General features: G+C 34.1%; 5 protein-coding genes and 1 pseudogene across 10 annotated transcripts; 2 read left to right on the top strand and 4 right to left on the bottom strand.

Annotated features, from left to right (window-relative positions):
- Positions 1–625: 625 nt before the first annotated feature.
- Positions 626–6,688, top strand: LOC107864875 (annotated as a pseudogene).
- A 7,477-nt stretch (positions 6,689–14,165) lies between these two features.
- Positions 14,166–19,197, bottom strand: LOC107862560 (LRR receptor-like serine/threonine-protein kinase RGI3). Its single transcript, XM_016708173.2, has 2 exons — positions 15,750–19,197; positions 14,166–14,804 (listed from the first exon to the last, which is right to left on the bottom strand). Exons 1-2 carry the CDS (start codon positions 18,562–18,564, stop codon positions 14,299–14,301), a joined length of 3,321 nt encoding a protein of 1,106 aa, XP_016563659.1. The 5' UTR covers positions 18,565–19,197; the 3' UTR covers positions 14,166–14,298.
- A 14,047-nt stretch (positions 19,198–33,244) lies between these two features.
- LOC107862561 lies at positions 33,245–42,104 on the bottom strand. Its single transcript, XM_016708174.2, has 5 exons — positions 41,601–42,104; positions 35,564–35,791; positions 35,260–35,344; positions 33,739–33,820; positions 33,245–33,641 (listed from the first exon to the last, which is right to left on the bottom strand). The coding sequence occupies exons 1-5, from the start codon at positions 41,601–41,603 to the stop codon at positions 33,569–33,571; spliced, it is 471 nt and encodes a 156-aa protein (XP_016563660.1). The 5' UTR covers positions 41,604–42,104; the 3' UTR covers positions 33,245–33,568.
- A 1,076-nt stretch (positions 42,105–43,180) lies between these two features.
- LOC107862562 (pentatricopeptide repeat-containing protein At1g80550, mitochondrial) lies at positions 43,181–49,169 on the bottom strand. 6 transcript variants are annotated; one of them, XM_016708177.2, is made up of 4 exons: positions 49,005–49,160; positions 46,245–46,413; positions 45,782–46,054; positions 43,181–45,156 (listed from the first exon to the last, which is right to left on the bottom strand). In XM_016708177.2, the coding sequence occupies exon 4, from the start codon at positions 45,065–45,067 to the stop codon at positions 43,646–43,648; it is 1,422 nt and encodes a 473-aa protein (XP_016563663.1). In that variant the 5' UTR covers positions 45,068–45,156; positions 45,782–46,054; positions 46,245–46,413; positions 49,005–49,160; the 3' UTR covers positions 43,181–43,645. The 6 variants fall into 6 exon arrangements, with proteins under 6 accessions (XP_016563663.1, XP_047265651.1, XP_016563662.1 ...); XM_047409695.1 differs by having other exon boundaries at positions 45,812–46,054; XM_016708176.2 differs by lacking the exon at positions 45,782–46,054.
- Positions 49,170–49,922: 753 nt separating this feature from the next.
- On the top strand, positions 49,923–60,058 carry LOC107862563 (kinetochore protein SPC25 homolog). Its single transcript, XM_016708179.2, has 8 exons — positions 49,923–50,297; positions 50,747–50,812; positions 52,201–52,347; positions 54,333–54,446; positions 54,630–54,719; positions 54,800–54,922; positions 55,391–55,623; positions 59,668–60,058. The coding sequence occupies exons 1-8, from the start codon at positions 50,153–50,155 to the stop codon at positions 59,677–59,679; spliced, it is 930 nt and encodes a 309-aa protein (XP_016563665.2). The 5' UTR covers positions 49,923–50,152; the 3' UTR covers positions 59,680–60,058.
- Positions 60,059–60,970: 912 nt separating this feature from the next.
- On the bottom strand, positions 60,971–65,611 carry LOC107862565 (short-chain dehydrogenase TIC 32 B, chloroplastic). The gene is made up of 8 exons (XM_016708180.2): positions 65,392–65,611; positions 63,545–63,776; positions 63,363–63,442; positions 62,911–63,067; positions 62,681–62,759; positions 62,028–62,115; positions 61,646–61,692; positions 60,971–61,370 (listed from the first exon to the last, which is right to left on the bottom strand). Exons 1-8 carry the CDS (start codon positions 65,519–65,521, stop codon positions 61,188–61,190), a joined length of 996 nt encoding a protein of 331 aa, XP_016563666.2. The 5' UTR covers positions 65,522–65,611; the 3' UTR covers positions 60,971–61,187.
- Between the last annotated feature and the right edge of the window lie 6,478 nt (positions 65,612–72,089).

Here is a 72,089-nt window from a genome sequence, read left to right as displayed (position 1 = left end):
ACCTATCGTGATTAAAAAGATTGCCAAGAATGAGGAATAGGAGGAGATGGCTAAAAAAGTTAGAAGTCTAGAGCAGAGTATGAGAAATATGCAAGGATTAGGTGGACCAAAAAGTGTTTCATACAAGGATTTATGTATGTTTCCTGATGTCCATTTGCTGATAGGGTTCAAAATGCCAAAATTTGACAAATATGAAGGACACGGTGATCCTGTAGCTCATTTGAAAAAGTTTTGCAATCAATTAAGGAGAGCAGGAGGAAAAAAAGAATTATTGATGGCTTACTTTAGAGAAAGCCTTACAGGGATAGCTTCTGAATGGTACATCAATCAAGATATTTCCCGTTGGCACGTATGTAATGACATGGCTCGAGATTTCGTTCAACAATTTCAATATAACATTGAGATAGTGCCAAATCGCACTACGCTTGCCTACATGAGTAAAAAGATAACCGAAAGTTTTTGAGAGTATGCCGTCAGATGGAGAGAGCAGGCTTCAAGAGTCAGACCGTTAATAAGAGAATCTGAAATAATTGATATTTTTGTGCAAGCACAAGAACCTGATTATTTTCATCATTTGCTCTCTACTATCGGAAGCACATTTGCCGAAGTTATCAAAGTTGGAAATATGGTAGAAAACGGAATCAAGTTAGGAAGGATCATCAGCCAGGCCGCTTTGAAAGTGACAACACAGGCAATTCAAAGTGGTGCAGAAAGTTTCGGGGGAAAGAAAACAAAAGAGGATGTAGCAACTGTTGTGATAGGTCCACGACAAAATTGGAGAGGTGTACGTCAACCATACGCACAGAATCCATTATATTTCGCTCCATCTCCCCAATATCCTATTTACAATGCAATACCATATGCTCGGGCTCCTTCTTACCCGCAGTGGCGTGCACCAGCAATCCAAAATCATCCAATGGTCCCACAAGTTCAAAGAGGCCCTCCGAGGTCTAATTTTTGGCCTAGAGCAGAATTCAAAAGGGATAACATGGTAAAAGATAATTTCACTCCTATTGGAATATCTTACACCAGTTTATTTCATAGGCTGAGAAAAATGAATATTCTAAACCCAATTGAGCGAAGGATCCCGAATCCTCCTTCAAAGAAATTGGACTATTCTATAAGATGTGAATACTATTCTGATGCCCCAGGGCATGACACAGAGAAATGTTGGTATTTGAAAAGAGCCATTCAAGAGTTGATAATACCTAATAGAAATTGGTAGAAAGTCCAGGCGCTCCAAATGTCAATCAAAATTCGCTGCCAGATCATAATGAAACAAACATGCTCGAAGTGATACTCAGTGGTAAAGATGCTATGATTTCCTTTAAGCCGATCATTAAAATTAAAATTGATTCGAAAAAATCAGCAAATGTTGTAGATTTGACAAAAGAAAAGCCTGCAGAAGCGAAGGTGGTGATAGTAAAATCCAAATCATCGAATGCTCCCTTGGTGATGGGGAAAGAGATTTCAAAAAATATTGGGTCAAGTCAAATAAAGCCGAAACTTATTATTCCCGAAAGATCCAATAAGCCTCTCTTAATCATAAAAGGAGCTCTCGTAGCTCCTATTGTTATTAAACCAGTGCCACAGCTGCCTATGTTTGATACCAAGGCAGTCCCTTGGAATTATAATCGCGTTGTGGTGATGCACAAAGGGAAAGAAGTGACTGAAGATGTAGATAAAGTGGGGGGATTAACTCGATCCGAAAGATGTTATGCTCCAGTAGAGTTAAGAAAGAATAAACAATGCGGTGAAGAACGAATGACGTTCAACAAACTTGTTACTGATGAAAAAGCTGAAGATTTTTTAAAGAAAATGAAATTGCAAGAATATTCTATTATAAAACAATTGAAGAAGACACCAGCACAGATTTCTTTGTTGTCTTTATTAACACATTCAGAGGAACACCACAAGGCTATAATGAAGATTCTTAATGAATCAATTGTTCCCAGTGAGAATAAAGTGAATCAACTGAAAAAAGTTGTTGAAAGGATCCTTGAAGCAAATAAAACTACTTTCTCAGATGATGAATTGTCTGTGGAAGGTACTGGACATAATAAGGGTTTCTATATTACTATAAAATATGAGCACTCCATCGTCACTCGAGTGTTAATTGATGGAGGATCAGGTGCTAACATTTATCCTATGTCAACTTTGCAAAAGTTGAATATTAATATGGAGAGAATTCGACCTAACAATGTATGCGTCAAGGGTTTTGACGAATCAAAAACTGATGCCCTTGGTGAAATAGAACTCATATTGACAATCGAGCCTGTAGATTTTGCTATGGATTTCCAAGTGCTGAACATTGATGCTTCATATAATATGTTATTGGGAAGGCCATGGATTCATAGGGCTAAAACAGTCGCATCAACGTTGCATCAAATGGTCAAATTTAAATGTGACAGGCAAGAGATACTTGTTCATGGTGAAAGAGACTTATCCATGTATAAAGACTACTCTGTTTCCTCCATCGAAGCAGATACTGCCAATGTGTTAATTCATCAAGATTCTAAAGTAGTGACTGTTGAGCATATCCTCGAGGGGAATCTCATCGCAAGACCACAATTGTCCTCTGCATTTGTTATGGTAGTGAATGAAATGTTGAAGCATGGTTTCGAACCAGGAAAAGGTCTAGGGATGTTTTTGCAACACATTGTTCATCCGATAAACCTCTATGAGAACTTTGGTACTTTTGGTCTGGGATACGAGCCTACTGCTGAAGATATAAAGAAGGCTAAAAAGCGTAATAAAGATTCTTGGTCACTTACCAAGCCGATACCTCCACTTCACGAGCCTTTCATCAAATTCAGTGTTGTTGGATCCTCCAAGTTACCTGCTACAGAATCAATGAATGATGATGATACAGATTTGATTGAACTTTTTCAAAACATGTTCATTGAAGCTGATATGGTTGAAATTAGGGAAGGTACCAGCAATGCAGATGTGCAGTTTATCGGCCCTGATGTCCAGCTTAACAATTGGAAGGCCACTCCTCTTCCTATTATAAAGGAGTCTTGGTAGTTTGTTTGTTTTTCTTACAGTCTTAGTAGTTTGTTTGTTTTTACTTTTGTAATTTAAATCATTCTAGGATTGTAATTCAGAACTTTAAATCTGGTATTTTAGGTTAAAATTCTTTCTATCTATGTTTCTAATAAAGCGTAGTTTCCCTTCGTTTTATTTCTAGTCTGATTTTTATTTATTTATTTTCTATCATACAGTTCTTTCTATGCCGATTCTAATGATATGACATGCATGAAGAATTGTCAACCAGATTTAAAAACCCAATCTAATTTTGAAATAATGAATAAGGAGGTTGAATACGATGAAAAGGAAATATTTGAGGATATAAGCAAAGATTTCAAATAGTTTGAGAATAAGACAAATCCCAATTTGGAAGAAACTGAGGCAATCAATTTAGGAGATCATAAAAATATTAGGGAGACTAAGATAAGTGTACATGTTCAACCACAACAAAAGAAAGCTATAATTGAAGCTTTGCATGAGTATAAAGACATCTTTGTGTGGTCTTATGATGATATGCCCGGTTTGAGCACTGATTTGGTAGTTCACAAGTTGCCAATTGATCCTGCTTTTCCTCCTATCAAGCAGAAGCTAAGAAAGCTCAAAACTGACATGAGTGTAAAAATTAAAGAGGAAATCACGAAGCAACTTGAGGCTAAAGTCATTCGAGTGGCCCAATATCCTACTTGGTTGGCGAATATTGTCCCTGTTCCAAAGAAGGACGGCAAAGTTTAGATGTGTGTTGATTATCGTGATTTAAATAAGGTGAGTCCAAAAGATAATTTTCCACTTCCCGATATCCATATTTTGTTGGACAATTGTGCCAAACATGATCTTGCGTCTTTTGTGGATTGTTATGCGGGGTATCACTAGATCATTATAGATCCAGAAGATGTGGAAAAGACATCATTTATTACTCCATAGGTGACATATTGTTATCAAGTCATGCCTTTTGGACTAAAGAATGTTGGGGCAACTTACATGAGGGCAATGACCACAATGTTTCATGACGTGATGCACAAAGAGATTGAAGTTTATGTAGACGACGTGATCATTAAGTCGAGAGAGCAATCTGATCATGTTAAAGATTTGAGAAAATTCTTTGAAAGGCTTCGGAGGTATGATCTCAAACTTAACCCAGCAAAATATGTATTTGGAGTTCCATTAGGAAAACTCTTGGATTTTATAGTCAGTCGACGTGGCATTGAGTTAGATCCTTCAAAAATAAAAGCTATTCAAGATCTGCGTTCACCAAAAAATAAAACAGAGATGATGAGCTTACTTGGAAGGTTGAATTATATCAGTAGATTCATTTTTCAGCTTACAACAACCTGTGAGCCAATATTCAAGTTATTGAAGAAGAATGCTAAAGTTGAATGGACTGAAGAATGTCAAGAGGCATTTGACAGAATTAAGAGATACTTGTCGAATCCACCTATTTTGGTTCCTCCAGAGCCAGGCAGACCCTTGATATTGTACATGTCTGTGTTAGACAATTCTTTTGGCTGTGTATTGGGCCAACATGATGTCATGGACAGAAAAGAACAAGTCATCTACTACCTCAGTAAAAAGTTTACCACTTATGAGGCTAAGTACACTCTTCTTGAGAAGACATGTTACGCCTTAACTTGGGTAGCCCAAAAGCTGAAACATTACTTGTCATCTTATACTACTTACCTTATCTCTCGTATGGATCCTTTAAAGTACATTTTTCAGAAGCCTACGCCCACAGGCAGACGAGCAAAATGGCAGATGTTGTTCACGGAGTTTGATATTGTTTATGTAACACGAACTACCATGAAAGCTCAAGCTTTGGCGGATCATTTGGCTAAAAATCCTATTGATGAGGAGTACGAGCCATTGAAGACTTATTTTCCAGATAAAGAGGTATTGTATGTTGATGAGTTTGTTTTTAAAGATTGTCATTCAGGCTGGAAGTTGTTCTTTGATGGAGCTGTTAATGTAAAAGGAGTGGGGATAGGAGCAGTTCTTATTTCTGAATCAGGACAATATTATCCTATAACAGCCCAACTTTAATTCTACTGTACCAATAATATGGCCGAATACGAAGCTTGCATTTTAGGATTGAGATTAGCCATTGACATGGGGATTCAAGAGCTGTTGGTACTGGGAGATTCAGATTTATTAGTCCACCAAATCCAAGGAGATTGGGAGACTCGTGATTCGAAACTCTTACTATATAGAGGTTGTTTGCAAGATCTTTGTCAACAATTTGTATCAATAAAGTTCAAACACATCCCAGAGCTCATAATGAGATTGTTGATGCTTTGGCAACCTTATCTTCGATGCTTCAACATCCCGACAAAACTTATATTGATCCTTTGCATATACAGATTCATGATCAACATGCATATTGCAATGTGGTTGAGGAAGAATTTGATGGGGAGACATGGTTCCATGATATCAAAGAATATATTCAGACTGAAAAATATTCTATACATGCTGATGGTAAACAAAAGAGAACCATTCGACGTTTGTCTAGTGGATTTTTCCTAACTAGAGGAATCTTGTATACGAGGACTCCTGATTTGGGACTTCTGAGGTGTGTAGATGCTAAAGAAGCTTTAAAAATTATGACTGAAGTACATTCTGGGATTTGTGGACCACACATGAGTGGGTATGTTTTGGCAAAGAAAATACTCTGAGCAGGTTATTATTGGCTCACCATGGAGCAAGATTCTATCAATTTTTCGTTCGTAAATGTCATGAATATCAGGTACATGGAGACTTGATACATTCCTCTCCATCTGAGTTGCATACAATGACTGCTCCATGACCTTTTGAGGCTTGGGGAATGGACATAATTGGACCAATTAAACCAAAAGCTTCGAATGGACATAGGTTCATCTTGGTAGCTATTGATTATTTCACGAAGTGGGTGGAAGTAGCGACTTTCAAGTCAGTGACCAAGAAAGTGGTGATTGATTTTATTCACTCCAATATCATTTGTCAATTCGGTATTCCAAAGATAATTGTCACGGATAATGCTGCGAATCTCAATAGTCATCTGATGCAAGAAGTGTGCCAGCAATTTAAGATTATGCATCGGAATTCAACTCCTTATCGTCGAAAAGCGAATGGAGCTGTAGAAGCTGCCAACAAGAACTTAAAGAAAATACTCCATAAGATGGTTCAGGGTTCTCGACAATGACATAAAAAGTTACCTTTTGCTTTGTTGGGTTATCGTACTACAGTTCGAACTTCAATTGGTGCAACTCCTTACTTGTTAGTGTATGGAACTGAAGCAGTTATACCTGCAGAGATTGAAATTCCATCTCTTCGAGTAGTTGTAGAAGCTGAAATTGATGAGGACCAATAGGTCAAGACTTGTTTGAAGCAATTAAGCTTGATAGATGAAAAAATATTGACGTCTGTATGTTATGAACAACTGTACCAGAAGAGAATGACACGAGTATATAACAAAAAGGTGCGTCACAGACATTTTGAAGTTGGTCAGTTGGTACTAAGACGCATCCTACCTCATCAGATTGAAGCCAAAGGCAAATTTTCTCCTAATTGGCATGGACCATTCATGGTGAAGAAAGTGTTACCTAATGGCGTGTTATATTTGACTAATATAGAAGGCAAAATGGAAGGAATACCGGTTAATGCTGGTGCAGTTAAAAGATATTATGTATGATATTCATGTACAATTATGTTATGTATGTTTTGAACTTACATTTTTAAAGATTTGAAATGATGAAGGAATTTTGTTCTACTATCCGAATAATATATCAACCTTTGCTTACCCCTTTGAACTTTTTTTTTTCTCGTATCCCTCTTTTGGAATCAAATTAAAGTCAGAAATTTAAAAAAATAAGTTGAAAAAATATATATTAAAAAAAAATCAATCAAAAATTCAAAATCAAACAAAGAATGATGTTTCCTGAACTACGTTTGACCTGATTCTTGCTATGACAGGATACGTAAGCAGCCCTACTCTGGTGTTTTGTCCAACCAAAGGAAAATTCAAATTACCCCAGAATGAAATGAAACTAGGGCAAAAATTTATTTTCTTAAAAGAATCGATTTCAAAAGTTGTATGTTTCACCCAATGTTATATAAATTTTTGAGCCTTATGCCGACCTTTTTTTTCTAACCCTATCCAAAAGCCAAGTTACAACCAAAGAAAGACCTTCGGATCCATCTTTGAGAATGTCAAGGCTAAACATGTTATGAGTGCATGATATTTCTTATTTTGGGTGTTTATTTTAAAAAAATAAAGAAAAAAAATGAAAGAATGAAAATGAGAGAGTCTTATTGGTGAAAACCTTTTTGGGCACCATAAGGCGATGGTGAGCTGAGAAAGAAATGAAAATGAGATCGGCTCGTTGGCAAAAATCTATTGAGGTGCCATTAGCCGAAGAAAGGTTGTTATCAAGAAGGAACAAGTTCAAGATTGGCTTAATTTCAAGCTCAATAAGTGGACAAAAGTTGTAATGATTGGTGTGGATAGATCTGGTTGTTTTATTCAAAATGCATGTCATAATCACCAGAATCGGTTTCCACATTCAGATAAGTTTTCTCTTTGTTTTGAAAAAGAGATGTCTATTGTCTTTTTCTTTTGTTTTATTTTAATTTTTTATTTTTGTGTCCTCGTCATCAAACGAAAATTTTTTGTTGTCTTTTGAGTCAAATTCACATCAGGTCGAGTGAGAAAGGAATCCAAACTCGCTACCAACTCCTTTAAGAGTACAAAGCAAGACAAAGAGTTGATGCACAGAGACAACATTTCAAAGTAAAAGTAAGGTACTCAAGATGATTGTGATTTGACTATTTTAAACTCGTGAAAATCTAAGAGATATATTGGAAGCTAAACTTAGAAGCATCATACAACAGAAATATAATTTGAGTTGAGGATCTCAGTAGTCAGAATTCTGAGTCAGAAGTATGATAATTCAATGAATATTATCATAAATTGGAAAAGAGTTGAGCATGGAAAGTGCAAGAACAATCAGTTCAAGAGCCGAAAACCACAAACCAGCCACCACATGTTTTAAAACTCACAATTTTTCTTTGTTTGAAACAGAAATGAAATAATTGCTTTCAGAAAAAGGGTGCGATTTCACACTTCTCTTAATGCAAGAAGCATGGTTGCAACATCCGATACTGGATCTCGGTCATGGTAAACTTTATTCTTTACGAAATATATTAAGATCCAGTGACACATAAATTTTTCCAGTACAAACTGGGGCAAAAATTTTATGTGTTGTATGGAATTTATTTTTGCTCAGGACCTTCCTGAAGAATGGGAATTTACTTTTTTTTTGCTCAGGACCCTCCTGAAGAATGAAAATTTATTTTAGTGCTCAGGACCCTTCTGAAGAATGGGAATTTACTTTTTTGCTCAGGACCCTCCTGAAGAATGGGATGTTATTTTTTGTTTCACTATTTACTTTGAGTCCAGAAGCCCACCTAAGGAACAGGGTGAAGAAAAAGCAAATTCAGGAGCCCACCTGAAGAACAGGGTGAAGAAGTTATAAGTTCAGGAGCCCGCCTGAAGAACAGGATGAAGAAATTGTAAGTTCAGGAGCCCGCCTGAAGAACAGGGTGAAGAAATTGTAAGTCCAGGAGCCCGCCTAAAGAACAGGGTGAAGAAATTGTAACTCCAAGAGCCCGCCTGAGGAACGGGATGAAGAAATTGTAAGTCCAAGAGCCTGCCTGAAGAACAGGGTGAAGAAATCGAAAGTCAGGAGGCCCGCCTGAAGAATAGGGTGAATTTTCAAGTTCAAGTCATGAAGATTTGAATCAAGATTCTAGAGATTGCAATTTTTACTTGTATTTTTCATTTTGGATTTTATTAGTCAGTTGAATATAAAAGTAGAAGTCGTCAATCGGAAATCGACGGAATCTCACTCGACTTTAACTTTTTCTCTCACCAAATTACCTTTTGAACTACTCATGACTTGATTCCCTTATAACCCGGGATAAGATGTCCAAAAACAGGACTCGGTCACATTTTTTCTTTTATTTTTTCTTTTTACTTTTCAAATAATTGGAGGATCAAAAATCATATCTTGTCTATTTCTTTGTATGAAAAATCTTCGAGATTTCACACAAAGAGGGGCAATGCACACAAATTCAGGTGAAGTTTTGGATTGTTTTTGTTATGATGTTGAGAAAAAGAGTTGGAGACATTTTGAGGTCCAAGAATTTCCTGGCTGGTTTGGATCCATTTGTACTTGCAATTAGAAAATATTGGTACTAGCCCCTTTGGACATGATAGATGAAATCAGTTAATATGAAGTTGTTTTTTCTCATAAACATAAAAATCCCACAAGTTATGAAAATTATTTTTAAAAAAATCAATTTTTATGTAATTTTCAAATGAGCAAAATCATAATATAAATAGAATATGATAATATCTTAAGACATTGTATTAATAAATTCCATATCTCTGTTTAGACCTTCGAACTATGACTTGTTCCAATTAAGCATCCGAACACATAATAAAGTGTTCTAGTTAAACTCTTTGGTTCAAATTTTGCAAAAACTATTATGCATATTATCAAACATCTATTAGATAGCTAAATTAACCGAATAAAATATATCACACATCAACCTTATGCCTGAAGTTTTACGATTTGTTGAGGCTAATGTGTATAATTAAAATTTATGACATATTTTAAGTGATTAACTTATCTACACAATGAGCATTTCAAAGTTCGAATTGGAAGTGTCTAAAAGGAACACATGATCCTATATCCAGGCACTTAATTGAAATAAATCATAATTTAATTTGAGTGTCTAAATAAAATTTGCAGACCCTCCGTGGAGTTCACTAAATTACTCATGGGTAACGTGGTGGAAGCAAGCAGTCATGCCAGGAACGTACAAATGGTATGGATGTATAGCAAGAGTGTAAAGGAGCTTTATTGATTTCCACAAAGAGCAATTCAATCTCTCCTCTGGCTAAATTGTTTAATATTTGAGAAGTTTTGAGCAGATAGAAAGTCAGAAATTTCGATAAATATGTTATAATGAGTATTTAAAATTTAAATAGCTGATCTATGTACTAAATATTCTTTCTCCACTTAGAATGTTCAATATATCGTTTTACACGTCTTGTCTCTTAGGGCAGAAGGCATCTTGTGATATACGAGTGTCTTTGTCGGAAAATTTTACTAAATACAAATTTAAAATATGAAGAAAAAATTAAGTGTAGATAACACCACATAAAATGACCATTTTCTAAAGATTTCGTATTTACATTTGACATTGTTATGAATTAGAACAACTTGAAGAAGAAGTTCGTGTGTCAACATTGGTACTGATTACTTGGAAGAGCTAGCAAGTAGTAATTTAATTTGATTTCTGTTTTCAAAAGTTGAAGCTTATCTTAATTTTTAATTGTGTTCTCGCTTGACTATTACTAAAATAATGAAAAATATGACGTTGATTGTTTAACCTATTTTCGACCCATTCATATTCGGTCCGATCCGTCTGTTACTCCTAAGTTTATCTTGGTCGGAAAATTTTAATATGTGAGAGGTCTAAGTATTACATGGCAGACAAAAGTTGTGTGAAAGTCTCTCAAATTTTGCCAAGTAGTAATAGTGGATTCCACTGTCATAAAAAAAAGTCAAAGGCTTAGATGCCCTATTTCTCTCTGTATTTCTTTTCTTTCTTACATTTTTTTTTTTTGGCATAGTTATTTTGTAATATATTCATATTTTGGTTAAAATAAATTTTTGATTTATTTACTTTAACAAATTTGTTACTTCTTTATTTTAATATTTTCATTCATCGAAAGTCCTCATTACCAAATACAACCAATGTGATAAAATATTATTTATGTGTAATAAATTTTTAAGTTAGATAACTTTTATGTAATAAGAAAATAAAAATTATTTTTGATAAATTTAAAGTTGAATAACCACTAATGAAACTTATCTTAAAAAATTTATTTTCACATCTAGCTTTTAATTGTAAATAGGCGTTTAACCATGAAAAATTAAAAATATATTCACTTTATTTGAAAATTTTAAAGTTGAAAATAGAGTTGAATTGTATTTGGTCATAATATTTTGAAGTTGATATTAGAATTCAAATGTATTTTTTAAAAAAATAATATAAAAAGTAAAAATAAATTACTTACTAATAAGAGGAAATCCGTGGGAGAAGCAGGCATGTCTTCGTCAACGTGCCTGCTTCTCCTGTCTGCTTAATCAATTGATTCCTCCGTGATTTTATTATGTCATCTCTAATTAAGTATTATAAGCTATTTATGTATTAGAAAATTAATAATATTTAATAAAAAGGTAAAATAGATATTTATGACATGTCTGCTTCATTTGCTTCACCCATAATTTGACTGTATCACCCATAGTTAATTATTATAAATCATCTAAATATTAAAAAATTATTATAAAGTCATTTAGGTATTAAAAAATAATATTTAATGTTAAATTTACTTGATGTTTTATATGAGACTCATTTAATTTTTTCCCTCAAGTTTTTTTGTGTAGTAATTTTGTTGTATCACTTCTAATTAGACATGTCTGTTTCGTTGTTTCAATCGTGATTTTACTATGTCACTCCTAACTAAAATAGATATAAAATGATAAGTTAATCAAAAAAAAAACTCACAAATATTTTTATATTAATTTAGCTATATCACTTCTAATTAATTGTTGTGAGTCATTAAGGCATGTTTGTTTCGCTGCTTCAATCGTAACTTTACCATATCACCCATAATTAATTATTATGTTTATCTAAGCATTATGATTGGAATAGAAGAAAAACTATTATACATCACAATAATTTAAAACTTAAATTATTTACAAAAATGTAATTAACTATCAATGTCACAAAAGTTTGAACAACGAGATCGATATAAATTATTTGAAAATTATATAAAAAGTATTATAAATTAGAATAATTAACAGTTTAAAATATCTATAAAAAAATCTGTTATATATTTTTAAAAAATATTATAAATCACAATAATTAAAATAATTTTTGATAAAATATTTGTGGGGCCCGTGCCTTGCATGGGCTATTAGTAACTAGTTTAAAAATAGAATTTTATGAAACTGAAGTTATTTTATGAATAAAAAATCTATATTTTTTAAAAAATAAAGCAATAAGTGTAAAAAGTGCAATAGTGAAGAGATGTTTTTCAAATTTCCAAATACTTCAATTTGTATTTGATTTATTTATGACTAAATAAGTATTACGGAATAAGTAAAAATGTATTCTGAAATATAGTAATACTATTTATGACCAAACGGGTTCTTTATCTTTATTACAAAAAAATATGACCAACACGACTCCAACTTCAATTTTAAAATTTATAAGTAAAGTAATTTTCTTATTTCATGACCAAATGTCCATTACTGATTTTTGTTGTCCTTTAATCTTGTAATTGTGTTATTTTAATTTGTGCAATGAAATACGATGAGTAAATTAAATTTTAAAAAATTAAAATATCCTATATTAGTGGAGAGGTGAATTGAAAGAGGATATGTCATACCAAAAAAAAATGTAAGAAAGAAAAGAAATTGAGAGAGAAATAGGACATCTAAGCCTTTGGCTCTTTTTTTATGAAAGTAAAACCCACTATTTTTGCTGGACAAAATTTAAGAGACCCTCACACAATTAGGTGAGTAGCCTGTAGGTCCATGGTTATCCACAAATTTGTGGACACACACACACAAAACTTGGCTTAAAACAATACTTTAGTTAGTATCATGTATTTGTCAAAACAGTGGCAATGCTTCTCGTAGGTGAAATCAGCTGAAAAGTTAAAAGAGAAAGAGACACTTGCATGCTGTTTTTCAGGATTAATTTCACATACAATCACTAAACTATTTTTGTAAAGTCACAGAACAAACTATTTCTAACATTAAAATTTTAAAATTAACTTTTGTCACGGTAAAATCGATGCAAATCAACGAAAAATCAAATTGTTGAAGCCAAAAATGATTCGGGAAAACGTTATACAGTTTGTGGGGTTGGACTTTTCAAGATTTTTAGAGTCGGCATAACCTCTGTTTTTGTCTTCCAAATTGGCAATGTTTGCTCACTGATTTGTAAGTTGTTGTCGTACTCGTACATATATATATCTGTCATATAGTGTCACATAATGAGAGTCGAGGGGTCCTTTGAGTTACACTTATTATGATAACATTTTAGTTGATTGGATTGGGAGAAGCTTCTTCTATTCTAATTCTTGGACAATAGTTGTGGAGCCAGAAACGCCAATGAGTTTTAAGGCTCTTTTAAGACAGGTCACCTTTTCAATCATTGCCCCAACCTTCCTATACTCCTACTTTCAGCCTACCCCTGTGGGCAAAGCTAGGGGTGCAAGAGGTTTAATTTATCGAAAAATAACATCGTATAATAAAATTAATTTCTTTTAGGTGTGAAATCTCCTTTAACTTTTGCTTCTTTGTATTTTGAATTGCTTTAGTGAAAATTGTTAGCCCTTCAATTATAAGTTAGGAGATATATCACCAACTAGAGATATTGTGTTTTTCACGGTCTCTATCATTACAAAATTTAGAAGATGCTAAAAGTGTAAAACAGTGTGTCGGTGAAAAGGAGTGGCAAAATGATAGTATGTTGTACTTGGAAAAGGTTAGAAGAATTATGATTAATTACTTACCAATCTACTAATTAGTTGCCTCAACAAAGTGAGCTAACACCTAATGTACTGACTGTATCAATCAATTCTATAAAGGTCTAACCCCTTTTTGCACTTTTCATAATGACAGTTGAGAGATGATAATTCTTGAAGCATGTTTGGAGTACTAAAACTTTGGGAAGAAAACAAAGATGATTGACAAAAGAAACGAACCACCTTGTGCAACATTTTGGTGCAACGAAATATTGATAAGGACTTCCTCCCTAACAAAACCAATCAGTACAGTGCATTCTCTCACATTCATGCACAACGGACCAGACATGTTAACGGTTTGCTGATAGATAGATATATTTGACAAGATGTTATACTGTGTACTTGCTCCTGAACAGTTATAGCTCTATCATTAAGAAAACCTGTTAAATTATTTGACTTTCGAATTGTCAATCAATGACTGCCAGCATATTTCCATTTCTCTTTATTTTTATAGGAAGGTTGTTTGAATTGTTAGTGTTGGTTTTTCACCGCAAAGTTGGAGGATAAAGTAAACATTGGCATTGCTGTACAACGGATTTCATTTGCTTAACAGTTAAATTGACAAGAAAAATTGCTAATACTATCTAGTTCAAAAGAATAACATATCTATCAGGACTAACACTACATTATTATTGGTTGCTGGTGTTATAGCCAACAGACGAAGATGAGTGACTAAGGGAGCAATTAAACGACCCTTGGAGGCGTAGCAACTGAGCTGGAGTCACAGATGAAGACGAGTAGGAATACGACGAAGCATCAGACATTTTCGAGGCGTTGTTTGTTGTCTTTTTAGCTTCACTTCCTGTTGTATGCTCATGGATAATCTCCTTGAGTAATGCCACCACATCTTTCATCGTTGGTCGATCTTCAGCCCGATTACTAGTACACAACAAGGCTATTCCAAGGGCTTGAAGCATTTCTTGAATTTGTGTATCAGGATGTCCTTGTAACCTTGGATCAATCACATCAACCGGATCTTTCTTGCTCTTTAGGTGGTCGCGAACCCATTGTATAACATGTTGGCCATCAGGGAAGGAAGGGTCAGCTGGCTTTTTCCCAGTAATGATTTCCAGCAACACAACTCCGAAGCTAAAAACATCGCTCTTCTCAGTAATCTTTAGCATACAAGCGTACTCTGCAAGAAACAAACAATGGAACACAGTTTAGTCCTTTTCATGCCAGATATTAATCACCTATATTGATCTTGATGTTTTTAAACCATAACAACGGCATTTGTTGGCCAGTTTATTTCACCCATCACAATCGAACAACAAGCAATGGCCAAAGGGGTATGGAGACAGAAGCAATATGTCCATGCTTGGCTGTGAAAGTGTGACCACTAACTTTGGTTATGTTTTTTTTAGAGTATTCCCCATCCTAAGTATCTTTAGTGGGGGGCCATACAGGCAAAAAGATGGGGAAATAGCACTGTAGCTGCCAAGTATGTCATGACAAACTTGGTTTTGCACATAGTTAAAGCTAGCACATGGCTTCACATGCATATATTGTCAAAATAGTGACACAATTCCATCCGTATGGAAGCAAACTTAAAACTGATTTCTCCTTCTTGCTCTGCATTTTCAGTACTTTATACCCGTCCTCTTCTGCTACCTTGTATTCAGCTCTTACATAAGAATATATATTCAATTATGTTTTCTCTTTTCTTTTAATAGTAAAGGAAACGAAAAGAAAAAGAGAATGACAAAAGTGATTTTACTTGAACCGGTAGCACTTAGAGAGTTCATCATCTACTATCTACTGTATATATGTTTCAAAAGAAATTCGTATATACAGTGTGATTTGAAAATGACAAAACTGATTTACTTGAACTGACGGAGTCAGAATTTTGACCAAGGGAGTTCGTCATCTACTTTAGCTATATTTCAACAATTATTCTTATGTGATTTTCATGCGAAGAGAGTTTAAATGAAATCCTTTCAACATGGAATTAAATTAAGCAATATGAATAAATGAAACCTCACTGAGTTATCCAGTAAGAACTGAATTACTGTGGAAATGAACAGTAATTAGTCGATTTCGACAAGAAATGAACTTGAACTAGGATGAGATAAATATTTACCTGGAGCAAAGTAGCCATAAGATCCAGCAAATTGGGGAATTGCTGTAACCGAAGCATTTTCATCCTCCATGAGTCTAGCGAGTCCAAAATCAGCTAAACATGGCTCGTAACGATCACCTAACAAAATGTTGTGAGCCTTGACATCGCGATGGAGGATGGGAGGCACGCAGTCGTGGTGCAAATAAGCTAAGCCCTCCGCGACTCCTAACGCAATTTTGAATCTAGTTTCCCACTCAATCAACCCTCCACAACCTTCATGTAAAAATGCACCTAATGTACCGTTTGGTAAATAATCATAAAACAATAGCTTAGTCTTCCTATTTGCGGCCCAACCAAGTAGTCTAACAATGTTTCGATGGCGAATTCTTGCCAGCGTGGCAATCTCCGATGAGAATGCCGACATTGAATGCTTCTCCGATGCTCGGAATCTTTTCACCGCGATTGTCAATCCTGACAGAATATTCACCTTGTACACAACACCCGACCTACCACGGCCTAGTACGTTAGGAACTGTTAAGCATTTTGCTACGTCAGCTATCGATAATTCGAGTTTTTGGTACACTGTGACCTCCCATGGTGGACCTAGTTCCACGTCATTGTCACCATGATCATAATCGTGGGCCTTACGGCTCCGTATCTTTCCTCCGAGGATAATGTAGAGAGCTGCCACAAGGAGAACACAAGCAGTGCAAAGTAACACCACCATTGCAACCCTCGCCGCCTTGGTACGACGGACGCCTCCTCCCTTATCGGCGGAGCATTGGTTGCCGGAAAAACAGAGGTCTGCATTGCCAGCAAGTACACTGAGTGGGAGCTTTGCGAAGAACGAAGTGTCTGGTACGTGCCCCGATAAATTGTTGTGCGAGACATTCAGAACCACGAGATTCTGTAAGTCCGCGAGAAAATGGAGGTCTCCTGAGAGCTGATTGTGGGAAAGATCAAGCACTCCGAGCTTATCCAATGCGGCGAACTCCGGCGGAATTTCACCGGAAAGCTGATTCCAGCTGAGGTTCAGTGCAATTTCCAGACCGGGGATTTTACCAACATTCGCCGGAATCTCGCCGGAGAGCTGGTTACTACTCAAGTCAATCAACTGAAGCTTCATGCAGGAACCGAGTTGAGTTGGAATTGGACCAGAAAACCTGTTCTTACTTAGAACAAGTTTGGTGAGTGAACTCAGTGAGCCGAAACTCGGACTCAAAGTGCCTTCGATTAAATTATCGGAAAAATCAATGAACTGAAGGATACTCAGCTGATTAAAATTCTCCGGCAAATTGCCACTGATTGAGTTGGAATGAAAGTCTAGAAATGTCAGATTCCGGCATCCAGATATCTCCGGCGGAATGATCCCGGTCAGACGATTTGATCCAACGTCGAGGAAGTTCAGATTCTTCAATTTTCCAATCTCTGGAGGTACTGATCCAGTCAGCTTGTTATCACTTGCCCGAAGTCGAATCAGCGAAGAACAGTTCCCTATCTCTGGTGGAATGGGACCTGAGAGATTGTTAGACAATAAGAGTAGCTTGTTCAGCTTCTGGAGATCGAATATCCCTTTAGGAATCGGACCAGTCAATGCATTCTGTGACAAGTCAACTGATTCGAGATTACGGCACGAGGAAATTGAAGGAGGAATTTCCCCTTCAAGACGATTTTGCCACAAGAACAGTAGAGTCAAGTTCAACAAGTTTCCGAATTCGGATGGTATTGAACCAGTGATCTCATTGTTGTCGAGCTCAATGTGAGTAAGAGCAGTGCAGTTGCCTATTTGTGATGGAATCCGGCCTGAAATTTGATTGACGCTCAGCTGTAATTCTTGTAGTGAATTCAATCTCCCGAATGATTCCGGAATGCTGCCGGTTAATGAATTCATCGAAATGTCAATGACTAGTAATTGTAGACAGTTACCAAGCTCGGGAGGGATTGTTCCAACCAAATTGTTTTGCCATAAAAGGAGGTTTTGAAGGTTTTTGAGGTTTCCAAGCCGCGCTGGGATTGAACCAGTGAGTGAATTTTCGTAAAGATAGATGTTTTGGAGCTCGGAGCAATCCCCGAGCTCCGATGGGATTTGGCCAGAGAGGAGGGAGGTGTAAACGGCAAGCGTTTCGAGTCTTTTCAGCTGGCCAAGGGAAGAAGGTAGGAAGCCAGAAATGCTGGTTTCTGCCAATCCTAACATGACCAAATTAGTACAGTTGCCAATTTCTTGAGGCAACGGACCTTCAAGATTCTTGTTGCCACCTCCTCTAATGACCTCCAACTTCTTCAAATTCCCTATACTACTTGGAATCCCTCCACTGAGCTGATTATCATAGAAAATCAGCCACACCAAGCTTGTGAGATTGCCAATGTCATCGGGGATGGATCCGACTAGCCGGTTAGAATTGATATGAAGTTGTTCCAGCTTTGGCAAGTGACAAATTTCACTTGGGAATTCACCTGTCAATGCATTGTCACTCAAGTCCAAGTACTTGAGTTGTTGAAGTATGCCAATCTCTTTTGGAATTACTCCAGTAAGATTTGTTCCTGACAAAACAAGCTTGTTCAAGGACAACAATGAACTAAAATTAGAAGGAACAACCCCAAGCAAGTCCACATACTTCAATTCCAATTCAACAACTTCCTTATTGAAGTTGCAAGTAAGACCAAACCAGTCACATGGGGTTTCATCAGTAGGATCCCAACTACTCAACACATCTAATGATCCATTTAGGCTTGTCTTCCATGAGAGAAGTGTCTGGCCTTGTGGATTGAGGGCATAGGAGGAAGTATAGAAGAAGATGGAGAAAAAGAAAAAGAGGGTCCATAGATAAACAGGCATTACAACAAATATGTGACTGCCGCTACAAACTTCAAGATTAAGCACAGAAAGGAAGCTTTGTTATTGCTGTTCTTGGTTTTGGTGTAGAGGTTTAAGCCTAGGGAGGAGGGACAAAGAGAGGAAAACCAAATCATGTCTTGTGGGATAATGGATTTTATGTAGGTGACATATAAAAAAATTTGGAAAAAGTTGCCAGAATCTCCGGATCCAAGAACAGCTAGGCCATTATGTGTTGTGCAGTAAGAGAGAGTGGGGAGGAATTTTAGATGGGTGTCTTTTCGGATTTGTTTATCAGAGTTGTAAGTGGGGAAGGAGATGATACTCTCTTTTCCCTTCAAAAATGCCAAAAGATGGTGCTTTTAATAATTGGCGTAACTCGCAAAGTCATTGTCACGTGACCTTCTGATCAAAAGTTTTGAGTTATAGAAATAAGAATAGGATTACGTAAAATGGACTTTTATTGTTCAGTCTTTACTCGAATCCTACAAATAGCGAGAGCTTAGTACAACGAGCTGCTCATGGTTCTTTCAAATTTTTAAAGAAACATTATTTTGGCGTGGTGCCTTGAACTTCATTATCAGATGACATGTGACCTTTTGGGTGCAGTTATATTTTAGAGCTGCTTCATTTGTTCTTTTTTTTTCTTTTGGCATCACTTCGTTGCATTTATATATTATGGTAGCCACTATGGACTCAGTAGTAGCAGAATTTAATGGACATTATATATGAAATGTGGCATTCCCATCATTTTCAGCCAATGGGTATTTCACAGAATTTGGCATCACTTCACTCTTTGTCTTGTTTACTGGAACTCACTTCTTGCTTTCATCCAATTTAATTTGACACAAAAAAAAAAAGGGAAGAAAAGCCACAACTTTGTTTTACTTTTTATCAAGGACAAGAAAACAAAAACGTTACAACCGAAAGATCAAATGCACCCCTACCTCGTGGAGTTTGTGATAGTAGAACTTAATGGACATCATATATAATGTGAGTTATTGTTAAACAAAACAACAACCGACATATTAGTGAAATCTCATAAATAAAGTCTGAAAAGAGCAGAGTGTACACATACGTTACTCCTATCTCGTGGTGTAGAGAGGGTCAAGTGCAACATCAAAGCAGGAACTAAAACAATTTAAACTAGCAAGAAAAAGTCATGGTAATATTCTTTTTACATTTGGATGGAAACTGCTACTACGATTTTAGATCTAGATCTAGATCAATTGCAGAAATCTACTGAACACTAACAGGGTCTTTGTTCTCTATAAAAGCTCCAAACTTAATAAAAACATTTGTTACACCAAATTAACTACACAAATTTAACCTAAAAATTGACAGTTGCAGTGCCAGTTTTGCAGATATAAGTTGATAAATTCCACTTGCTTTATTGGTTGAAGCATTCATTACTGTAATTCAGTACATGTTCAAAACTTTAAACACCATCACCTCCAAAATTAATTGTAATCAGGTTAAAAAATTAAAATTTTATATTATTATTTTGACCAAAAAAAAAAAAAACAATTGGACTTAATTAATTGCAAGGAACCCATAAAATCAAACGTCCTTTATTTAAAAGAAAAAAAAATCTGAACAGATCTCTTTTATTTCATTTCTTTTTTTGTTTCTTTTAATGAACGTAAACAAGTGATCACGTGGTATCGCGTGATAGCTGACTACAGTGAAGAATACAAGTACATGACATAATTATAATTTTGGATTTGTTTGTGGGTAAAATAATTATAATAATATAGTTTAAATAGGGGTGTTGGTTGCCTCGTGACTAAGGCAAACCATATGATATTATTTTAATGTAAACTATCTTACAAGGATGTCGATTTAGGAATCTAATCATGTTCTTCAACAGGCTTTTTCTTAATTTTTTTATGACGAATTGAAGGAGGAGAAGAAGAAAACCCAAGCAAAACCCCATGAAAAAGCAAGAAAAAAAAGGTCGCTACTCATTTTATTATTATTATTAGAGAGATAAATGGCTGAATTTGAGTGGATCGTGATAATAAGGTCATTTTGTTACTTACAATATCCCATCGCATATTTAATAAATTAAATAATCTAATAATTTTTGCTACAATTTATCTTGGACATTAAGCGATGCTCTCAGAGTAACCCCATGCTAACCTGGACTTTTGAATTAAAAGGGACAAACAAGTTTTTCAATTAAGTGAGACCTTCAAGTTTTAAAAATTAGATAAACACGACAAAAAAAAAGAATTCATATTTTTTTTTAACATTTTCGCTCCTACAACTAAAGAGGTTGTCTCAACAATTATAGAAGTTGTCTCAACAACTGTACAAAGTTGTTGAGACAACTAATGCAGTTGTCGAACAACTATACTAGTTGTTTAAGTGAGTTTATTTCTTTTAATTTAATAATATTGTGGACTCACTTATTCTTTTTTTAATTAAAGATTTGAGAGGATCTTTGAACTCATTTTTCTCATGCTAACTTGTGTTTTAGTACTATAGTAAATTGAAATGTTACCGATAAATATGATAAAAACAAATGAGATTTTTTTATCTTTAATTATTAGAAGATCAATTCGACTTGAATATCAATCAATTTGATCAGTGAATTATGTATCTCGAATGAGTGCATTGAAAGGAAGAGACATTTTAATAGAAATATATATACATATCTGGGTGATTTGATAAGTGGGGTGAATTGTGTTACTAGAAATGGAAAAGGAAAAGAAAGGTATGGTGGATTAATGAGTATTTATAGTATATAGGACAATTAATAAAATGGGTTCCATCCCAAGAAGATATTTAAAATCTTGATGGGGGCTATATTATCCCCTACTATTCCATTGTTTTTAAGTTATGGGAATTTGCAATGTCACATCTTTAGGCACATCATGTGTGTTTTGAAGGTGGGGGGGGGGGGCAATTTTTTTTTTGAAGGGGGGGCCAATTTTTGTTTTGGATACTCCTATCATTTCATGAAAACAGTCATTTTTCTCCCTAAAAAATAAAATTCAGATTTCTAATTGCAGAATTAGCCTAGTTTTAACAATAAATAAACAGTATGAGGATAAAGTTTAGTGATCATATTACCTCAAATTAATTAATGTTTAAAATATCACAGATAATTTTAAATTTCGTAGGGGATGAACATTCGAAATGCAAGGGATAACTCGGACTTGAATAGGATAGGATTGTGAGCGCGAAATCCTTTGGGTCTCATACTTTGACTGAGTTACACAAGATGATTGTGGGGGTTCTTTAATTTCTTACTGATAAGGCGTCTTGAATTATGCTTAAAGTCATTAATTAAACAACATCCTTACAACTAATGCTATTGACATTTGTACACACGGGTGGAGCTAGCTAATAGTGATGAACCCCCTTCGACGAAAAATTATACTATTTATACAAGTTTCGTGTATATATAGCAGGCGTTAAACTCCCTTTACTTCGACTAGTTCTTTTATTCACATTTTTTTTATTTTGAACCCATTTAGTTAAGATATTGGTTTCGTCACTGTTTGTACAGTTAACATAATGTCCATATATAATTATTAAAGTTGAATGATTAAGTGGACATAATAGATGAATTGTCAGCCGACATGAAGGGATTGATCAAAAAGACAAAGCATCATTAAGCCAACTATAAGCGTTATTCACAATAAACCTACAACTCAAGTAATTTTTCATTGCGGTAATTTGAAGCTTCAAATTAAAATTGATCATGATGACAAAGTCTAATTTAAACAGCCACACAAAAAGATTTGTTTATAAATACAAAATGATTGTGCATTGGAAAAGAGTTAAAAAGTAGCACATGCAGATATATATGCATGTATAGGTGGAAGTTCTAGACTTGTATGATTATTTTCAAGAAACATGAATAGTACACTAAAGTTAAAGCCTTCGCAAGTACTCATTTTAAAAAGCCCATCATCATCAGTACTACTTCTGCATACTGTTTCTATCATTCTATGGGGGCACTGTAGGCCTAACAAAATGGAAATATTTATTGGCTATATTTGTAAATAATTTTTTTTGTTTTTTTGGTTTTTCAAGGTATCTTCACAGCCGACAGTCGTGAGATTAATTCTTCATTCCTATGATCAGCGCAATAAGCGGTAGGGAACTGGCCACAGAGTTTTTTCTGTTCACCAGAGATGGGGATCGAACCCCCAACCTCTTGCTTAACAGCCTGTTTGAATTGTGGTTTGCCATGGTATGGTATGGTTACCATGGGAATCATGTTTGTTTTCATGATTTTCTAAAAATGGTGGTATGGTATGTTACTATTCCATGGTTTGATAACCATGGAATGAGGCAATTTCTTGAACTATCAATTTGGTGGTGTGGCATGGTTCTCCCTTTTTTTTTTTCCAACTTTGTCCTTATATAATTTTATTAAAACCCATTATACCCTTTTACTCTTCTTAACCTTATATACTCTCTTCTTCAACTTAACTCTCTTCTTCACTATAGCATCCATCTTCGGCACCATCCTAGCATTTAACATAGTAGTATCCTCAGAAGAAATAAGAGACGCTGCTACCCCATTGACGCCTTTTAGGGTTTTTCCATTTTCGGGGTTAGAATTTTCAGGTAGAATAGATATAGGTATAGGCATTTTGCGAGGCCGACCACGACGGGGATGGTGGGAAGTGGAAGAAGGAGGTGGGTCGATGAGCTCAACGTAGCTGACAGAGAAAACGACGTCATCAATACCCTCATTGAAAATTTATAACAAGTAGGGGTATTTTAGTAAAATTACCCGTTAAAATACAATACCATACCATCAATCCAAACAAAAAAACTATTATTAAACCACGGTGAACGATACAGTCCATCTAAATATGGTACAAACCATACTGTACCATACCATACCATATTATACCATACATTATGAAACCATGGCAAACCACCATCCAAACAGGCTGTAAGGGGTGAGGTGCTGAACCACCACACCAACTCTTGTGGTTGTAAATAATCTTGTTTATGTAAACAACCCGGACAATCCGATGCAATAAGCTTTTGCTATGTGTGGGGTTCGAAAAAGAATCGTACCATAAAAGTCTATCGTACGCAGTTTTATCCTGCATTTCTGCAAGAGATTGTTTTCACGACTCAAATACGTGATCTTCTGATCACATGATAACAAATTTTCCAGTTAAGTCCATAAGCAGAGTAAAAATCTCCCTAAAAGAAGTTATCTATCACAATAGCTCAGACATGAGACTTTCAAATTAAGACATGTAGGAATCACATAAATATATGTATAAATGCAAATATATGTAAATAAATAATGTAGTTTTATGCATTTTGTGCTATTTAACCACACATAATATAGTACGTACCAACCACCAATTTGTAGTCGTATTAAACTTGTTATCAGGGTAGGGACATTTCTTATCGTTAGCCTTTAGTAGTATTTATTGGACATTAACATCCACATAATATAGGATATTTTTTACACGCGCAGGAAAGAAAGAAACAATCAATTACACACCTTATATTCAAATCAACCAATAAACACATAACACGTTCATATTACATATATACACCTTTAATTTATCACTAATTATAGATTATTAATCAATAAGTATATACTCCCTCCGTTTCTATTTACTCATCACATTTTTAAGTTGTACATTTCTTAAGAAAAACATTAACTAAAAGGTAATTTAATAAAATTATTTTTATTTATTACTCATCTTAATTTATTTACTTTTTCTCTTTTTTGCACTGTGTTAATATCTTTTCATATTTATTACTAAGTGTAAAAATGGAAATAAACAACTTAAGATGATGCATTGATTTTGTGAATAAAAAGAATTAAGGAATATATATTTTTAATAAAGATGACAACTAATTAGGAAGGAGGGAGTGTTAAGTATCACTTGAATATGTTTCTTAACTACGATAAATTAAAGGGAAAGGTTATAAATAGCACTTCGGCTAAAATTATTGACACGAAAATGGTCATTGAATTTTAATTTTATGTTCTAGTTATTTGCTGAGAGCTTTATACAATATAAATATAAATTTAATACATATAAATATAGTTTCAATATGCATCTTATACATATACATAATTTATACAACAATGATAAAATTTTATGCACATCATTTTTAAGAAATTGCATATTCTATATAACAGTGGTACAATTTCTATTCATAAATTCATTGCTCTATTTCTTTTATGATCTATATCAGCATGATATATGGATTGTAGCAGTATGCTATATGAACTCTATCTGAACTACCTGACTAACTGTAAACACTTTTAAAGCAAACAACACTCATACTGATTAACCTTCTACTCTAATACATGTCCTCCACATCCTTCTACCTAAGGTCATATCCTCAGTAACCTGAAGATGAGTCATGTGTTGTCTAATCACCTCTCCGCAATATTTGTTTGACCGACCAATGCTTCCTTGTACCTACTATATCCAACCTCTCAAATCTCCTCATGACTGGGGTGTCTGCACCTCGCCTCTTCCCATGACAAATGATCTCAATCTCGCTTTCCTCATCTTGTTCACCACGAAGACCTTCCTAATCCTATTGCACCTAGTATGCCCACACATCCGCCTCAACATCCTCATTTCAGCAATATGCATCTTCTGAACATGATAGTTTTTGACTGGTCAACACTTAGCCCCACCTCTACCATTATGCATAAATTATTTGAAATTTTTCTTTTTAATTATTCAGTATTTAAAATTTACTAGCTCAATAATTTACATTTATACTCATAAAGTTCCTTAAAATGGAAGCGCTCATTATTAGGGGTTTCTCCGTTGATCATATGAATTCATATGATCCCGATAAACTTTTTTTTTGTTTCTCATCCGGTGTCCGGTACCCGCATTGGAGCCCGACTAATCCGGATTCGCGCCGGGTAGGGCCCCATTCGGGGGGTGAGTTTTCTCCATGCCCAGGGTCGAACCCTCGACCTCTGGTTACGGATGGAGCAGCCCCATCCGCTGCACCATAACCCATGTTGGTATGATCCCGATAAACTATTTGAAGTCAATCTTGAATCCTTTTCTTTTTAAGAAAAAGCCTAAAATTGTTCAACTAAATTTTGGGATAAGATTAATTACAATTTTGTTGAACAGACCACTAAATTGCATAACATTTTAGACCAAGCAAGTGCCATTTCTTTTTGTTATCGTTTCCTAAACTTTATTAAGTTTCATTAATTAAGTTGGATTATTGAATGCTTTCGTCAAGCAAAACCATTATATTCTTGGCTCTACTTTTGGAAGAATCTTCTCCCAAACGTATGTTTTGCTCCATAACAAATTATCAGTCAAAAAGTGATTAACGAAAAAACATTATTTTTTCAGAAAATTAGATGCACTAACATGATTTTCCATTCAATAGGAGTTTAATTAAAAGTAACGGTATGTTGGCTTTACTCGAAATAAAGCACTTTTTAATGTTGTTTTAATGGAGTAGTCATAAATTTGTTAAAAGTTTTGGGTATGATTGGAGAATTGTAGTTGTTAGATCACCACTTCATCTTTTAAAATTATTTTTTTTGAGAAATTTGACTAGCAAAGTAAAGAGATATTAGTGTGGAAATCAACAAGAATTATGGTGGGATGATTGTGATTTCTCTGTTTTTAATTGAAGATCTTAGATTTGAGTTGATCACAAGAATGCAAAAAATTCTATTAGAAATGCGGCTCTCAATAATGAACCTTGCTGGTCCCAGAGGTGGAGCTAGCCTAGTGGACGAACCATCTTCGACGAAAAACTATATTTATTAAAATATGGTTAAAATAATTTATATATATATATATATATTTAAATCCATTGAGTGAGTTTTTCTTCAGATTTTGAATTCTTTCAACATAAATCTTGGCTTCGCCTCCTGTTGGTTTGCTCTCAATAATGGACCTTTCTAATATGAGTAACCAATATGAGATGAGAAGCAAAAAAAATATTGCTAAGGAATGTTTGCATGCAACATCCTTGATACCAAAATCTTATGTGAAAATTGTAAATTAGTGGAGAGCCTATTTATTCTTTTAACTAATCTATAGCTTTTTCATTAAAATAATAATGCCTCCAATATGTTGTGTTGTGCTCGAGTTTAGCTTTAAAAAATCATACCAACTTGACTTTGTGTTTAATATCAATATCTAGTCCAATAATTGTTCACTACGATGTAGGTATTCAGAAGTTGGTTTGGTATATGATTTTTAGATATTTCAGATGTTTTTTGTATTCTATTCTTCAAAATATTATACCAGACCATATATACTTAATTAAATCTAGTATGGTTCAAGTTTTCTCCTTTAAAATCCAATTTATCTTTAAGAGGTAAAAAAAATTGCACAATAATAAAAAAAAATCTTTTGGAGTTTTCAGTATTCTATAGATGAATTAAAAAAAAAAAAAAGTTTGTTTGATCATGTATATACAGGTTCAATTTCAGTAAGTTTCGGTTAGTGTTCATTGTTGAGTGATCGAACTGAACTACTATTAATTTTGAAATAAATATAGATGGAAAATTAAAATTGCCGATTTTTTATTTCTTTATTTTTAAGTCAAAAGGTGGGAAAGTTGGAAAGCTATATATAATCTATATCTATAATCTATAATCTATAATCTATATCTATATCTATAATCTATAATCTATATCTATATCTATATCTATAATATATTAAAAGTGTGAAGACCCTTAGAAAAGTGATTTAAACTTTTTGCCCTTCATTAAAACACTTTTCTTTAGACAAAATTGTCTTTTCACTAATTTTATTAATTTATTATTTAATTATTTTTTATTATATTAACTAGACTTCCTAAAATATATGGGACTCCTAAAATATATGGTAGAATAATTAATTCATATTTTCTTTTTAATAGATTTCCTAAAATTTATGGGACTCTTAAAATATATGGTAGAAAAATTAATTAATATTTTTCTTTTTAATATTTGTAGACAAGTGATTTTGACCCTCCCCGAGTTTAATATATATGTTTTTCGATATTAAATATTTATATTTGGTCCGATATTATTTTAATTCTTATTTCATTTTAAGTTTTTGTTAAAAAGTAAATAATTAAATAAAGTTAATTTTAATATATTTTGTTTATATTTTATTCTAATTTTAAAAATAATATAAAAAAATTAAAAATAATTTTTCTAAAATTTTAATAAACTAATTAGTAGTTTTAATATTATTTTATTTATTTTGACTATTTATAAATTTTATTGTATTTTTCTTAAACATAATTTAATTAGTCATTATTATGTTTATTATTATTTTATTATTTCATTATTATTGTCTTCTATTTAAAAAGAAAGAAAAAATTAATTATTATTATATTTTAAAATTTAAAATGTCCCCTCCCCTTATCTGGTGATAAACTACTCCCCCTAGAAAAAGAAACTTTTCCCTCCAAAATCCTCCTATTTAAGGATTTCCTCGGATTTTTCAACGTACTTTTACACACTACAATATCAGATATCAAATAATCAGACAGAGCAAAAATCAGAGAAAAAAAAAAAACCTTCATACTATTCTATTCCTACAGATGCTGAATCAGACAACAACTATCGAGGAAACCAAGAACAAAAACATCAAAAGGAAAAGTAAGAGAACAAAACAAAAATACAGAAAAATAAAAGGAGATAATCAAGTTCGGTCTCCGTTTGAATTTTTGGTGACAATTTCTGACTTTATCACAGGTTTTATTCAATCATGTATCATTCATTTTGTAAATTTAATTATGAACTATGAATGAAAATGTTCATTATTTTGCATGTGTAGTTGATTGATCGTGTGAATTCTCTATGTTATATTATTCAATTTTGGAACAATTATATGTGTGTTGGATATTTTTTACAGTATGAGATATTGCTATGTTTTAAAATATGAACAAAGGGAAAGCGAAAAAAAAAAAAAAAAAAAGAAAGAAATAGTAGGGAGACTAGTATTTAAGTTGAAATTGACTTGCAGGGATAAAATTTAATTCTCATGCACCTTTATTTAAAATGTGAAATTTTTACTTTATTTGTTAATTAGTTATAATATTTGTGTCAGATAAAACTTTGCTTGCCAGTAAATTTGGAATTTTGACTAGTATTTTTAAGTTAAAAATGTTTGTTTATTTAATTATTTTATGAATCCTGAAATTTCTTATTTTATATGATTTTTGTTCGTCTTTGATTTCAATTGTTTAAACGAATTTTTGGTTGATTTTGATTAATTGATTTTTTATTTTTAATTATTTATTTAGAAAATAAAATTAGGGAATCAAGATTAGTATAATATGGTAGCTTCGTATATATATTTTTATTTATTTTATTTTGTTATTATTTTTTTATTATTATTAATTTTATTTTATTGTTACTAATAAAGTGCAATAATTATTTGTTAAACTAATTGATCGCTTTAAACAATTTTGTTAATATTAACAGCATTTCAAATAGGAAAAATCGTTACGAGTTTTGGATAGACTAATCAATGTCTTTAACGTTAGGTAAATTGTAGGCACATTTAAAATATTCGTTTCAATAAAGAATGCGGCGTGCGCACCTTTCTGAGATATTTAAAATTCAAGAATGCAATAATGCACCTTGGCAAATATTTTTTATATATAATTAACTTTTATCGATTTATTTAATATAAGAGATGTGGATAGATATTTTTGGTATAGTAAAATGTGCGAATTTAGGCGTTAACACAATTTATCAAAATAATTTAAGTCAGGATAAGTCATTGAAAACGACCGTGCTAGAACCACGGGACTCGAGGGATGCCTCACACCTTCCCCTCGGTCAACAGAATTCCTTATCCGGTCTTCTGTTTTCGCAGACCATATAAAAGAGTCATTTCCTTTTGACTAGGGATTTAAAAAGGTGACTTGGACACTATAACTCAATTTCAAGTGGCGACTCTGCAATAAATTAATTCCTATTCAAAACTATCACTTTAATTGAAAAAATCCTTCGACTCGAACCCTTTGGGCGAAAAAAGGGTGTGACAATATTCAATTAGAAAAATACTCCTAAATAAGACTTTATTAAGAAAATAATTCTATAAATATGGAGATATATATCTAAACATTTTTACAAAGTTTAGGAGCATATTTAACCTTTTTCCCTTTTTTTTTTTAAAACCAAATTGATGTTGTTATGAAATTGAAGCTCTTCCTGATATTTAGCAACCATAAGTAAGAGTCTTTTTTGTTTTTTTTTTGGTAAAATTCGTAATAGTTACTTAAAAGTAAAAGGCCATAAAGACTTGTTTTTTAAAAAAAATTAAGTAAAAAGACAAAGTTGAGCCAAAAAAGGAAAACATAAGCGTATGGTAAAAAAAATCTCAAATTTCTATTTGTATGATTTTAGTTTGTTTGGAACACATATTATTTTAATATTGATAATTATTTTAATTTACAGATGCTAGATGAATGTAAGTCGTCTTTGAAAATTTATGCAAGGTAAAGGTTAAGTTTAATTGTAATTTCGTAATATTTTTATTAGTTTGTTATTTTGTGGTAGTTTACAATTTGTAGATGAATCTCGATCGGCTTTGAAATTTTTTTTTTGTGTAAAATTTAAGTTTGATTGTATTGTTTTGATATCACTTTTATCGTATTATTTTGTTGCAGTTTACAGGCGATAGATAAATGTTGATCGGCTTTAAAGATTTTTTTTATGTAAAGGTTAGGTTTAGTTGTATTATTTTGATATTTCTATTATCATATTATTTTGTTATTGTTTACAGATGGGACTAGATTTAATTGTATTATTTTGATATATCTATCATTGTATTGTTTTGTTGCAATTTACAGATGGTAGATGAATGTCGATCGACTTTTAAAAATATTTTTGGTAAAGGTTAATTTTAATAAATAAATTCTCCATCTTTACATACTCAAAAGATATTAAATTTAATTATTATATTCATCATTATTATTTAAACAAATATCCTATTTAGTATAATGTTTGAACTCATCAAAATGAGATACACGCGCGAGGACTAAACAAACTATTTTTAAAGATAAGGAGGAACAACTAAACAAATTATTTTTAAAGATAAGGAGGAACAACTAAACAAATTGTTTTTTAATTAAAAGAATAAATGATAGATCAAGTCAAGAACAGTAATAAATCAAAGTAAGGTATATATAGTTGATGTGCTACTTTAATTTTTAGCAATAATTTAGTTCTTCATTTTGTTTTTCTTTAGGGAGGAAAAGGCAAATTTCCACTAAATTAATTCTGTCTTTGTGTGTGTATGGTGGGGGAGGGATTATGCATGTTCTTGATTAGATGGGGATTATGAAACAAATCCCAATTAGACTAAAATGGTCTAATTGGGATTTATGTTGTTTATCCAAAGTTTAATCACTAAAATGGTCCAAATTTTATATACTATAGTCTATAGTCTTCTTTTTCTTTCAACTAAGATTGGCCCATTTCAGTTTATTGCATGGCTTATTAGTTATTACCCTACAACTGGACGATGAATATATGAACTAATTAATGAAAGTTTGATAATTTGATATGTTTCATGTTTTAATATCGCGGTGTCTCGAGTCAGATTGTACGCATCTCAATTAGTTCATCATGTATCTATTACTTTCCACTAGAACACAGGGGCGGGTCTAGAATTTAAGGTTTATGAATTTTCCCATTAGATAGAAAAAATAAGAATCTCACACAATACCGAGTGGATTTGAATCCCCAACCAAAAGGTCAACAAAGCTTTAGTATGTTCCTTTTCTTCCGTGAGACCAAGAACAACTTCGTTTATGGATTTTCAACTTATAATTCTTATATATTTATTAGATTCTTCAATATAAATATAAGATTCGAACGAAAAGTTATTGGATTTCCTAGAACCCCACTCAGCTCCTGAACCCAACCCTGCTAGAACAGATACTAAATAACTAGAGATCGTCTAACTTTTTTTATCTCTATCAAAATTTGAATGCTTCATTGACAGATAGGTCACACGAAGAAGAGTGCCGATCGTATTATTTTTAATCGTGTTTAACGAAAAAGGACTAAAAACAAAACGAGGAAACAAAAGATAATATATCTTTTTCAGGTTGGTATATATGTAACTTCTTTTAGGTCTTTAATGTGCTTTCCTTCCAACTTTGATGTGTGCTTTTCTTCTTCTTATTGTATTTGTTAAACAAAATACTCCCTCCATTTCAAAATCAATGACCTATTTTTCTTTTTAATCCATTTAAAAAAGAATAATTTTTTTTTTTTGGCAATACTTTAATTTCAACTTTCCACATAACATGTTTAGAACCACAAGATTAAAGGACATTCTGGTACATTTGACATAACTTTAATTTAAAGCCACAAAATTCAAAAGTTATCTTTATTTTCTTAAACTTTGTGCATTCTTTTTTAAACGGAGGGAGTAATTAATTTGTGTAATACTTTGTCTTTTAATTAGCTTCTAGGAATGTTCTTCAATTCCAAGGTTAATGGTCTCGTTAACCTTTTTTACTTTCGGCTCTAAAGACACAATAATTGAATTTATTAATCAATAAATTTGTATGTTTTACAAAATGGTCTCTTTATTTTAAGTTAATTAGTATTTCTTTTTCACTTCCCCCACGTTTACAATAACTTTCTAATACATACAACCACAATGATTTCTTCTTCATTAGACAAAAAATAAAAGGGGAATTATGGGGATGTTCAACAAATCGGCATACAAGTTTCTATATTCTATTATCACGAAGAATTAACTTGAGTGGTTATTCATTTAACCGTTTATATTAAAAATAGAAGACAAACATATATTATACGTTTTTTTCTCATGATTCTTAACTCACTTTATTGACCACTAGGTGACACCCTTAGGTGCATAATAAGTGTATAGTTAGCGTATATTAATGTATAAATTCAAAAAGACTAAAATAAATTACTTAAAATCTTTCATAAGCAACATAGGTTGAATCAACAAAGAGAAAAAAAAAATCTATTTTTCTTGAGTGTAGTTTGCCAAATTACCAAATCTTGTTTATGTTTCATTGCATGGAATCTGCATATTTGTTCGTTTTTTCCCTCCAAATATGTGTAACAGTAGCCTTATTGGCTTCTTGCAAATACTTAAACATCTTTAATAATAGCAGTAAGAGGGTGAGACTGCATACGAAAGGGAAAAAAGTTATCAATCCCAACAGGTAAACTGAGTGAGACGAGAACTTCAGATCTCCGATTTTAGTCGAGTTGCACAAAAGCTAACCCGAAAAGCTAACCCGAAAACCGCAGCTATGGTATAGAGTGCACGTCCTGCTAAATATTATCAATCCATCAAAAGTTGGAAGGTGAAGGAATGCCACTTTTACCCATTTACTCTCTTTTATGGATCCAAACATACTGTTAGTTCAAATTTCAGATTCTTAAAGATTTTCCTTTTCATGAACCAATCATGGAAAAAGCTATTTATCAGATGCCCAAGAAAGAAAAGCAAACGTGAGGTTTATAAAGTGTGTGTACGACTCTCAACAATGATGAGATATTTGTGGCTTCATTTATAAACTTGTTCCATATACTATTTATAAGCCAACCTACCTAACAGAGAACAACAACATACCTCGTATAATCCTACAAAGTGGAGTCTTGAAGGGGTAGAGCGTACAGAAACATTACCTTCTGATAGACACTCGGCTCAGGGACTAACAGAGAGCAAGAGACAAGTACTAAATGATAGAGGTCTTTCATTCCCACTATTTTTGGGACATTCATAACTAGCAAGACTTAATTTTATACAAATGAGAATTGGAGAATGAACTGGTTGCTAACTTAGGATAACACACTTCTTACATTACCGTAGGATCAAGGATATTTCACAAGGAAAGGGAAATTGAGAGAGGGAGAATAGGGAAAGAGATATAAACTCCACAACACTGCAAAACTGCATCATTCTGCGCACCTTTTAATCGGTCTACTGAATTGAATCAAGCCTGGCCGTTTCATGAATTAAATGTGCAAAATCAGCGCGACTGCATGTTGACCGTGCAGTGATTAGTTTCCTTTATCACCTGTGTTAACAGGCTTTGGCAAGTGCATCGAAAGTTGTTTCTCCAACTCCACTAGACTGAAAAACCATAAAGACAAGAGGGAAGATTGTGTTGAAGTAAGCAAGCATCTTTGAAGATTGAATGAAACGAATTCAGGTGGAACAATTATCTTACATCTCATATTTACGCAAAGCTTCTGTTTGCTTTGCTTTATTGAGTTCACTCTCCTTAGGTACAGCGGTGCTCGCATTATAGTCTACAAAGTTGGATCAAAAAAACCCATCAGCAAGAGAATTGGCGAACGAGAACAAAGGCGGCATAATCAGGCACTTTCACGGAGGCAATCTTACCTGAGTTACTAAAAATATTCAATAGGAGAAGAAGAATAAGCATACTCATGCAGAACAGGTAGACTTGTGAGAAGGACTACAGAATGGACAAAACTTGCACCACGCCCCAACCCATACAGCCACACTCAATGAAACAACCCATTCCTACTGAACCCTCACTTAAATGGTACATGTCATTCCACAGTAGTGAAAATCAAGTCAGTTTTTCCGTGTCTGAGCAATAGATGGCAAATTAGATCAAATAGTATTCCCATCATCAAATGCTAGCTCAATTATTTTTCCATCCCCTCTGCCCAACACCCCCAAGAAAAAAGGTGCTAGATACGCGGAATTATATTTCAGTAAACCATCCACAAAGAAAAACCCCACAACCAGCTCTCTCATGTCAAAACACCAATACCAATTGACAAGATCAAAGCAGTGTCCTAACCCAAAAATGCAATTTGCATCTTAATTAAACCAAAAAGGATAAAAATAATTTAAACAAGAAAAAGAACGCCTCAAGAATCAACCGCCACCTAAGCAAGCAATATCTAACTTAAGTCATTCTTCAGGTGTCTGGAACAACATCAATGGTCTGCCACTGCCAACGACCCAACCATCGACTAAAAAGGCCAGACCCCCATAAACTTACTACTTTCACCATGTCCGTCTGTTCTACATAGCAGGGAAGGAACTCTCAAAACCAATTAATACTTCTGGTTCCGAATGTCAAACAATCCACAGGACCACCTCAAAGCACCTTATCACGTAACAGTTTTTCTAAAACCTAAAGTACTCATCATTCACACCCTCAAAGAACACTGCAGTTTCCATGAATAAAGTAAACTATGATTTCAAGAAAATAATCTAATTTCTAATATTTTAGCCAGTTCCTGACAAGAGGACGAGGTGGGAGACGTTCAATATGGCAATAATTATTAAGCATATACCTTAAACAATAAGGATCATGGAGAGTGATAAAAGAAATGTCACAATGGCCTGATGGACGTCTGGAGTACATGCAAACATGGAGAAGTACAAGCTAGTTGCAAAGGTAATTAAGCATAGATTCATCATTTAGGATAGATCTGCTTTTGAAGTAATTCAAAGATGTTAGTTGGTTCATGTATTAAGCAGGATCTCTGATTCGACAGGAATACTCTTCCAGCAATAACAATATAACAAACTCCTCGGTCCTGATTCATGAGTTTGAAACCACGGAATTAGATTCATATGAGCTTTTCTCCCTTGCACAAAAATATTCATTGTATACAAAAAGGTCTAGTACTGATTAATTATTCTAACGACTTAGAACGTGCTTACTCTTGTTATGCAACACATTCTATGTAACAACAGAATTCACCTGCAGTTTGAAGTGGAACAACTTTCTCCACATTTTCACTTGACTTGACTTCTAACACAGACACGGTTTTGGTGAATTGTGGTCCCTGCCAATGGAACAAATTGTCAATAGTAGGTTTTATGCTGAATAAAGCATGATATTTAGAGAATTAGAAGTTGACAATGCAGACACAAAAGCATGCATGATCAGACATACGGAATTACTGAATTCCTCTTTTATTCAGTGGAAGGAGAGATTGAGATACTGGAAACATGGCATTAATGCAGTACAGCCTACTCAACTTCCGATAAACCAGATATTATACCTTCTTCTTCTCCCTTCTCTTCAGAATTTTCATGTGGCATTTTTTTATGTAATGCATCAAATGGTAACGTGAATGCCTTGAATTTAATTGTTCTCTCACATCAGAATTCTCAGTAAGCCAGTCTATAATTTCTTTTGATTTAACCACCTCATCCGTGTCTAGAGTCTCTAACCAGGAATAAACAGGCATCCACTGATCAGTTCGTTGAAACCGATGATCAAAATTTTCCTGTCATGAAAGGATGCTAGGAATGAATTGCTAGTCATCTACCACAAAGTAATATATCGGTTGATGCCAAATTAAATCAAACATTGGGCAAGAACACTGTGCAAAGAACGCACTAAATATTCAAGTAACAATTAAACATGTACAGATTAAATGAATACTACAGTAACAATAAATTAAAACTTTCAACTGGGAACAATAGGTAGTTTTAGCATTATCACTCTGTTGGATATAGCTAAGTATAGCATTACTATTACAGGCCAATTTTGTAAATGCTCATTGACTATTCCACGGGTTACCAGTTACCTCCCACCAGTACAGGTGTTGGGTAACCGTAACTCTACCCACCAAGACTGAGGCAGAAGAAAAGAAATAGCCTAGTCCATTTTTGTTTCTGCTAGAATATGAACCTTGGTCCCCCAAGGCATTCATCGACTTCATTGACCAATAGGACACACACTTGGGGTGCTACAAGCTATATATGTATTCTGCCAATCTCTTTTAACTTAATAAACTACAAACACGTGCATCTTCCCAGAATAATACAAAAAAAAAAATCTGGAAAGCACACAAACAGAAATCGTGACTATACTGTATGAAGTGGTTTTGAAGTTTTTCTCTACAGAATATATTGTGGGGAGTATAATTGAAGTTTTTCACTACATACTTATCACCTATGGATCCTTGGCTGGGGGTCTATTGGAAACAACCTCTCTACTTCATCTGAGGTAGTGGTATGGACTGCATACACTTTACCCTCCCTAGATCCCACTTTGTGGGAATACACTGGGTATGTTGTTGTTGTATTTGTCCCCTATGGTATCTTTTCACTCAATTCACATTTACCGACCCACAAACAATCCATTTTAAACTCACTCATCTAGAGAGTTTGTCTAAACACATACACATTTAACCTGATTGGTAACTTTCAACCTGGGTAACCAATAAAGAGATTGTTGAAGTATAATATGACGACTACTTCACAAAAAACAAAGAAGCCGTGACCACTCGCAACCACATATATAGATGCGTATCTGGCAGGGCCAAGAATGCATAATCAACAAGAAGTGTGATTATAAAGGATTAACACAAGGAGAGATGTTGAAGGGGCTTCAGGCTGTTGAGTGAATGGAATCAAGAGTTTAAATTGGTTCTTAAATTCAGTCTAAGGACAGGTGCTGAGGAATTTTCTGGCTTGATGAGGCAGCACATTATGGTTTTCAGCACGTGCAGTCAGAAAAAGACATCCATGTGAAGTTAGGAGGATCTCATTCAAAAGCGGCAAGTTCAGGAAGTGCACCAAATGGAAGCAGCAGTAAGAGTGTGGTTGACTATCTTATATTGTGGGTCATGGACCAAAAGTTAATCCGACTGCCAATGTCAGCCAACAAAAGTAACTGACCAGAGACTCAGAACCTCTCAATAAGAAGCAAAGGTTTATGAGCCCCAGTACCATAAGCCTACAATTCAAATCAACGTCTAATTGATCGGATCATTTCATTCAATTCTCATGAGTGGGATAGGCCTCTTAACCGATATGATGTAAAGTGTAAGGCAATCAACAAAGCAACAAATTAACACAGAAGAAGAATTGAAAGAGAGAGATGGTTAACCAGAAGATTGATAAAAATAATAGGCACTTTAAAACGTCCTTTGATAATGAAAGCATGTTGATACAAGCCAAATGGGTGTCAACGCTTTTGATCACACAACTCGAGGCCGACACAATGAGGTCCAAGCCATGATCACCCTAAGGATTCAAGAATGCGCTTAAAGGACCTTCTTTGAGCTCCTAATTAAACAATCCCGTATTTGGAAGATAGCTTGGAGCCGAGGAAAGTCATGGCACAAGGAATAAAGAGAGCCCTTGTGGGTTATTTCCAAAATAGCCACTTTTGGGCTATTTTTGTAATAGGTTATTTGTGCAAAGGCAAATACTATAAATGCCTTAGACATTTTCATTTCCTTAGCTTTTGGATGAATTATGAATGATTATTCCTTTGTGAGATAGTGGCAAGCTTGGATTAGCTTGTTTTGATCTTTCGTTTAGAAACGTTGGTTGCTTGGGAATCCGATTCCCTTGTGGTCTATGTAAGAGCTAGGTGCTCGTAGGTAATCAATAAGGAAAGTCTTTGGGTTTGATACACCCTTTGGTTGCCCTTTTGTCATCTTCTTGTGTCTATCTATCTATCTTCTCTTCCTATCCATTACTTTATTGTTTCGTAGTCGTATCTTAGTTTAGTTTTCATTTTCATACTTTGTTCCCGTATCACATGTGAAGCCACAGTACCAAAGTGTTAGATTGTAAGAGTACCAAATAATGATCATGAGAACTTCAGCTACAATTTAACCATGCTAAAGCCCGATATAACCTCCTATGGACTATGACATTACAATGAGACAAAGCAAGCTGGAGGGAATGGTTAGTGTTCTTGAGAAGATCCTTGATTGAACCTAGGATGTAAAAACCCAAAGACATATGTTGATCTAAGAATCTAAAAGCAGGTTTGATTCAACCATTTGACTCAACAACGACGGAAAAAGAAAATACTCTAGATCATTGAAATATTAACTTGATTTATTTTTCTGATAATCGTGGTGTATGGGCCAAGTTTGCGCACACCTCGATTAATTTCAAAAGGTACCTGCTACCTCCCACTAGCACGGGAACCAAGTAATATTGTTCTCCAAGACTTGGACAGATGTAAAAAAATCACCTAATGCTATTATCTCAGTTGGGAATTGAACATGAAACCTTGTGGTTCTCAATCCATTACATGACCATTAAGTCACACCCTTGGTTGTAATATGAACATGATATTGACAACAACAACAACAACAACAAACCCAGTGTATTCCCACCTAGTGGGGTCTGGGGGGGTAAGATGTACGCAGTCCATACCTCTACCTCTGATGAAGTAGAAAGGCTGTTTCCGAAAGACCCCCGGCTCAAGGCACGAGATACCACACAAACACATAGTAAAGCACAGAAGCAGATTACATAACATAAATACGGCACCCATAAGGAATATAAAACAGAGGAAAGCAGAGGAAAGCACACAGATTCGTAATAAACATGGAACACGGAATACGGAATCATAACAGGAATAAAACCCCCACCAAGTAATTCCCTACACTAGCGACCCAAACTGGCCCTAATCCTCTGCCGTAATTCGCGTCTTCCAGACCTTCCTATCTAGGGTCATGTCCTCGGTGAACTGTAACTGTTCCATGTCCCGCCTAATCACCTCACCCCAGTACTTCTTCGGCCTACCCCTACCCTGCCTAAAACCATCCAACGCTAGCCTCTCACACCTACGGACCGGGGCATCCATGCCCCTCCTCTTCACGTGTCCGAACCATCTCAATCGTGTTTCCCGCATCTTGCACTCCACTGAAGTCACAGCAACCTTCTCCCGGATAGTCTCATTCCGAACTCTATCCCCTCTAGTCAGTCCACACATCCAGCGCAACATCCGCATTTCTGCCACCTTCATTTTTCGGATGTGGGAGTTCTTAACTGGCCAACACTCCGCTCCATACAGCAAGGCCGGGCAGACTACCACCCTGTAGAATTTGCCTTTAAGCTTGGGCGGCACCTTCTTATCACACAGCACCCCCGACGCGAGTTTCCACTTCATCCATCCCGCCCCAATACGGTGCGAGACATCCTCGTCAATCTCACCGTTACTCTGGATCACGGACCCGAGATACTTGAACTTATCCCTCTTACATACCTCCTGTGCTTCTAGCTTCACTACTACCTCATTCTCCCGCCTCACGTCATTAAACTTGCATTCCACATACTCTGTCTTGCTTCTGCTCACCCTGAACCCTTTAGACTCAAGAGTTTGCCTCCACACCTCTAATTTGTCATTCACACCCCCTCGAGTCTCATCTATCAGAACTACATCGTGTACAAAAAGCATACACCACGGCACCTCCCCTTGAATACGCCGCGTCAACACATCCATCACTAACGCAAACAAAAAGGGACTAAGAGTAGATACCTGATGCAATCCTGTCAGGATAGTGAAATGCTCTGAGTCTCCTCCCGCCGTCCTTACCTGGGTTTTCGCTCCCTCATACATATCCTTAATTACTCTGATATATGCCTGCGGTACTCCACTTACCTCCAAGCATCTCCAAAGCACCTCCCTGGGGACTTTGTCGTAAGCCTTTTCCAGGTCGATAAACACCATGTGCAGATCCTTCTTCCTTTCCCTATACTGCTCCACCAACCTCCGTACCAGGTGGATTGCCTCCGTCGTCGAGCGGCAGGGCATAAATCCGAACTGGTTTTCCGAAATAGACACTATCCGTCTCAGCCTCACCTCGACTACTCTCTCCCAGATCTTCATAGAGTGACTCAATAACTTAATCCCCTATAGTTATTGCAACTCTGAATGTCCCCCTTATTCTTATAGAAAGGGATCATGGTACTCCACCTCCACGCCTCGGGCATCTTTGCCGTCCTGAAGATTTCATTAAACAATCCAGTCAACCACCTTACACCAGCCTCTCCAACGAACTTCCAAAACTCCACCGGTATCTCATCCGGCCCCGTCGCCCTACCCCTTCGCATCCTGCGGACAACCTGTCTAACCTCTTCTACCTTAAAACGTCTACAATAGCTAAAATCCCGACCACGAACATAAATCAAGACCACGAAAGCAAATATAAAAAATAATAGTAAGAGATAACTTTTCTATTCCCGTCTTGGTACCAAAAAAAGATTACAGAAAAATCCACCTTTAGAGGAACAAATATTAAAATTTTGGACTAGATTGTATGCCATTGAGCCGGAGATCTATCAGAAACAGCCTCTCTACTTCTTCGGAGGTGGTGGTATGGACTGCGTACATTTTAACCTCCCCAGACCTCACTAGGTGGGAATGCACTGGGTATGTTGTTGTTGTATTGTATTCCGTTAGCATAGATACCACAAGGGTAGAAAGTAACACTCAAAGATCAAAATACTTCCAACGAGGGTAAAAGGTACACGAAGCCATTTGATATACATCACAAAATGACACTATTCGTTACGAACAAGAGCTGAAGAAGATTTTATAAGGCTAGTCAATTAAGGAGAAGAGAAGATTGAGGTAATCTCAACTAGGCAAGCGTCCACAGTGTCTTAAAAAGATAGCATATACATCCAGAGTGAAATTCCCAACTCCTTTGTTCATATACATAGCAATGCAGAAAAGGGGAAGACTTCTTCTTGGAAAAGGATTAAGCGCAAACCTAAAAGTAAAATTCAAGAAATATTGTTTTTGTTATAACCATGGTGTCCGGTTCACTTTAACATACCTCGACCAAGTCCACAGGAATGCCTACCACCTCCCACTAGCAACAGATGACAGGTAATTCTGTCTACCAAGACTAGTACAAATAGAAAGAAATCACCTTGGGATACCTACCACCTCCCACTAACAACAAATGACAGGTAACTCTGTCCACCAAGACACTAATACAAATGGAAAAAACTCACCTAGTGTCTTTTGTCTTTGCAGGATTTGAACCTGACACCTCATGATTCTCAACCCACTTCATCAACCACTAAGCCACACTATTGTGTTGTTAACTAAAGTTATCATGTCATCTTTACTTAGGAATCAACAAAAGTTATCAATCAAAGAAAGTAAAAAATAAGACTTCAATATCCACAATGAGCTACAACAGCACTACATATTTTTAAAAATGGGAAAGAAACACCATGTGTAATTTTAAAAACCAAAAAATTGCAAAAAAGAAAGAAAGTAATAACTAGAATAGAAAGATCAAATCTTTATTGAGATTAAAAGAATACCATTGTGCCTCCAATCGACTGACAAGTTGTTGTTGGTGTCCTTGTGTGTATATAATGATAATACACGCAGGTTGCCAAAAATCTTCAGCACAAGAAACTGCAAAAGCAAAAGCACTCTATTCTCCTCCTATGTTATTCTGTGTATCTACGAATTTTTACCTAATATCGAAAATAAGTTCTTATATGGAGTGTTTTTTTTTTTCAATAAAATTGTGCCCCTAATTACCAACTGTACACCTATACTTTTTTTTTACTTTTCACTCGATATCAATTTTTTTTTTTTGTTTTTTAAATGAAGCCCGACCCGTTGATTTTATTTGTCTATGCCTTTTATTTTCTACCTGACGCTTATATTAATTTTTATTTCACGGAAAATTTTTTTAGTTTAAATTATATTAATTTGACCCAATTTACAATATAAGTTCATCTCAAAAATTTTAAAAACACCTATTCTTTCTCAGTCACAAATAATACGACATGTTTGGATTTGTGTTTATGACAAGAGTTTAATAATTAGAAATATTTTACTTAACATTCATACTATTCTTCGAACCTCTGTAATAAATCTCATTAAAACAGATTATTTTTTTATATCGAAATATATCAATTAACTTCATCTAAGGTTTGATTTTAGATAACATCTTTCTTGATGAAACCCTTTTTAGTAACACGTCTAGGAGATTGTTTAGAATTCAATTTCTCATAAATTTGGTTCCCTTTTCATTATGCAACATGTGAATGTTACATATAAAGAAATATAACAAAAAATAGCTTCAATAAACAAGTTGAAGTAACAAAAATCTTACCTTTTAGACAAATTTAGAAATTTTAATCAGCATTCAGCACAAAAATAATTGAAAGAACCCTAGCTCAGTCGACATTTCTTATGACTATAAAAGAATCAGAGGGTCGAAACATTTGGAATGGATTTATTTCGCAATGTTAGTCGGGTCAAATGATGGATCGGGTTAAGTTAATTTAAATTAGGAGTAAATCCAGAGTGAGATAAAATAAAAACTAAAAATTACACAAACCCATAACTTAAGTTTCACTTATTATACAAAATCTCATCTCTCCAAACATATTACAAAAAATTCATTTTTCTCTAAAAATACATATATATAGCTTTATCAGGAAAAAGAAATTCCAAGGAATCCAAATGAATATGTCGGCCCTGTTATTTATATGAATCGGTTTTGTTACGTATATGTCGGTCATTTATGCATATGTCAGCCTTGTCATACTTGTTATGTATATGAATCGGCCTAGTTATATATATGTCGGCCTTGTCATATACAAAGGTTTCTATATATATGTCGGTTTTGTTATGTATATGAATCAGAAGAGAGAAGAGAGAGTAAAATAATTAAGGAAGTGGAGAGAGTGTAAATAATTCTAATAAGGTTGAGATTTATGTTATTTTTACTAATAAAAATCTACATGAGTGCCACGCACAAAATAAAGTTAAATATGTTCTAAAATTGAATGGAAAGGATTATTTTATTGTAAAAATATAATAAGGGGTAAATACAACTTATTTTCAGTAGCACAAAAATAAATTTCAACTACACCGTAAATTAGTTAAATAAAAAAATTATATATATTATATGTCTAAACTTGTTTATTAGTTCACTTAATTAATTTATTTATCACCAAACTAAGAAATACAACTGAAAAAAATAAAAGACATCCCAGTGCCCCCTTCAAGTACTTAATATATTTGATGTACACAACAATACACTCTGCCATTTAAGTTAAATGATTTGTTAATTAGTTTTAAGGAAAAATTGAGGTCGACAGCAGGCTTGTCGGATTTAGATGCCCAAGACCTGATACAATCCAACCATGAACATGTGTATGCATTCTGGTATCTTCGTAGAATGCTAGTTGATGAGGCATCACTTTCCGTACTTTGTAGACACGTACAAGAAGAGGATCACCTGCTGCCACCAAGCACAAGGATGACAAAGAACAGTTGAAGTTGAAGTTTAAGATGAGGTTTTTTACATCTCAACTATGCTGTCTCATGTGCAACCATAACAACCTCAGCTGCCTTCACAGTCAGAACTAGTCAACTTTGTCCCCAGTTCTACCCTCGGCTTAGCTGAAAGGCCCTTCCCTAACATCTCTTCATCATATTTGCGTGCCATATCAACCATACCCTTTTGCACCAAGGCATCGATTAGTGCATTGTAAGCAGACGCGTCTGGACTCAATCCCTGTTTTTCCATCTTTTCCCAAAGAATAAAGACCGGTCGAAGAAATCCCCATCTTCCAAATTTCCTCATAAGCATGACATAGGTGTCCATCCTAGGTCGCACTCCATTTTCAATCATTCTATCAAACAACTTGAGAATCTCTCTCGGCTTTTCAAGGCAACTAAAGACGCTGTTGTATGTAATGACATTAGGCTCGCAACCCCTGTGAGGCATTTGATTAAGAACTTTATACGCTTCTTTATACCTCCCATTTTCACACATAAGCTTGATGAGTGTGTTGTACGTAGAAACATTTGGTTTGCATCCCAACTCAATCATCTCTTGACAGAGCTTAGCTGCTACATCAACCCCATCTGAAATCCCAATAGCACGGATGACAGTATTATAAGCGATTACATCCAAGTCAATTCCTTTCTTCTTCATTTCTTTGTATAATTTTACAGCTTTCCATGGCTTTCCGCTTTTGCACTGTACATCCATGTAAATAGAGTACGAATACAGATCCTTTTCCACACCCCTTGTATCCATCTCTTCCCAAAACTGTCTACATTTACCCCACCAACTCATCTTGAACCACCCACGAAGAAGCATATTACATATTTTTGTGTCCACCTTAAAACATGAATACTTCCCATCATTCTTGTTCTTAGGGAAGCACAAGTCCTCGGCCTCTATCACATGCTTATACTCACATAAAGCATCAATTAAATTTGAAAATGAAACTTGATCTTTTAGATTAAACTCCTCCATCTTATCAAACATATCAATTGCTTCTTTTACCATATGAGCAGACACATAACGTTTGAACAACACTCGGAAAGTGGTGTGGTCAGGCATGGAGGATACACTTCTCATTTTCTCAATCAAATTCCAAGCTGCATCAAATTCAAAGAACTTGCCCAGAATGTCAATAAGCTGGTTGCAAGTTTGGCTGGTGTGATGGAAGCCACATTGCGTCTCGGCCCAGTTGAAGAACTCTAAAGCTTTTCTCCAGTCATTGTTGTAACAAGAGAGTGTTTCCAGCACGATGGTGGGGTTTAGGGGTTCAGAGAAAGCCCTATTAGAACTGGCGGAAAGATTGAGAAGTGGGGATGAATTTGGGTCATCATAGCTGGGAATGGAAGTGGGATTTAAGGGTTTGGAAGGCGTGGAGTGATAACAGTGACGGTGAAGCAAATTTTCAAATTGGACAAGACACAAAGAAGAAGGTAAGAAAGCTGAATATCGAGAAATAACTGACGAAAGCATTCTAGAAGAGTAGGAACTGGTTTTCGAATATAATCTGCAGTAACTATGTGGTGGGGTTGTTCACAGGACTGCAGGAGTTAATGATTGTCCTGTAAAGTAAATTACAATGATGAAAAAAATTATATTAGATTAGCATTACCACAGAAAGGATAATCTAAGAATTAAACATTCTGATTTTTCCAGTACTCTATAATGGAAGATTGCATATTGGAAAATATCTGTTTGCTCTTGACTTATTATTGGTGTATTACTTATAAATACTTGTAATAGGCAAATCAGAGAGGACCTAATCAATCTTACTGACAACATAATGAAACACATACACGAAAACAGAGGATCGTATTGAAGCATATATAATCTCTATGTAGGCCTGAAAACTTATATATCTAATATAACTGTTCATTCCATTACCGCTATTTAAGCCTGAAAACTCATGCACGTATACGGTCACAATATAAAAAAAAACTGCTTTACATGTTTATAAACGGAGTCCATTTCATATTTAGAGCAATGTAATTCAATTGCACATCTTCGAGTTGTAGGAGTATTATTAATTTTTTGGAAGTAAATGTTAAGATTATTACTTCCAAATCTGAGTAGTTGATTTTCTGTTTTGGAAAAACATGCTGCAGAATAATGGTTTTCAGTTAACATCGCCCATACATGTTTTACAGTAATAGTAGGTAACAGGCTTGATGAACAAGAAAGTTTTACTTCTTTAGTAAGAGTAGTCTGAAAAAATACATCCATGTGAAGTTGAATGGACAATGGCAGCAGCAGTAACGGTGTGTTGGACCATCTTATATTGCGCATCGATGGTATTGATGGTCAATTCCGATTATCAGCGTCAGCCCCCAAAACTAACTGATCAGGGCCTCTCGATAAGAAGCCAAGGTTTATGAGCCCCAGTACCACAGGCCTACAATTCGAATCTTAGTCTGAAAGATCGGATCGTTTCATCAAATCTTCTTGAGTGGGACAGACCTCCTAACCGATATGATGTAAAATGTAAAGCTATCAACAAACGAAACAAACTAGCAGAGAAGAGAGTTGAAAGACATAGTCGTAAACCAGAAACTTGAGAAATAATTTGGCACCTTAAAAACTTCCACTGAGAATGACCATATAGGAAGCTATAGACTGAAGTGTTAGATTAGGACTTAGGAGAGAAGCATACCCAGATCATGAAAATTCTGGCCACCATTTAAGTATGCTTAAGCCAGATATAGTCTCCTATGGACTCTGACACTACCATGAAGCACAGCAAGCTTGAGAGGGGTGTATCTCTCTTCTTGGAGAGGCTCCTTGATTGAGCCTTGAATGTACAACTCCAAAGATATGTGGATCTAGGAAACGCAGAAGCGGGCTTGATTCAATCATTTGAGCTATACAACATCAAAAAATGATCTAGATCTAGGAAATATAATCGTGATTTTCAATGAACAAATTCAAGACTGAGAGCAAGATATAAAAACAAACAGGATTTCACTTATTTTTCCCTTTTCTTGGTACCATGATATGTCACGGTATTATCTACATTTAAGAGGAACAGGGATAAAGACCTTGGACTATATTTTAGCCAGTGCATACACACCAGAAGGATTGGAAGAGACATCCAAAGTTGCCCTCAATAAGGATAAAGGTACCCAAGCCATCTGATTTATGACACCCAATGTAAGAACTCAATGAAGTGGCTGGGGCAGACGATGTGGAGCGATTTAATGACTTAAATTATCCGACTGTAGATTACGAGAAACTGAAAACTCGGGATTTTGATGAAGGAGGAGAATTTGAGGTATCACGATGTGGAAACTAGAGGTTTACTTCCTTAGTCAAGTACCTGATTAGAATGTGCACACTACATGTTTCATAAATTGGCTAGGTATAAAATCTAAACCTACATGTTTAAACATAGTACGGAGCATAAGAAGTCTAGGGCTTAAACTATTGGCTTTACATTTGCAGAGATCATTTAATAAGGAAACCAGCCATATGCATAAGCTTAACTAGTTAACTCAGAAATCAGGTAGGAATTAAATTGCATGATATGATTTAATGACCTGTTAAGTACATAATAGCTTGAATTGCTCAGACTCAACTCAGATTAAGATAATGTTGTCACATAATGCTTGGGAGAAGTGGCCAAGCTCCCCAAGTATGACCCAAGAAGGCCAAGGATAGCTAACCCCCACTTGCAGGTGCCAACTCGTTTAGATTTCAGCTCGAGAGAACTGCTCAACCTCCCGCATTGTAAACATCAGCGGGCTAGTGGTAGGTCATCTATTCGCACACTTGCAGGTACCGTTGTTTGTTAAATCCTTTTAGAATAAATGCTTTGAGTTAAATTCAGTTCCAATGCATATCTCAAATTTCATGGTTCAGTTTAAGCTTACAGATTTTAGTGTGAATTAAATGATTTCTTATGTTACGTCACGGCATTTCATTATAACTTTCTAGCCCCAAACTAGTCTTGTTCACCAGGTTGTCAAAGAGACTTACCAGTGTCAAAGAGACTTACCAGACACCCTATTGATGGTACTTAGCTCATTTGAGTCAGCTATATAGTGTGGCAAGTGTCAAGATTATAGGTAGAGACACACATGGCGAGAGGTAAACATTTTTAGATCCAGTTGGTGAATTTTGTTGACTCTTCCCAGCGGTAGCCAGTTTTTTTTTAACATGTGATATTTTAAACATTTAGATTATTCCATCAAACTGCCCCATAGGCCATATATTCAGATTGAATCTTTAAATCCTCGTGACTTGTAAATGGGTTTTACCGTTAGATTCTTTATTCATTTCAGATATATTAAATAAAACTTTTACCAGAGTTCATTTGTACGCTAAGTCCTATAACAACTTATAGCCAGCTGGAACAACAAGGTTCACTCGACGAGCAATACAAGTTGGTGCCAATCGCATTCCACCCCAGTTCGGGGATTGACATGATCTACGATTTATGAATAGCAAAATTCTTTATAAACAAGAAGCGAAGACAAGTTTGAGGTCAGGTAACTTCGTGTCTTTTGAGAAAAAGAGAGTGCGTATATCCTAAGTGATGAATCAAGATTTTAGAGGGAAATTCTCAATTCCTTAGTTTATCTGCAGAATGATGCATAATAAGACGACCTCCATTGCAACAGTCATGATTAGAATAGTGAACGAGAACAACAACAACATCATACCCAGTATAATGTCTGGGGAGGGTAGTGTATACATACCTTACTCTACCTCAGAGGTAGAGAGGTTGTTTCGATAGATCCTCGGCTAAGATATAGTGGAAGAGGAATAGAAAAAGAAAAAAGGATTCAATTATTCATTTAAGCCTAGTTCTTTACACAAATTGTACAGGTGAAATCAAGAAAATATTACTCCATTGTAATTAAACCTTACCTCTACCTCAGACGTAGAGAGGCTGTTTCGATAGATCCTCGGCTTAAGATATAGTGGAAGAGGAATAGAAAGAAAAAGAATTCAATTATTCATTTAAGCCTAGTTCTTTACACAAATTGTATAGGTAAAATCAAGAAAATATTACTCCATTCTAATTAAAAGGCATCATCTTCTCATACAAATTAACCACACCTAGAGACACAGTGAACATCAGTATATGTTTTATTCCATTCGTTAGTTAAATTAGCCATTACTACATTTAGACTAAATTCCTTAGTTAAATTAGCCACTACTACATTTAGACTCCCCGCCCCCCCCCCCCCCCCCCCCCCATGAAAACCAAGTGCAACCTACAACAAGAAAGTGAAATTACTTGCCCCCCCCTACCCTCCACCCCACCCCCACCCCCATGAAAACCAAGTGCAACCAACAACAAGAAAGTGAAATTACTTGCCCCCCACCCCCATGAAAACCAAGTCCAACCGACAACAAGAAAGTGAAATAAACAACAAAGATCAAAATTTTATTGATATTAGAAGAATACCATTGATCCACAAAGTGGAGGAGAAGCTGTTGGAGATTCCTCAGCAAACTGCAAATCAAAGAGAGCTGTTTTCTGGAGAACACTCTACTTCTGCTACTATTAGTGTTTTTTTCATTTTGATCCCTGACATATGTTTATTCTTATTATTTGCTTCCTTTACTTTTGTTTCTAGTGATTAGCACCCCAACATATGTCCTTTTATTAATTGTGCTCCATATTCTTTCGTTTCTAATGATTAGCACCTTAATTTTTGTTTTCTTACAAAACAATGGAAACTAATTTTTTTTCCTGAAGCTAGTCATCATCAGGGAGAAAATGGGAAATTAAAAATAAAATTTGAACAAATACGGTGTAAATTGTAGTTGACACCACACCACTTCTTATCAATAGGTAATTCCTTCAGAAAAAGAAATATATATGCATACTATAATTTTAATTTTTATGAAATTTTGATATTATATAACTCAAAAAATTCAAGGTAGAGGTGATATTTACATACACTTTATCCTCTTTAGGTTTGTGAAATTTCACTAAACATGTTATTATAATTATTAAATTTGAATACATACTTGAAATTGATTACCTAAACTTATATATACCGAAAATCTTTTAAAAGCTTTTATAACATGTTGAAAACAAAAGTTATTAATTAAAAAAAAAAAAAAAATGTATTTCCTTCGTTCGATTTTGTTTGTCACTTTTTGACATAACATATTTATTAAAAATAATTATTAATATAATTAATTTATTATATTATTTATATTAATTAATTTTTAAAGTAATATATTTTGAAAATGCTTTGAAGATAAATAATTAATGTTAAGAATAAAATAATAATATCAATTTTTTTCTAGATACAATAGAAATGATAATTAAAAATAAAAATTTAATTAGAAATAATGATATGATCGTTAAAAAAGACTTGTTTTCTTTTAAGCTTCCTCAGAAGTTGAAAACGGTGTACATGTAATTTGAACTGGATTCAGTGGGCACCAATCATGATGTATTTTTGAAAAAGAAAGAAATGAAAATGGCGGGCTAAGCATATCATCTCTCCCACTTTTCAAATCTTCACAAGCACTTACCACAAAGAAAAGCACGCAGAGAGAGAGAGAGAGAGAGAGAGCAGCAGCAGCGTAAGGGGAAAAATGAGGAACAAAATGGCGGAACTTAGATTGGTTTGTGAAAGGGAAATTCCAATTCAACACCACAAAATCGATGCTGCTACTCTCTCCTTCAAAAAATCCCTCGATTCAACTAAGGCTAAAGTACAACAAACTCTTCAATTCCACGGTATGCTTTTTCTTCACATCCTAAATTACTACTGTTCTAAACTTAGGGTTTTCAGCTGCTCATCATTCTCAACAACAATTACATATCAAACATTAACTTCTTTCTCTTGATTTCAAGGGTTAAACGCACATAAAGTTTCCGTTTTATCAGTTATGTGAGTTTCCTACCCGAGCCATCACTACCTACTTATCAAAATACACTTCAACTATTAAATTTTTGAGGTGTATTTTGATAAATAGTTGGTGATAGTTCAGTTACAAAATTTGCACATTTGGTACTTCAGGTATAAAACTCGAGAAATTAAGATACTTTAGGTATTGATAGTTCAGGTATGGAACTCGAAAAATGGGGAGACTTTAGGTGTTTTTTTTTCTACCATTAACTCTTTTTTTCTTCATGTAGGATCTTATTGATTGAATTATTTTGATTTTATTGATTGTTTGCGGCAGAAAAACTAGGGGAGTTAAAAGTTGAGCTGAGGGAGTTGGAAGACAAATTGGTTAAAGCACTTGCAGGTTTATCACGCTTTTCCATTCTTTGGTATACTGGTCTTTATGTATGTTGCTATTCTTCATTGATAGTCGAACATCTTGATGATAGGGGTGGATTAAAGATTTAAACTTTATGGGTTTAATATTTAAGTTCTTACTACTGAACCCATTGTAATTTTAAAATTATGGGTTTAGACCTATTAGTTATTATATTTTTAGTAGATTTTTACATATAAATATATGTGCCGCATCAGAAGTACTGGGTTCGGATGAACTCCGGGACGGAACTCTACATCCCCCACTGCTGGATAGCATTAGACATGAATTCCTTCAGGGTATAGTGTTTACTTTGAGCCGTCATTGTTTACCTACGTGCTTACCACTTCTGATAATGAATTCAGAGGGTGCATATTGCTGTTGCTTCGTCATGATAGTTATATATCACATTGAGAAAAGAGGATGGATATAATGCTTACAGGTGCTTGTGGGTTTTCTAATGAAGCACAGTTCTTGCCAAAAATGATGGTTATGTTCTACAGTTTGTACAGTTGTAATAGAGAGAAGATTTTGATGACAGGCAATTATGAGGAACTCAATTTCAGTTAGAACAAAATTAGTGGTTTATAAGATTGTTGATATGAAGGGAGTCAATAATTTGTATACAACAAACTTCTTGATCAAAATAGCATTATCCTGTTATTGGCAGTGGAAATTGCCTTCATAACACCAGTTATTGTGACTGCAGAACCATATACAATTTGAAGTTAGGTTGTTATCCTATCTCGTTGAAGTGGCTGATGAACTTCTCGTTGCCTTTTTTTTCAAAAGTTAACTTGCATATTTGATAATCTAAGTACTAAGTTTGCGAATTAACTGTTTTTTTAACTCCGAATATCCTTATAGATTGACAACAGGAGGCAATAAACACTGACAGTCTGAAGTCCTAGTAGCGCTTCCAAAGTTTAAAGGGTATTGTAGCATGGTTTCTGTTATTTGAGATATTTCTGTTTGGCTTGCTTGTTGTACTGATGGAAAATGGGAAGTATGTGTAAAGGATTCACATCCAAAGTAGCAGCAGTATGGTACTCATCACAAAATTCTTGAGGTTATTTACTTATTCTGCTGGTTCTCAACCATAGTATTTTCCAAAATCTCTTCTTTTTAAACGCAGCTTCATTTGCTTTTCATATTTGAGTCTTGAGAGGAAATGATTTCAGCCACTAATTCCATATACCCAGCATGAACGTCCTGCAATTTGTATACTGCTAATTTCCTTAGGAAAAATTGCATTACTACTACTATATTTTTCTGTATACTACTGATTTTGAATGCTCATTCTCTATAAAAATTGGATTATTACTGTTTTCTCTCTGTTATTAATGTAAAAGTCTCACATGTTATGTCATCTTCAGCCAAGACCCGTAAAGAGGCAAAACAGATAGCAGTAGCAGACTCAATATCTGCTACAAAAGATAGAGTTGAAGAACTTAGAGGGGTTGTGGAAAATCAGAGGGCCAAGAAAGATGAATATGCAGCCATAATATCTCAACAAACTGATGGTAAAATCTATCCCTGCAAAAATTTCCCCTCTTTTCATGCATTTGACTAAGTCATAAGTGCTTCATGTAGCCCTCATTTCATTTTATGTGAAAATATTTGACTGGGCTCGAAGTTTTAGAAACAAATGAAGACTTTTGAAATGTATGTTAAACATGCCATAACATTTGTGGGAAGACTTTTGAAATTTATGTGAAACATGCCATAACATTTGTGCGGATATAGACTTTTGAAGCTTGTGGCATAATTTCTAACTTTGTTAAAAAAAGAATTTTGTTTTTATTTTCTCCTTCTATCCTAATTTACATGTCATACTTCCCATTTTAGTCTATCTAAACAAGAATGTTTTGTTTATAGCCACAAATGTCTGACTTGTTTCAAACCACAAATTTCATAAGTCTTTCTTTCTTCCTCAAAATCCATGCCTACACCGCCTCATAAATTGGGATGGAGAGAGTACTATAACAAGACACTATTAAGTGGTATTTTGTAAATTTTCTTTCATCCATTTTCTGCATGCATGTATTTCTTATTTCACATTTTATTCTCATAGAAGGGAAGCCTTGGAGTAACTGGTAAAGTTGTTTTCATGTGACCGGAAGGTCACGGGTTCAAGCCTTGGATACAGCCTCTGGCAGAAATGCAAGGTAAGGCTGCGTACAATACACCCTTGTGGTGGGGCCCTTCTCCGGACACCACACTTAGCGGTAGCTTTAGTGCATCGGGCTGCCCTTCTTTTACATTTTATTCTCATTAGAATGCATATATTTCTGTATATATTGTGAATGTATTCCTTTGTTTATTTTGTGTGTTCCAGTTCGACTCGAAGTTTATGAACATAAAGAAGGCTGGTCTTAAACTAAATGTGTGTATAGTATAACATACTAAAACTACCGGTTTAATCATGTAGTCTAAAACATGTCACGTCATTCCTATTAAGGAGTGTCATTAAGGGTAAAGTGGAAATGTCGTAATCAAAAACTTACAAAAGATAGAAAAATGATATTCTTTTTGAACTGGACTAAATGAAAATTGAAATGGAAGGAATAGGGGGCTTCAATCATTATATTAGTAATCCAGAGTTTTATGTTGGAAACCAAATATTGTATTAGTTATCTAGAGTTTTTGTACTGTATGCCGAGCAACTGAGCCTTTAATTTATTTCGAGAAATCGTCAAGCAAAGCAATATAAATTGTCTAGATTACAAGTAAATTCCAGTAGAGTCTGTGAAAGAGGAGAAGGATTGCCAGTTAAATGAACTTAACCATTGAAATTGGGAATCTCGTTAGTCACTATTGTACTACAGATAAAATATTAGATTTTTTCTTTCTTAATTTTTTTTCGTTAGTTTTGCTAGTACCTATAATTGTTTATTTGACCTAATCCTGTAGTTAATTTTCCCGATTTACGTAGTATTATTTTCTTATCAAGAAGTGCTAGTTGACCTTAGGCTTTAGTGTGCCTTGTCTCAGATTAGAGGTGTTTGTCGACTTTCATCGTTCTTCTTTACACCCTCCAAAGCTATTTCAGCATATAATACTAAATAAAATAATATGAGACCCGATTATATTTGAAATTCATCAAAATTGTAGTTTATCTTTCTATGTAGATTCACCTCCAGTTTAATGTAGTAAAATAGAAAAGCCTTTTTAAATGCTTGTGCGTTGTCAAATGAGGACACCTAATTTGGTGGGAAGATGGCATTAAGGAACAATGATTCTTTATCTCTTCTTCTTTTGAAATTCTTCAAGCTGTATAATACTGTTGAATGTAATAATGTTCAATTTTCTTTTAAAAAATCGTGTTTCCCTTTTCAAACTCTCTCTGTACTTCATTGTGGAAGTTGTTTTTCTCGTGAAGAATTTTGCTGCTTCTTCTAACTTCGCTAACTCTGTGATTGTTTCTGCTGTTTCTACCAAGTGACACCATATCCTGTTGGGTAACTGATATCTGCATTACTTGTTCTTTTGTTTGTTTGGGTAAAAGAACTCAAAGCATGTGAAGAAAAGCATAATCAGACTGCTGAAAAGAGAGAGGAAATAGAAGAGGCTATTACGTGGTACAATAAGGTTTTCGGATTACGCATTGAATGTGGCCACGGTATGTATATTCTTCAACTTCTGTACACATTTACGATTCTAGAGAAGCAGACTTTGGTTTCTGAAATATTTAACCCTGCCAAAGGCTCTGATTATTAATAATGGATCTTTCCAGTAAAAGAAGTACAATTTTCTTCTATCATTAGATTTGTCATTGAGCATTCATTTCCTTTGTCTTCCACAGGAGTGAAATTCATATTTACCAATATTGATGCCAATAATCAGGATAAGGAGTACTTTTTTACCGTACGTCATGAGAATGATGTATATACTTGTAAGTGTGGAGTCCTTATCAACTATACATAAGTGTAAATGGTTCTGCACTTTAATTCTTTGCTTGGCTTGGATTTTTAGTGCTTGATTGTGATCCACAACTAAATGAAGCAAAAGAGTTGCTCAGCGAGTTAAATAAGAGCAACGGACTGTTCAAGTTCGTCAGGACTATGAGAGAAAAGTTTCAAGCAGCCGTAACACATGGTATGCCTTGTGTTTCATTTTCTACGTTATGTTATCCTCTGAGCCTTATTTGGTTTCCAGAGCAATGCACTGCTAATTGTGCAGGAAATCTAGAGTATTGGCTGCTAGCAAGCCCTCAGGGTAATTCATGTTGTTGTGAGGAATTTCTACGATTAATGCAAATCCCTCTGATATCATTTGAGAATACTAACTCCTGTTGTACCCCAAAAATGGAAAATCATTTAGCAGAAATAACAAAATGATTCTATTAATGGATCCAAGCTATTAAGTGTTTCACAATTTGGAAACTAAATTTATCTGTTATAACCTGGATTTTCCTACAAAATTGGCCTATTTATTTTTAAATCTTGATCATGAGTAAGTGCATAAATACACTCTCGAAAGATAAGTTGATTAGTAATCATATAGGGAAAGTCATAAATGGCAGTATAATGGTTCTGAACATGTTTATGTTTCCTATGCATCCAGGGACATTTCCTGACATAGCATCACGTGATCAAGACACTTCCATGATCTCTATATCTGGCCCATTTTCTTCCATTTCAACTGATAGTAGAAGTGAGGTTTTATCCCAGCAAGAGGAGCATCAATCTGATGAACGTAACAGAAATTCCAGGAAACTTGACCGTGCCAAAGGGAGTAGGGCAGCAGTCCTATCTCCTGGATCTGCATCATCTCTCCGGCGTTCTCCTCGTTTTAAGGTAGCATTTGTTAATTCTGAGAACTTGGACAAGGACAACAAGCTCTAACTGATTTCTGTGTTTCTTTCTTTTTTCTTTTATATACATTGTCCTTTCTTTGAAGTGTTAGCGTGGAATGCCAGTAGTGGTTTTCCCTGTGTGTTCTCTCTAACATTCTTAATATCTTCGAGACTTGTTGTGGATGGAAATTTTACTTGACCAATTTAACTGAAAATATATGGGACTTGTTACCAGGAGAGGAAAGAGAAAAGGGAAAAGGAAGACAAAAGAAACACTCAAATTAAATGGTCACACCCTCTTAGATACTTGAGCAACATCATTTTCCACTTTATGTCTCTGTCGTCCTTTTAATCTCCCATCGCTCAGTTGTTTGACTCTTGCCTTAAATTGTGGCATACTATTTCATGAGGACTCTTTTATCATGCATGACCATAGTATATGATAAACAATTGGTGTAGGATATGAATCACAAGGCCTTTACTACCTTACCTCTCCTAACACCTCCATAGCATGTCCAATTATTGATTCTCTAGACATAATTCACAAATGTTTAGGACATCCTAGTTCTTTCAAATTACAAAAGATGGTGCCTAGTTTGTCTAGTCTATCCACATTTAATTGTGAGTGGCCAACTTGGGAAACACACTCGAACTACCTTTAAATGTAGTATTGAGAATCGTGCAAAGTCTATTTTTTACTTAGTTCACTTTGATATCGAGGGTCCTTGTAGAATCAGTTCTACCTCAGGGTTTCGTTGTTTTGATAGCTTTATTGATGATTGAATTCAAGATGTACCTGGATTTTCTTAATGAAAGATCGCTTCAAATTGTTTCCTATTCAAGAGTTATTGTACTAAAGTGCAAAATCAGTTTAGTGTCTCTATTCGTACCTTTCATAGTGATAATGCCTTAACATACATGTCTTTCCAATTTCAACATTTTATGACTCATCGAGGAATTTTTCATCTGACTTCTTGTCCGTTTACCCCTCAACAGAATGCAATAGCAGGGAGGAAGAATAGGCACCTCATCGAGACTGCTCACACTTTTCTCATTCAATCCCATGTTCCGTTACGTTTTTGGGGCGATGCAGTTATCGCATCTTGCTATTTAATTAATTGGATGCCCTCATTTTCCATCCAAAATCAAATTCCCTATTTAGTATTGTTTCCTCAGTCATCTCTCTACCCTTTTCCCGCTCGTGTCCTTAGGAGTTAATGTTTTGTTCATAACTTCACCCTACGAAAAAATAAATAAACTCCTCGTGCTCTCAAATGTGCCTTTCTTGTTTATTCTCGAGTACAAAAGGGATATTGTTGCTACTCACCTGATCTTCGTCGGTACCTTATGTTAGTTGATGTCACATTCTTTGAGTCTCAACCTTACTTGACATCTTCTGATCCTGATCATCCTAACATGTCTGAGGTCCTAACATTGCTTCTACATCTCCATAAAGTCTGAGGTCCTACCATTGCTTCTACATCTCCATCCATAGTGCCATCAGTCTTACCTGCATAGACTTTTGAGGAATCTACAATACCTTCTACTACTCCATCTACAGTGCTAGGACTCCTGACTTATCAACGTCATCCACGTATAACATCAAAGCTCAGATGATTCTCGTCTTGCACCTACTACAGACTTATCTCCTCCGATTGTACTTCGAAAAGGTATATGGTATACTCGTAATACTAATTCTCATTATGCCCGTTGAAGTTATCATCGTCTATCATCATCCCATTATGGCTTAATATCATCTTTGTCCTTTGTCTCCATCCCTAAGTCCACAATAGAAACACTTTCTCATCTAAGATAAAGACAAGCTATGATTGACGAAATATCTGCTTTACATACGAGTGGTATTTAGGAACTTGTTCCTCTCCCTTCTGGTAAATCAACCGTTGGTTGTCGATGGGTTTATGCAGTGAAAGTTGGTCCAAACGGTCAAATTGATCGACTTAAGGCTCACCTTGTTGCTAGGGGGTACACTCAGATATTTTGGCTTGATTATAGTGATACTTTCTCCCCTGTGGCTAAAACAACATCTGTTTGTCTTTTTCTATCCAAAGTTGTTGTTCGACACTGACCTCTTTTTCGGTTGGATATGAAGAATGTTTTTCTCTATGGTAACTTTGAGGATGAAGTTTATATGGAGTAACCACCTGATTTTGTTGCTCAGGGGGAGTCTAGTATGGTGTGTCGATTATGTCGGTCACTTTATGGTCTTAAACAATCTCCTTGAGAATGGTTTGGAAAGTTTAGCACAGTAATTCAGAAGTTTGGCATGATTCATAGTGAAGTAGATCACTCTGTGTTTTATTGACATTCTGCTCCAAATCTATGTATTTATTTGGTGGTTTATGTTGATGATATCGTTATTACTAACAATGATCCAAGATGGTATCATTAGTTTGAAGCGACACCTCTTTCAACATTTCCAGACTAAAGACCTCGGCAGACTGAAGTATTTTTTAGGTATTGAAGTTGCTCAGTCCAGATTAGATATTGTTATTTTTTAACGCAAGCATGCCTTAGACATTTTCGAGGAGACAAGAATGATGGGATGTAAATCTGTTGACACTCCTACATTTTCGAGGAGACAAGAATGATGGGATGTAAATCTGTTGACACTCCTATGGATCCGAATACTAAACTCCTGCCGGGACAAGGGGAGCCACACAATGATCCGGGAAGATGTAGGCGTCTAGTTGGTTAGTTGAATTATCTCACAGTGACTACATTTCCTATCCTGGGAGTATTGTCTGGGATGCAGTTGTTCTCATTGTGTGATATATTGAGTCAGCACCCGATAAAGGACTACTCTTCGAGGATCGAGGCCATGATCAGATTGTTGGATACATGATCAGATTGTTGGATATACAAACGTTGATTGGGCCAGATTACCATGTGGATGTTCTACATCCGAATATTGTGTTTTTGTAGGAGGTAATTTGGTGTCTCAGAAAGTAAGAAACAAAGTGTGGTTGCTCGATCTAGTGCAAAAGCTAAATATCGAGCAATGGCACTAGCCACTTGTGAGCTAGTTTGGATCGAACAGTTGTTGAGGGAGTTAAAATTTAGAGAAATCAATGAAGTGGGACTTGTGTGTGACAACCAAGCGGCTCTTCATATCGCATCAAATTCGATATTTCATGAGAGAACTGAGAACATTGAGATTGATTGTCACTTTGTGAGGGGAAGATACTTTTTAGAGATATTGTTACAATGTTTGTGAAATCGAGTGATCAGCTTGCAGATATTTTCACTAAATCCCTCACTGATCCTCGTATTAATTACATTTTAACAAGCTCTGTACATATGACTTATATGCACTAGCTTGACCGGGGGTTGTTATAATATGAGTAGAAATAGAAATATTATATAGAGTTCTACTTGAAAAAGGATTGTAATGTAAGTGTCCTAGTTTGGAAAGGAGTCTAATGCAGTATCTATAAATAGGGTCTCAATGTAATAATTTTGATGCAACGATTCTGTAATATTTTTCTCCTATATTTCTTACATAATGTAGAAATGTTTAATCCCTCATTGACATGCTAAGTTATTGTTAGATATACCACTCCAACCAAGAAAAAAATCACGGTTAACATGAACAAAGTTTGAGACTGATCATATCCTGTTGGTCTATGCATAATATATTGGGCTATTTAAAAGGTTCACAAGCATTTGTACTTGATAACCTTTTCTCACTGTCTTGTCTGGATAGAACACCTATAAACCAACATAAATGCATATGCCTGAGATGATTTCAGTGTACCCTTAGAAAAGACCTAACATCACAGCCTGAGGGCATTTATACGGAAAGATTCTCTAGTTTACAATTTTGGATGACTGAATTTCTTGAACAGGACTGTTCATGAACAATTCAATCATTGTACTTTCATGTGAATGTGTTCTTGTAGCAGGAAATACCTGGTGTACAATATCTTCGTCTCAACAATCATTCCTTACTTTGAATTAGGATTAAATTTGAGCAAGCACTTCACACTGCATGGGTTTCTAATGTGCGAAATTTACTTTTTGGCAGGTCAAAAGATGATAATGATTGTGCAGTTACCTTTTCATTTGAAGTTGCTTAGCCAACAAGTTCTCGAGTCCTGGTAAGATAAAACCTACTTTGCTTCTATGTAAAGATGGGGATCAATAACGAGTCAAGTCAAATCGCTACCTGATCAGATGCTGAAAGCCTTGCTGTCTTTACAAACCGTGTGTAGTAGCTGTTGATTTTTCTCCATTGTATCGTCAAATGACTTTCGAGCTAGTCAACTTACTCTGCTGTAGCAATTCACAGTCGTGACGAATTACTTTCTCTACAAAAGACAGATCCCTTTTTTTCTTTCTTGTACATTGTAATGTATCATCAAATGTTTGTATTTTACGATAGAGATCGCTTCAATGCTGCACTCTTTTTTTGCACTTTTCCTTTGATCTCTTATTTAATCCAGCTTGTTTATTATGGTTTTGGGATATGATATACTTAGATTGATCTGAGCTTACTCTCATTGGAACAATTTTTACAGGTGTGCAGCCAACACTTGTATTCTGGCTTTTGCTTTTTGTTGTGATGTGTTAATCATCTCTTTGATGGGATTGCTGTTCTTTGCATAGTTGATGATAAGGACATCTATGATGAATTTTAGGAATAACTTCATCCGTTTCAATTTACGTGGCACATTCTTTTTACGGTGTCAGGACAAGAATGATATCTTTCTATATTCATAACCAATTTAACTTGGAACTTTAGAATTGGTGAAACTAACCTCTCTTATGGTTTATAGCGATACATATGTCCGGCTCAATATTTGAGACCACATGTTTCAAGAATTCTTTCTTTCACAGACCTCGTATCCAATTAGATATATACTGCTACGTAAAATAGGGCGGATTGTCTAATTGCACAATGCCAAAGAAAGGTAATGAATTTGATACCCCTTTTAACGAAGTCGTATATATGATGACCGTTTGGGGACACAGGCTAAATCATTCCGGGATTATAGTATACCCCTTTTAACGAAGTCGTATATATGATGACCGTTTGGGGACACAGGCTAAATCATCCCGGGATTATAGTCTTAGATTATAATCTTTGGACAAGTTTGATGGGATATGGTGGAAGGAATACTCAGAATTAAAATTGAAAAGCTCGGTGCACTAAAGCTCGCAGCAGAGTACGTGGAAGGACCTCATCACAAGGATGTATTGTACGCAGTCTTACCTTATATTTCTGTTAGAATTAAACTTGGAATTAAATATATATTGTGTTTGATTGACGAAATTTGTGATATATTGGATATCATGTCACAAGTGCCAAGAGAAAAGGCGAAAGCGTGTTGTAGCCCATATATAGTAATGGACCACTAAAAAGAAGAATCTTCATTATTCCACTACTAACATTTGTACTCCATCAGTTAGCTAACAATTGGACTCTAGTACTTGTATGATATTTTCTTCTATCAATCATATGGATATACAAGAAAGTATATTTATTTATTTACATGTACCTTCCTCTCCCTTCCCCCCCCCCCCCCCCCAAAAAAAAAAAAAAAATCAATTTACAGGTGGAAGCAATCTTCTATGAATAAGAACACGAGTGCCCTTCCAAAACTTATGAGCTTCATTTTCATCATTTGCTAAAAGTGAAGAGTGGCTTTCATTACAGTCTGCAAAGTATTTCCCACTCATCCCTTCTGTTTGTGGGCTCAGTGCTACATAACATGTGGTTGCTGCACCCTGCCATACCCCAAAAAAATAAATTGGCCTTATTAGTTAATTCTTACTATAAAAAAATCATTTCTTTTGAATTTTTATAATCGCTCTAGTTACTTTTTTCCTTCTTCTTTTGTTGGTACCTATGGAAGGTAGTGGGGTGATTTATCTTCTCAATTTTTTAGGAAAAAAAAAAGAGTATGTGAGTCCAAAGTTGGAAAGAAATTAAAGTAGATGGAAATGTAATGGTAAAGGATATTATTCAAGTGATTAAAAGAGACAAGGATATATGGACGAACCTGTGATGTTGACTTTAGAAGCTTTGATGCCATAAAATAGAGAGAATCTGTTTATGTTTTATAAAATAAAAATCAGTAAGTCTAGTTATCTTTGTTTCATATTGCACCAAAATCAAGGGTATACTATTATGTTTGGTACGAAAGAAAACATTTTCACGAGAAATAATTAATTTTGGTATTCGGTGGTAGTAAGTAAAAAAAAAGGTTCTTTCAAAAAATTTAACGTGATAAATCGCTAACTTTTGGTGAGTAGGGTATTTGCATGAGTTCTATTTTCAGAAATTAGACAAGTCAATTAAATATGAAAAAATTAGAAAATATTTTTCGTGGTACCAAACACACTAAATGGAAAAGAAAAAGGGTAAATAAAAGACATATATACCAGTGATAAAGCCTTTGTGATCTCTGATAATTCCAGTTTTTACAATTCCAGGATGGACAGCATTGATAGTTACATTTGCATTTCTTGCCTGTTCCATCCACATTTTCAGTATTGCAACTATACAAATATATAAAGACAAATACAACTACATCTTCTTTTTTTTTTTTTTGGGAAAATATATAGTGAATTAGTGACCAATGAAGGAAAAAGAAGTATCATTTTGTCTATAGTACTACTAATAATATCTAGTGCAAATAAAAGCTGGCATGATTCTAAATCCATGGACAAATCCAATTCCCTAGTTTCTTACATGTCTTTGAGTTTTGTCATAGAATTTATCTGTGGGTTGTCTAATCAAATATTCACGTGATATAATTGAGTGGTAAAAAAACAGCTTAGTACAAATTAAACTCTATTTACATGATTAGATTTGCTTAATTACCACACAAAATTATTTGTGAATTGACTAGAGAACTAGCTAACCACTTTTTACACTCAAGATTATGTTTTGACTGCTTCTAATTGGCCATAATTAATCTTCTATCCGCAGAATACATAATCACTCGAACTTTTTCTTTAGACGCCTGAACTAAGAATTGTACCTATATATTCATAGAAACCCTATATTTTGGTGTATGGAGGGAATTAATTACCTTTAATTGTCTTGATAATTCCTTGGCATGTAGAATGTTGGCCAATTTTGACTGAGCATATGCACGAGTACCATTATAACTGTGTATGGAAAAAATTATATACCAAGTTAGATTATATTATATTATATATATATATATATAGTAGGAGTAATATGTATGTATCTTGTATAACAAGCTAAGGAATGAAATATTTGTCTAGTAAATAAATGGTAGGAGGATTATAATATTACTATTTCTTAGGGTTTAGCAATTGGCTGAAGTTGAATTGATTTCTTTTCACCCAATTATGAACAACTGAAGTAACATTCACTATTCTTCCTTGAACCCCTGTGGCTTCTGCTGTCTCCACCATTTTCTCTACTAACAACTCCGTCAATAGAAAATGACCTGACAAAATAATACATAACATTCATGTTATTCCTCGTGTAACATGTTGGCCTCGATGCACTAAGCTTCCGCTATACGCAGGAACGGGTCGCATGCCAACTACTATCCTAGCATGTTGCAAAAGTTATTTTCCAAAAGCTACTAATTTCATTGTTATGACGAGTGATATATAATTATCTTTAGTACGATCTAATAGTGTATATATAAATATAAAGACGTTTACACTGTCGGTATATAAAAGCCTATAAACTCAAAAAAAAAAAATATGGTTCGAAGTATGTGTAGAGATAGTTACCTAAATAGTTTGTGGCAAATGTCATCTCAATTTTGTCTTCAGAGAACTCCAGTTTCTGTGAAAATTTCCCTGCATTATTTCTACATGACAGAATTCAAATAAATCATGGTTATTTTATTTAACTTTCTTAGGGAAAAAAATAATAACACAAAAAAGTACATTAAATAAATAAAAATACATACATGAGAATGTGAAGAGGGAGTTGTAAAGACAAGAACTCAGCACAAAATCTTTGAATAGAAGCAAAAGAACTCAAATCAATTTCAAATAATATAATTTGAGCCATTGGAGTTTCTTTTTGTATAAATTCCTTCACAATTTCTGCTTTTTTTAAATCTCTTGCTGGTATCACTATTCTTACACCCCTTTTTGCTAGTACTCTTGCTGTTTCTGCCCCTATTCCTGATGTTGCACCTGTAATTTTTCCAAAAAATATATATATATATATATATATTAATAAAAATAATTAATTAATATAATGATGATTTGTCCAATCTTTTTATGACACACTACTAAATTAGGTTTCTGTATTGGATTCTGCACTGATGCATGGTGATTAAAATACTAATTGATGTAAGAATTGTATAGTGGGGGTTGTTATTTAAGTATTTAAATGTTGGAACTTTTTTGTGTTAATTAATTAAAGATTATATCATATGATTAGTACTCAGTACTGTCTAGATGGGAAGAGAAATCTTGAATATCTGACCAACAACCAAATTAAGTAGCTAGATAGAGACAAAACTATATCTTCCCTCAAACAAAAAGAGACACTAAAAAGAATTAATAAATTAAGCTTCAAAATTTATGAAAATGGAAAAGGAAAATTAAACTTCTGCTTCTCTTAATTAACCTTCAAGATGATACTCTTATATATATCACCACTAAAAAACTATTAAAATTAGCGATGAATAAATTTTATAGCTAAATAATAAAATCTATCGATGAAAATATTTACGTGATATAGAAAAAGTGAGGAACAAAGCCTGAATTTTGATATACCCTACATCTGAAAAACATAGGAATAAACACTGAAATGGACCATGAAAAGTACACATAATGTTTTTAAGAAAAGATGCTTCTTAATTTTACGAAGAAAAAGTGTCTACCAAATTAAATTTGAGACATCTTTAATTCAAGCTATATCAAAAAAGTCTCATACCATGAAAAATGAACTCCAAGTATATAATATTCCTTAATTGATACTTAATCAGTAGTTTATTCAAAATTCTCAACCAAAAAAAAAAGAGTTAGTGCATGTCAACACAAAACCACGATGAATTTTAAATTGCTTATGACAACATCGGACTGTCGATTTTACTCATCTGGGGGAGGCAATCTTCTTTGGTGTCCCAGAAAATAATTTTTTTTAAAAAAAAAAAATCTATGTGACTTTAGTTTTAGAAGATTATTTATATTCAATAAGTGTTTTGAAATATTTATTTTCATATTTGTGTTTTTTTTCCGGTGCCAATTGAAGATAAATAGATTTTTATTTATGCTAACTAACAACAACCACATTGACTAAAAGAAAGAAACAAAAGTTTCAAGAAGAAGGAGAAAACAAAAACTGAAATTTTTTTTAAAAATGATTAAATTTTTTCAAAGAATCCTTCCAAAACATGCACAATTGTCCTATAAAAACTCGCTTTAATCACTATCTATATATGGCGTTGGTGGTTGCATCAACCAAACAACTGTTTATGAATTATCGGTTCATTAATTCTTTCACAAGCAGACATAATTTGTTTAGCCTTACAATCATTTCGAAGTCCTCAAGAACATAAACATAGGAATGATTTTCTTTTTTTCAAAAAAAAAAAAAAAAAAAGAATTCTTCAAAACATACACGGAGTATAAGCACAAATATATACTGACAATTGCCCTTATGAAAACTTGGCTCATTAATTAATCCTTTGACGGGTATGTGGTAGAATCAATTTGTTTATCCTTACAATCGTCCCAGAAAACTCAAGAACATATGCAAAAGAGATGAAAAGAAAAGTACTATAATTTAAGAGTAATTTACCAGTGATAATTGCAGTAATTTGAGAATTAGAAGAATTAGAGAAATCTCTAGTGGCTTGTTCAGCAGTTGTTTTAGAGCCATAACCACTTGGACCAGCAATGCCAGCCAAATATTTGAGAGTTGCCTTCATGAGAGCAAAACTTGGAATTTTGAATTGTAATATTAATATTGCTGATATTGTTGAAAACCACGTATATATAAATGCTTTATGAAACTTGTACAAGTCCATATATATATATACACACACACCTACTACTTTATTATATTGGATATTTTGAGGGTGCACAAATGTTTTGCCTACAACCAATTACAACAGATCCCTATTATTGTGTAGATGTTATCGTCAGGATGAGACCAAAAAATAAAAAAGTATGGTGATGTAATGATGGACTACTTCTTCGGTCTCAAATTATTTGTTAGTAGCTTTTAAAGATAGTTGTTTTAAAATTTTCGTTATTTTTAAAGTTTAAGATGAGATCAATTTTATTTTTTTCTCATTTTATTCTTAATAGTCATTGTTCTAGATAACGACAAACATAAATAGAATAAATATTATAGATTATATCTTAAGACGTAAATAAGAGTAAGACAATAAAGATTAATTATAACTTTTTCTTATTTTAGCCTTAATAGTCATTGTTCTCGATAACTACAAACATAAATAGTATAGATTATATCTTAAGACATAAATAAATGTAAAACAGTAAAGATTAACTATATCTTTTTCCTTCATTTTATCCTTAATAGACATTATTCTTGATAACTACAAACATAAATAGAATAAATATTATAGATTATATCTTAAAATATAAATAAGAGCATGGCTCGTAAAGACTCCTTTTAATTAATATGTTTTGTTATGAAAAGTGTGAAAAAAAAATACAATAAATAATTTGGGACGAAGAAAGTATATGTATAGCTAATGATGTTTTTTCTGAAGCTTTTTTGCATTAGCACACGCACGTAATTATGTGAAAGTTTTCTTTCTTACTTCTAATTATTATTGTCTGCCCTTATTAATTTTACGCTCCTTTTTTCGCCTCTCTTTTCAAATCATGTTTACTTTAATTTACTTTTTGGTGAGAGGTGGAAATTTTGATCTTTTTTGGGGCACAGTCTTTCATTTGTTGTTTCCAAGGATTTTTTTTTTTTTTTTCTCTTTTCCTCTTTTTTATTTGGATACTGCCAACGGTGGATGAGTCATATCCAATGAAGGTTTTAGTTGAAGGAACTAATTAGTTGAATTCACTTCTTTTAAAATGTTTATTATGAATGGAATAAAAATAATTTTATCGTTTATTTGAAGACTCTAAGATTTTCTTATGTATACAATTTTTTATTTTTTATTTTGTCAAGGAAGGAAAACATTTTTCGAGTGATATACTTAACTAGCAAATGCGCATTTCATATTTTGTCGCTTTATTTCCCAATCCAATAGAGTTCTTCCAGGTAATTAAAACGAGGTTATCTAAAAATTACTAGTCTCAAATTGAGATGGCACGTTGATTAAGAAAAATAATTAATAACATGCCTAATTTACCAAATGATTTTTACATTTTAATTTGAAGAAAAAATAATTAATGCAAAGGGTAAAACATGGGAAAAAAATTTTTGTCTCTTCTTGATTAATGAAAAAAAAAAACAAGTAAAATGGAAAATCAAATTAGAAAATTTGGGACGAATAATTTGGGACAAAGGGAGTACTACAATTCGAGTTAAAAACAAGAAAGTGAAGATTGAAGACTGAGAGCATATCGAAAGAAACTATAGTACTAAAACTATGATTAGCCTAGACTTCATTGTCTTCCATTGTAATTCCAATCCATGGAACAAGAATTTCTTAATCACGTATGACAATATAATAGAGAAGTGGTCCAAATCAATGCACTAAGGAAGTGCATTTCCTATATGTCATTTTAGTTCTATTTTCTTTTGTTAATTGGGTGGTTGTACTAATTTAATTTGTTGGAAATGATCTTTTATCTATTGATCAAAATCGTGCATGTCACCATGTGTGTATTTCCTTTTTTATTATTTCCTTGAAGAAAAAACTATTTTATTATAATTGCTTGATGTCATGTCTTGTTGCTATTTTAATTTATATACTATTTAATACTGCAATTATTTGCTGCTCTTGCTTCAAATGGTAAAAGTTGTCTCCAAGAAACGTTACTAAAAAAAATAGGAACAAAGAAATGTGCTATCTGACTTTCATTTCATGAGAAATATAAGTGATCTTTGTATATTTATTTCTCCCATGATTACCAAAAAAGAAAAAGAAAGAACTGCACATATTGTCAAGAAAATAAAATACATGTGTGACGATCTGACTTTGAGAAATATGAATAATATTAGCATATATTTATATTATCACACGATTAGAAAAAGAAAGGTGCACATTTTTGACAAGAAAATAAAATAAGATGATATCTTTAACTTTGAGAAATATGACTAATCTATGTGTATTTCTCACATGATTGATTACAAGGGAAGGCTACACATATTCTGTCATGTGAAATTTGTCAATTTCTTGTAAATACATATGTCAGGGCGATTAATTTAACGACTAACTAATTGTCTTGATTAGCTATTAATTAATTGATTAAGTCAATGACTAATTGTCTGGATTGGCTATTGATTAATCAATTAATTCAATGAGGATATAAGCACGTTAAGATACACTAGGAATATAATAAAGAAAATTCGATGACTATTTCATAAGTTGTCCAGAAAATGAGAGGCAAATTAAAACATTTTTGTAGTTGAAAGGAGATTATTTTGGACGGTGACTTGTAGATGAACATTTATATTCACACTTTGTAATTTGTAATTTTTCTGTTCAATGTTGTTTTTCTTGTTATGGGGGCATGACATTATTATTGCAATCTATTTATTTGAAACTTGAAGCAAGAGAAGTGAAAAAGAAATAACAGCGGCATCATTATATTATTAGTTTCTTAATTACCCTTTAATTACTCAAACATCTTATCATCAAAATCAATAGTAGAGTTTTTCAAAAAAAATCATTCGGTGTCCGTTATTTTTATATATCCGCTTTAGAGCCAGACTAATTCAAATTTGGATATTGCACTGTCCACATCTGGGGGTTGTGCACCCAAGTGGCGGACTCAGACTTTTGGTTAAAAGTGTTCATATTTTCTCTTGGGCAAAGAACTGTTTAAAAAAAAAACAAACAAATAAAGCACTGTTGCACCTGCCAAAATTCAAACCCGGGTTGTTGATGCGGAAATGCACACTCTTGACCACTGGACTATACTTCTCTAGCTTGTCAAGGGTATGCAACAACATGTATATAACCATAAATATCTATATTTAACCTATATACTCAAAAAAAAAATTGATGAAGGGTGTTCATCTGACCACCCTTCGTTGGCTGTGGCTCCGCCACTAGTGCACCCACCAGAAAAACTCTTGAGACTTCTAATTAAGAATAAATTGATCTCAACTGTTTCACCAAAAAAATATCTTTAGTAAATAGTAGTAGATACTAGTAGGAGTAAAGGACCCCCTTTTGTAAAGTAAGTACCATTATGCATGATATATTCATCTATAAGAATTTAACTTAATTAACTATATCAACTATAGGTCGACAATGAAACTTTTATCTCATCAGTGTAATTTAATTTGCTTTGTATGAAAGGTTGCTTTTCTAATTGTCTTCTAGATGACTAATTTTACTTATTATGAATATTTGTCTGCAATTATCTGGAGATTGTAAGAAATTTTACATTGAATATATAAAAGTAATTAAACGCTACCTATAATTAATAAATATTAGTGTTCTTATTTTAGGGACCGTTTGGACATGATCTCTTTGTTGCTTTGTTTTTTTTGTTTTTTTTACAAAAACCCGTTTTATTTACATTGTGTCAATTTTTCACTCTAAACTTCGAACGAAAATTAAGTTTTTCAAGTAAACAGAGTATATTCAAGCACAAAATTAATTTTCAAATATTTTGACCTAACTGAAATACTACTTTTTTCTCAAATATCACTCAATTCATGTCCGAACGCCCACATAAGCTCCCCAAAAGTTATAAAATCTTCTGATTTCTTTCTTTCCATATTTGCTAAATTAGTTCCAATATATTTTTGAAAATACAAAATCAAAAATACTTACACCATCAATTTTCCTTACTTTAGAAATACTTCTACTCAAATAAACTTGTCCCCAACAATACAAAAGTCACTAGGATGTGGTGATCTTGACTCTTGAGAATGTAGAGGGCATGGCCTTTGATTTCAAGTACATTTATAGTCCTCACACGTGGGCACCAATATAAAATCATGATAATATACGTTGAGCCAAGAAAATATTATGAACAATAATTACATTTTTTTTATGTGGAGAAGTTTGGAAAAAAGAAAAAAACTAAATTTCTCATGATGAAATTTGAGAAATAGTAGAAGGCAAAAACGAGTGAAATTTCCACTTTAGGAACAAAAGGTCAAAGCTTTTGTTGCGTGCAACCGTGCCATTAATATATTAACTTTTTTGTTTTTAATTTTTTTGAAAAATATTTATTTAATTTATTTACTGGACATTTTACTTTTTTACACTTTGAAAAATGATGACAAATGTTGGAGGTTAGAAGGACTAAAAAGAACATTGAGGTTGACTCCTCAACAATGGAGTTATGGAGTAGCTATGCACTTTTGTCCCATGAGTTCCCTAATTGGCAAACAAGTCTTATTAACTTTGCCTCAATTTTTTGAGGCATTAATCTTGTAGTTTCACATGTGATATACTCTTTCTTCATCTTCTTCGGCCTGTTTTTTCCGACGTTTATCAAAAATAACCTCTCAAACTCTGAGATAATGATATGACCTACATACATTCTATCTTTTTCAGATTACACTTGATAAAATTACACTGAATATATTGTTATTAATTTTTAACCTCATAAAAAGGATGGAAAAGTAGGGGACTAGAGAGAGGATTTTAATTAATTAGCAGATCAATCAAATTAAACTATGTGTGTTGATTGATTAGATATCCAAACATAATGCTACACTAATTAAGCTTATTTGGAACAAAAGACAAATCGCTTAATCAGTGCTACTTAATAATTACTCTTTGGAGACACAAATATAATTTCCACATTTTGAGGAGGACAAAAACTATAGTTTCCCCTAGCTAGCAATTTATATAAATTTGAAAAAGAAAAATATAAATAAATTTTATAGTGTTAAGTATTCTATAATATATACTCATGAGAGGTGTACCGCCAACCGACCTTGATCTTCTGAGAAGGATTCGAGTGTGAGTATACCTATCGGGATTCAAAAGATGGTGAATTATATATGCCTGAGCGGGACGAAATCAGTGGAAACTCTGGTGGAGGCTCATTTTTTATTTTTTTTTGGGGGGGGGGGGTTGGGGGTTGTAGAACTTGTATAAAATAGATGTGCAAGTTAAAATATTTTGAAGTTAGTAAGATATATATACTTATTCTTTTTAGATCAGATTAATAAAGAAACAATGTCATTGGTTGGTTTACTTTTTTTTTTTAAGGGGGAATTGGGGGGGGGGGTGGGGGTGGGGAGTTGTTTCTAGATAAGCCAAGAAGAGTATTGGGAATGGAATTAAAAAAATTATGGAGTGGATCATGTGCAAGTTATTACAAGAAAGTCTATGATAAACAATTATACTAATTCTTAAGCTATACATAAAAAGTGTAAAGAATCTACAGGTCCCATTTCAAAATCCTAACAACTCTTAAGCTAAGGTTTTATAATTTCTTTCAATATGCTTCCACATTGTTTAAGGAAATTAAGGGTGGATTTGCAAGATTCATTCCAATCTAATACTTTCCTTTTTTATTCTATCCTAATTTATTTTGACAATGTTAGCATAATTGTTAAAACATTTTTGAATCTTTTGGAGCATATTGACAAAACTGCATGACAAACTCAAAGATACTGGAAATCATTCACATTATAAAAAAAATTAAAACTCCAATTATGGGGGATAAAGATTCCAAAGCCCTATGAGCCTGTTGTGCATCACCTTCTACGGCTACTTTTTGACAAATTACATGCATATACCATAATGTAAGGGATATTCATTCTTTTCTGTTGGGATATAGATATATATATATATATATATATAACACTCTATAATGCTTATGCAAAACTTATCTGCATCGAGTATTTATATTTGACTATATAATTAATCTTAAGAATAAATAAATCAGAGTGAAAGTATGTATTCACTTAACCATGGTGATTAAAAGTTACAAAGTATACATGAGAAATAAATTTAGATATTCATTGACTTGATGATTACCGAGCTAGCACTATAATAATTGTAGTTATATAAAATTCATCAAGAGTTATTGGGGATGCAATTTTAATTTTTAATCTTAATTAGAAGTCTTGATTTGGAGCCATATATATGTGAATGGAAAAATTCCTAAAAGAGAATGTTATGTTGGAGTTCCACATCGATTGTGAGATGATGAAGACATGGTCTCCAATTAGATAAATGGTATATTTGAACAATTCTCCATTTATTAATTAGTTTTGGGAGTTGAGCTACCTCCAAAGCTTTTTTTCTAATCATGTTATTAATATCGAGCTCGTCCTAATTCATTGTTTCTAATATTTGCATCCCACACACTCCCAAGTCCCAACCTTGTTTGTGGATGGAAAGATGATTTCGTTATATGATTTTG

This window comes from Capsicum annuum, chromosome 3 (assembly GCF_002878395.1).
Source record: "Capsicum annuum cultivar UCD-10X-F1 chromosome 3, UCD10Xv1.1, whole genome shotgun sequence".
Taxonomy (NCBI): domain Eukaryota; kingdom Viridiplantae; phylum Streptophyta; class Magnoliopsida; order Solanales; family Solanaceae; genus Capsicum; species Capsicum annuum.
The sequence above is the reverse complement of the archived record's forward strand: the minus strand, read 5'-3'. Positions and strand labels throughout refer to the sequence as shown.

What these genes read in the sequence shown, in the direction of transcription:
- LOC107862560 (XM_016708173.2), bottom strand. Translation starts at nt 18,564, where the DNA reads ATGCCTGTTTATCTATGGACCCTCTTTTTCTTTTTCTCCATCTTCTTC. An exon ending in TTATGGCTACTTTGCTCCAG is followed by an intron (nt 14,805 to 15,749) that starts GTAAATATTTAT and finishes TGTTTCTTGCAG; the next exon opens with AGTACGCTTGTATGCTAAAG.
- LOC107862561 (XM_016708174.2), bottom strand. An exon ending in AGAGAAGGGAGAAGAAGAAG is followed by an intron (nt 35,345 to 35,563) that starts GTATAATATCTG and finishes TTCCATTGGCAG; the next exon opens with GGACCACAATTCACCAAAAC. An exon ending in TGTTCCACTTCAAACTGCAG is followed by an intron (nt 33,821 to 35,259) that starts GTGAATTCTGTT and finishes CCAACTTTGTAG; the next exon opens with ACTATAATGCGAGCACCGCT.
- LOC107862562 (XM_016708175.2), bottom strand. Translation starts at nt 45,067, where the DNA reads ATGCTTTCGTCAGTTATTTCTCGATATTCAGCTTTCTTACCTTCTTCT.
- LOC107862563 (XM_016708179.2), top strand. Translation starts at nt 50,153, where the DNA reads ATGAGGAACAAAATGGCGGAACTTAGATTGGTTTGTGAAAGGGAAATT. An exon ending in AATATCTCAACAAACTGATG is followed by an intron (nt 52,348 to 54,332) that starts GTAAAATCTATC and finishes TTTGGGTAAAAG; the next exon opens with AACTCAAAGCATGTGAAGAA. An exon ending in TCAAGCAGCCGTAACACATG is followed by an intron (nt 54,923 to 55,390) that starts GTATGCCTTGTG and finishes CTATGCATCCAG; the next exon opens with GGACATTTCCTGACATAGCA.
- LOC107862565 (XM_016708180.2), bottom strand. Translation starts at nt 65,521, where the DNA reads ATGAAGGCAACTCTCAAATATTTGGCTGGCATTGCTGGTCCAAGTGGT. An exon ending in AATTACTGCAATTATCACTG is followed by an intron (nt 63,777 to 65,391) that starts GTAAATTACTCT and finishes GAAAAATTACAG; the next exon opens with GTGCAACATCAGGAATAGGG. An exon ending in AATTATCAAGACAATTAAAG is followed by an intron (nt 62,116 to 62,680) that starts GTAATTAATTCC and finishes TGGATGGAACAG; the next exon opens with GCAAGAAATGCAAATGTAAC.